This window comes from Amblyomma maculatum, chromosome 7 (genome assembly GCF_055883805.1).
Source record: "Amblyomma maculatum isolate TAMU_Amacu chromosome 7, ASM5588380v1, whole genome shotgun sequence".
NCBI classification, from domain to species: domain Eukaryota; kingdom Metazoa; phylum Arthropoda; class Arachnida; order Ixodida; family Ixodidae; genus Amblyomma; species Amblyomma maculatum.
In genome coordinates, this window is record NC_139350.1 from 64189080 (window position 1) to 64261168 (window position 72089).

Genomic DNA, 72089 nt, shown 5'->3' on the forward strand with positions numbered 1-72089 from the left:
TCCGCCTCTGCGCGTTTCACTACGCGTGCCCAGATTCCCTTGACGCCGATTCAATATGTGGCGCCATCTATCGGCGTCAAGGGAATCTGGGCACGCGTAGTGAAACGCGCAGAGGCGGATCACGGTGGCGGGTCGTGGATCACACTAAGCTAAAACTCGTTTGCGGCGGTGACGACGGAGCTTGCTTTCACAGGCTATTTTTTAGTCTTCAAGGACTTCTTGTTTGGTTTGTAGAGCTTAAGGTCCTACTCAGGCTATGGGAGACGCCATAGAGGAAGGGGGGAGGGGGAGCCCCCAAGGTGTCGACCACTTGGGGTTCTTTATCATGCACTGGTATCGCACATTACACGGGCGCCTGGTTTTTCGCCTCCATCGAAAAGCGGCCGCCACTTCCGGAATTGGACCCCTGCGTCCCTGAGCACAACAGTTGAACGCCTTAACCATAGCACAACTGCGGCAGGGCGGCACTCAAACCTGCCTTCGCCTGCATGCTACCTGCACGCAATGAAACGGTAGCTTACTGCGGATGCATGTGCGTGATACGTCCATTCGCCGCTTTATCTTCGGAAGAAGGTGTGGTAGGACGAAGCTTTTCCTCTAAAATTAGCATGTTTAGAGCATTTTGCATAGAACGAGCAAAATGTCTGCTAATTCTAGAATTGCGTCTTCAGGCATGTGTTGATATTTATGAGCAATGCGTAAAGTTCCGGAGCATAACGATCATAACGAGCATAACACCATTTGAATGGGCGTGACATGCGTAGTGTTGATGACGAAGTTCGCAGGGTTCACTGAAGATCCGCTGTACATTTAAAATTGTAGACGCGTGAACGGTATCTCTGTCTGCCTTCGTCAAGCGGACCATCAGCAACAAATGCGCTTTAACAGTCCTGGAAGGAGATAACATAAAGGTTTCCTGTGAGGGGAGTTTTGCAGTTTTTTATTCGTTTTGTTGCTCTCAGCGTTCCTCAAGCTGGTTACCGATGGGAGCGCTGGGATGGCACTCACTACGGGTGCAGAAGAACGCTATCAAAAAAACAGCACAATAGAAAATGAACAGCATGGGGTCATACATTTTTCTCATCAGGGTGAAGTGTAGCGCCTATCCCGCGCGCGAAAGATGACGATGATCGAGTCCGAAAGTATGTGCATATGTAACATGTCATGGAAGTAACGGCTCAAATACAATGGACGTAGCAGTTGCTGTGCATTACTGCGATTATGGTGTGGTTCAAAAACTATAGCAACGGCGGCGAAAAAAAGAAAAAAAAATCAGAGATAAAAGATTGAGTTGTGTAACAATTAGTGACCCCTCATTGAGGAAAAGGCACACAAAAAAGAGGTGGGGACAGTCCAGGGAGGCGGATAAACACGTGTACAGCATACTATGAACAGAAAGTCTACAGCCGTTCCCTATAGCTCTGTGTGCTAAGGCACTCTATGGACCATTGAAGGGCTCTGTGCGGTATGCAACGATATCAGCGTACAGGCCCTTTTACATTGAATACAACGCGCTTTAATTGTTTCACTTTGCTGGTGCCCCCAGACTTCCCCGCTAGAGGGCGTGTTTCCAGTGAATGCAATGCAGGCGGTCGAAATAGCACCGACTGTGCGTCATGTGAAATATTGTCGTAAGGGCATGGCGTGCCCTTGCAGCCCAGGTATATATACGCAGCAAGCGTGAGGACCATTTGGCCGCAAATGACGACAAGGTGACTATGCTCACGGTTGATGCCCTTGATTCGCTTCTGTTCGGGCGAAGACTGTCCTGGAATAACTAGCTGGCCGTCTTCGAGGATGGACGTCTTCTTGCGGCGCCCACCCGGGCGCGGGAGAGTTAACAACGACGACTTGCCGGGCGCCGTCGGTTGCTTGGGTGGAGAGTGGCGGGGCGGAGATTCCTCAGCTGTGTCCGTTGAAACGCCAGCGCTGGCGCGTGACACCTGCATGCAGGTACACAGAATAAAGGAGGAAAAGGGCAAGTTACTATGCGGCGCCAGAACATGTAATTCGAGACGGTATCAAAAAGCAACCGCAAATTGGCCGCGCTAAAGAGGAAATGGTAATGCAGTGCTGTGCTGCAACGGTCATGCGTTGACAGAAACACTGCGCAACCCTTGGCTTGATCAGAACGAAATGTCGGTGCCGTCGTCTTTATCATCATCACGCCTCAATCACAGCAGTACCACAAGCCCAGCTTCGTCCACGGCGGGGCATTGGTGTACATTTAATCATGTCTTGTGCTAGTTACGACAGCCATACTTTTCAAGCAAAACTTCATATTCTCAACTTCTCACTATGCTCACTACCGTTGACCCCCTCCTACAAGCGTCGGCCTTTTCTTCCAGTCCACTCCGTCACATCGAGGCACCATCGGTCAGCTGTTTTCGACACATGTCTTGTAATCACGCCCAATTCCTCTCCTCTGCTTTAGCTCGGACAAAATTAGAGAGTTTTGGAATAGGGGCACCCTATTGGTTAGGGGAATCGGGTAATTCAATGCGCAAGCGCAGTGTGCTGCGGTGAAAGGGCGGGGATTGCGGCAATTTCTCTAAGCATGCGGACTCGCGACCCGCTATTTCCTTATTTGCCTGACTGACAGGGTACCTCTATTTTAAAACTCTCTATTTCCCCTCGGTATTGCCTTCGACTCCGCACCTTTCCGCCATCATTTCCACACCCACTTGTCCGAAATTCCATTTCAAATCTTTTTCGCTAATCTCCAAAATCTGCTGCAGAGGTTAGTGCAAGATTAAGCTATGACTCGGTTTATTCTACTGAATATGGTAAGCGGCCATTAAGGACATGAAAGTGACTGCGAAATGCATTCTGCGCCAGTCTGCATTAGTTATAAATTTCAATCTGCCTGTTTAACTCTCATGGCGCAGATTACTTTTTTTTCTCCTCAATATAAGTATTCCACTTCGCTTTTTGTCGTAAATTCCTGTTCCCTTTCTACCTTCGAATATCGCCTTAAGATTCTCTATCTTATATTCCTTTATGTTGACATTTAGTTCCATTGGTTTCTTTTGCGAATTCAGGCTCACATTTGGTGATCAAATAGTAGGTATTCCCTGTTAACTTTTTTTTCCCCAGCTATTCCTGTCTGGCCCTCTCTTTTGCCCTCTCTTTTTAATGTGTACTGATTACTATCAGACAGCCTGACATCCTTTGTCATTGGTATTTTATCGCTTTTCATGTAGATGGTTGCGGTCGCTGTGAAGTCCCTATGGATACTTTCTTGCATGTTCATTGCCTCTTGCATACTCTTTTTCAGCAGTGCATATGTACGACCACTAATGTCCGGAGTGGTTCAGTTGGAGCGATACTTTGTGAGAACAGACAGGTAATGGCTGACAACCGCCCTTCCCGTTAATTGGCCTCGTGCGCACCATATCACTCTTGCGATGCTGTTGACTGCTCACGAACGGAACATGAAGCTCTAGCTGATTACTTGAACATTACTGCGAGACTGACAGGTGCGATGAGCCCACGGACAAGAACGATTGAGGAAGCATAGAGGGGCGGAGAGATCTGGTGGTGGCGTTAGCTTATGTTCGCACTCTCTAGGGATTGAGAGGGGATTGCGTGACCCCCACAATCGTGCGCCCCGATTGCCCAGCTCTCAACGGTGGCTTTAGAGAACAAAGTCAGCTTCGGCCGTGCCGCGCAGCGCAAGGCCGATATGTCCGCGTTGGTTTCCTCGCCTTCGTGAGCCAGTGGGCGTATGTGACGGTGCAAGTTGTAGCGAGCTGTCTGAGCGGGCTTCGGCCATTGCCAACTAACGCTGGAACTGGGCTATCGAGACACGGTCGACCTTGACACGGCCGCAGGTGGTTTTGGTTCACTCAATCCGCGTTTGAGAGTAGCAATTTGTGTATGTATGTATGTATGTATGTATGTATGTATGTATGTATGTATGTATGTATGTATGTATGTATGTGTGTGTATGTATGTATGTATGTATGTATGTATGTATGTATGTATGTATGTATGTATGTATGTATGTATGTACGTATGTATGTATGTATGTATGTATGTATGTATGTATGTATGTATGTATGTATGTATGTATGTATGTATGTATGTATGTATGTATGTATGTATGTGCGTGTGTGTGTGTTTCGCGGGCTTTCTTTGGAACTCGGGAAAAAAGATACACGGGCGACTTTTTATATCACAAATGAATGGAATGGTGGTTTCTGAAGGCGTTCTCCAACTTTGCAAATCACATTTATTTTCTAAATGCAATAGTACGTAAATTGAAAATTATCTTGATTAATCATTAGTTATTTGGAAAATAAAAAACTGTAGTGAGCCAGACGGTTGGCAGCTGTGTGCCAGTAGTTTCACTGGTCTAGCTCAAAAGTTTTATTTTTTAACTCTTGGCTAAATAAAGGTAGCTTGGAAAACCTGTATATGAATCTTTAATAGTGACTGCGCCATAAAAATAGCGATTTTTGACAACACCAAATAATAAGAGGCTTTTGTGGATTTTATTGCTATAGGTTTCGCTATTCGAGAACCGATCCACAAAAATACTTTTCGATCTGTGTATGAGAACACGGGATGTTCGAGCTGCTAGAAGGGTCTTCTTTGAAAGCAACAAGGCCACCAGCTTTGAGCCAAGATTATAGTCTGCAGGAACAGCAAGCAAATCTGTGTTTTACCTCGTGATTCATCAGCTGGTCGTCAGCTACGTTGGTGTCGGTGAGGAAGTCTAACACCCACGAGTCGGCGTACTTGGGGTTGGCAAGCTTGGGCATCGTCTCGGTTTCTGAGCCACGTCGTTCCCTAGGTTGAACGGATGACAATTTTCGGATGAGACGCATGGTGGTCTCGTCGCTGCCTGCGAGCGCCCATGTAACAGCCATTATCCAAAAACGTTAGTACACTCGATCGAAGAAACAGGCAAGACCAGTGATATTTCGCGCCTTTGCGAATACGTTGTCTTGCGTTGAGTTCGTGCGACTGGCTACCAATAGAGCTACGGCTGATAAGAGATTATTCGAGAAATTGTGGGCAGTTAGGATTCGTCGCCATCATGTGCGACCGCTGACGCGGCCGCAGCGGAATGCAGTGAATGTAAGAGTATCAGTCACCCGCCGGCATGTTCCGTCGTGTCCAAGCTACACGTGTCGTAATGTGTGTGTATGTGTGTGTGTGTGTGCGTGCGTGCATGCGCGCACGAGCGCAAACGCTGGCCAAGCCCAGCGCTCGAGGGAGAGAGTGTCGCCCCAGCCGGCAACAGGAGGTTCTTCCGCACCACCGTGTCTGAGCCAGCAAAGCTTGCTATAACATAACCCTCCTCCGTGAAAGAATTCCTCTCCCTTTCCCTCCGAACTGCCAAGTGTATAAAAAGCAGCGGCATGCTTCCGCTGAGAGAGACTATAAACGCCGAGACATCTGCTTTTTGAGCGTGTCGGTTTTCTCTTCGGGCCTGCTTCTCTGGCCGTTCCTACGTGATGTTGTATTATACGTTGTTTATGTCAGTCGACGTCTCGTCTTTGCCAGGACTGCTGATGCCTTCCGCTGGATTCCGAGCCGCAACACCAGCGCTACTCTTGGGGCTTTCGAGCTACATCTAACAGCTGGTAGGCAGCGCTGTTTACTCCCACGCTTGACCCGTGCAACGAGCAGCTGAACGGCAAGCCAGGAGCAGTGCAACGAGCCCTGTGTGATGACTGGTTTCCTGCAGCAGAACGACTGCACTGGATTCTTGGTTGCGAGGTTTGGTGAGTGCGATACTTTCTTCTGACTTTTGCCAGGCTTTTGCTAGCACAGAAAACAGAGCTGGTAATTTTTGTTCTCGTTGCTGCTGGGTTAATTTGCAGCAAGGCAATAGAGGGTTTACAAAAGTACGTCTGGCAACCGTGAGCGGCACGCTGATCCCGCGCTGGCCGCCATATTTTGTTCGCTCCATCCGTTCGCTTCGTGTCCGTCCGTCAGCGCTCGCCGTTCTGTTCGCGCTTTTCACGTTCTAACCTAGTGTGCTGTGCTTGGACCTCTCTTCGGTCCCTGGCGGTTTCTGTTAGCGACGCCTAGAAGCATATTTTGACAGCCGAGACGTGGCGGAGCCCACCGGCCGCGCTGCCGAGCGCAGTTACAAATTGCTCTACGAGTCGGGCATGGGCCCCTCGGCAATCCGCAGCGTCATCCCTATCCAGGTACAGTATCCAGAGTTCTGTAATGTGGATTTTTTTTTGTCTGTGCGCCTTTGCTGTTTGCTTAAACGCCTATGAGAGATCATCGCGAGTTAGTTTGCTTGGTTTGCGCAATCACCGTCGCTCATCCCACTGGAAGATACTTGGTTGGTGAAATGAGCGAGGATGCATTTTATTTTGTGATAAAAGGATCGTGCGTAATTTGACGTAAGTTGGACTGGCGCTTAGCACTTTCCTTCCCATGCCGTCGACGCTAGTTGGCATTAGTCTCAGAAATAATCGGTGGCTGCGTAAAAAAAAAGTGCCATGGTAATTTGTGCTTCCAGTGATTGAATATTGATTGGTGTGCGATATTTGATGACGAGTTAATAAAATCTTTGTAATTAATTGATCAATTGATGAAATAAAGAAATGAAAAAAAGGAAAAATTGGAAAGTAAGGATTTAAAGGTGTCAGAATGAAAAACCAGTGCTTGGTGGTGCTAAGGAAGAAAATTTAGAATGTGTAATTGATTAATTGAAATAATTGAAGAACGTGTTCAAAAGCCGATTGTTGCTGACGCATGCGTATTGGTGTATAAAAATATAAAACGTCAAAAAAATAAAAATAAATAAAGAATTGATAGAAATATAACATAACATACGTAAGAAATATAACATACATAACAACATATAACATACTACACTTGTGTGTAGTATGTTACTTTCGATGAATTTATATTTCACTGAATTGTATTATTTTCGCCCCTCCTGCTAGGGCCCAGTTAAGGCTTGCAGTAATTGGTTAAATAAAATAAATAAAAGAGCTAAAATATAACACGTGAAGAAAGTAAACATCGTGCGTGTGTGTGTACGAGAGAGACACTATCGCGTTATACCTTTAACGGCGGAGCTTAAGTGACCCCCTAATTTTTCTATAACGATATGATATAATATAAATCTGATTTTATGAACACAGCCAGTTGAACAAAGCACAAACACTTCGCAGTAATGTGAGTTGACTTTTCAATTTTTTTTTCGTTTCAGCCGAGTTCCTCCTCCTCCGAGTTCTTTGAAGCTTCCAATGTCAGCGCTTTCATATGACATTACGCTTCAAATGTTTACTTTCTGACAAAGGGAATAAACAAGAAATCGACATATTTAAAAATTCCAGTAAATTTCAGGTAGCTCTGAATTAGCGAATCATCGGGTGACTCGAAAAAACACACAAAAGTGAAACGCACGCTTCGTTATTTTATCAGACGCGCTGGCAGGTATAAAACCTGAGCTGCGCGCTCTGGACGTGGACCGGTCGAAACGGGCTGCATGTGAGCATGTTACAACGCACTAGTGGGATGTCATCTTTTCCTGCATTTCTAGACGCCGCGGGTTTGGCAGCCGCTTGCTTTTGCAGCGTGAAACACGCACCTCGGGCGCACTAGACAACCGTATTGCTCTCTGCACCAAGCACTACCATTTCGTACGACTGTGAAAAGTAGTTTCGGTAATCATGTCCGTGTCTTAAATCCAATACACAATAGTAAATGCAACCTACGTACAAAATGTTTCAAAGAACGTATTGGCACAATAGCGTTCGTTATACATGCATTGCTCCTTCTCCCGTGTCCTCCATCGCGGCATAAGCTTATCGTTCAAGTTCACAAGGCTCCATAGCGCGCAAAACAACCTTGCTGTTTTAGGTGATAGCACATTCTGGGAGCTAGCAACCCAGTCAGAGGGACGTGCTGTAATGCTTTACATGATGCAAGTGACCCTTGTAAAGCCGATTAGGATTGCAAACGAACGGTCGCATACACGCGTATACCTTGATTCCGTGCGCGTCTACGACGGTGCACTTGCTGCAGAAGGGTACGCAGCAACGTGCTGGCATCATTCCGAATAGAGCGTGGAGCTAACAGCGACTGCTGTGATGTTAAAAGATGAAACAATCGTTTGTGAGCATTCCAATGCATCTTTCGGTGCATGCACGGGTTCTACGAAGGCGCACGTTGACAGCGTACTTGATGGGAGGCGCGGGCGGACTGAGCAAAACATGGCCGCCGCGCACAGTTTCTGTTTCTTTCACTAGATGGCGCTAACTTTTGTAAAGCCTCTATAGTGGGCACTAGAGACGGCAGCACTCGGAACAGCTGGAGCTTGCGAAGGAGTTGGGTGGAAACATCTCAAACTCAGAAAACCAGAAGTTCTAAAGGCTATTCTTGCGTTGGAAGCTGAAGATGACGAGCTTTCGGGATGTCTTGAGGTCATTGAGGAACGGGAACGTTAAGAGAAAGAGGACCAGGAACGTAAAGGGAGAGAAGAACGGGAACGTAAAGAGAAAAGGAGGAATTTGAACGTAAGGAACAACGAGAGAAAGATGAACTTGAACGTAACGTACGAGGAGAGAGAGAGAGAGGAGAGAGAGCATCAACGCGCTTTGGAAATGAAACGTCTCGAGGTAGAGATGGAACGCGCTCGTAATGCAAGTCGGGCTTACGGTGCAGGAGAACGGGGACCGTTCAGAATCAGTGACCTGATGCGGCCGTTTGATCTTGGAGAGGACATTGGTTTGTTCCTGGTTAACTTCGAGCGATCGTGCGAGAAGCAAGGGTTTGCTCGGCAAACGGGGCCACAGCGCTTGCTCACTTTGTTACCCCATTAGGCGGCAGACGTAATCGCTCGCTTGAAAAAAGAGGAAGCGGAGGATTACGACAAAGGAAAATCGAGTCTTCTAAAGAAGTACAGGCTGCCAGAAGAAGTGTTCCGTTGGATGTTTCGGGAATGTGAGAAAGACAAAAGTGAGTCGTATACAGAGTTTGCCTACAAGCTTAAGTCAAATATGTATGAGTGGCTCAAAGAAGAAAAAGTGTATGGTGACCACGATAAAGGTCTGCAGTGTTATCGGCTGGAAGTTTTATAGTCGGTTACCCGAGAACGTGCGCTACTGGGTCTCGGATAGGCCAGACGTTAGTATGGTAGATAGAGCCGCCGAGCTAGCTGAAGAGTTTGTGACGCGTCGGGCTCACGGAGTTAAGGACGGTCAAAAGAGGGAATTCGGCTCCGCGCCTGAGAGGCCGAGGTTCACGTCCGTTAGTGCTAAGAATGACAAACATGGTGCGGACGCCACAGAAAGCAGCCCGATCGGTGGTAGCTGAAGGCGAACGCAAAAAGAGGTTCGTTCGAGGAAAGGTGATGGCGCGTCTGTGCCAGAAGCCGGGTCGCTTTTCGGCGCAGTGTCCAGAAACAAAAGCAAAGGTCGTGTTTTTGTCGCTATGCAGCACTGACGAGAACATGAAGCTTCTCGAACCATATACTCGAGAACTCCTCCTGAACGGGAAAGAGTGTCGAGTACTTCGGGTTCTGCGGCTACCATGGATGTGGTTCACCGGGCCCTCCTACATAGAACCAGAGGTGTTCATGGGTGAGTACGCGTATATCAAGCAAGCCGTGAAAGCTTACAACATGTGTTTGCCTATAGCAAAAGTGCTTATTGAAGGACCTTTCGGTGCACTTGAGACAGAAGCTGCGGTGTCATCTATGCTTCTCCCTCAGTACCCGTACTTCTTTTCAAACAAGTCCGATCACATCCTGCGCGAAAAGGGGCTTGTGCATGTTTGGAGAGGCTAGCGTGCTAGCCTTAAACACATCTAGAGCTCGGGAGCTTGCTGTAATGTCGGTGGTTCCGGATATGACATTGTCAAGCAATGGGACAGGATCGGAGGCACAGCAAGCTGAGATTGAAACCACGTGCGCTGTTGATACAAGTGAGCCTTTAAAGTTAAAGGCAGGACGTCAGGACGATAGGAGTGCCTGCCAACCTTTGTACAATGAGTGTATAATATTAGGAAGTCATCGTGATCAGTTGAATAGGGAGGTGGTGGAAGCCTAAACTATAGCGAGGCTCTCGGAAAATTGTTTAAGTGCACCATTTGTGGCATTATAAAAGAAAGAAACAGCTTATCTCGAATGCAAATGTTGATGCGACCCTGTAGTAGTGTTACTTTTGTGTGTACTCATGATCTGTGTGCCTTTATTTCTTCTCTGCTTTCCAGTGGGGTATATATACCGGCTGGACAAGAATTAAAATATCAGTTGTCAGCGCTGTGTTTTTCGTTATAGGTTTTCTCTCTTGTCCCGCTTATCGCACTGTAGATATGGAACATCTGTTTTGATAGCCGAGCAAAAAACAAATCACTGCCTTGAAAACATACGCTGTAATCTGAAAGAAGGTGTCGCCAAGAAAAATGTCCGATTTGAAGAAAGAATTGAGGTCCTGTACCGGAGGTATCCAAACCGAAGTGGTATGGAGTTCGATCAGCTTTTTGTGCCTCAGTGCTATCACCAGGATCTGTTACGCTTGTCGCATGGAGATTCGTGGTCGGGTCATCTAGGAGTTAAAAAGACTAAGGACCACCTACTGCAAGAGTACTATTGGCCAGGCTGTTTTCAGGACGCAAAAGAGTTTGTAAGGGGAAGCGACACCTGTCAGCATGTGGGCAAACCTGGGGACAAATCAACAGCGCCGTTAAAGTTGGTGCCTGTCATTGCTGAACCGTTTACATGGCTCGTTAATGACGCAGTGGGGCCACTGGCGATAATAACCTCAGAGTACAGACATATTCTGACAGTGATTTGTCCCGCGACCAAGTTCCTCGAGACAGTCCGGCTTAAAAAACTCAGTTCAGTGGAGGTAGCTAATGCAGTGCTGTCCATATCTGCGCGAGTTGGGTTTGCTGCGGAAATTCAATCAGATCAGGGCAAAGTGTTTACTTGCGTTTTGACTACAGCCTTTCTGCACAGATGTGGGATAAAGCTTGCATAGCTCCGTGTTCCACCCACAGTCGAATTCAGTTGAGAAGCTCCCCTCCGTCATAAAGTGGGTGTTGAGAGCAATGTGTTTGGAGCGGAAAACTGACTGGGAGGTATGCCTGCCTGCAGCAATGTTTGCATTAAGAACCGCACTGCATGAGACTGCAGGGTTTCCGCCAGCGGAACTTGTGTACGGTAGGACACTGCGGTCTTCTCTTCGCATGCTGCGAGAATCGTGGGAAGGCCGGGACGTTGACCCAGTTGTGGTGGAGTACGTGCTTAGGTTACTTGTCCCAGTTCGCCAGTACAAACGTACGATCCCAGCCTGGTACCGGTGTGGTGAACTGGGCCATCGAGCCGACATCTGTCCGGCTTCAGTAAACGAACGCTGCGGCCTATGCGGCCAAAATGTCGGCGCCACTGAAGAGGGCATGGCGCCACATGACTGCAAGCCAACATACTTGGTCTGCGGGGGTAGTCATCTCACCAGCTCCCGTGAATGTAAAGAAAAACTCCGAACACTTCAATCACCCGGCGGGCTGGCTAAGAGGACTAAAGGGCCCTCACCAACAAGACGCCCGGACCCACTGCTGAAAATGCCATCCGGAGATGTCAATACTGACGCGCTACAGAAGGATCGCGCCAAACGCTCCAATCAAGAGAACGACAAGGGACACCAGCAGTTGGCGCCATCACAACGCAAGAAGGCAGCGCCATACAGCGGCGGCACCTGAGACCCAGCGTCCGGACCACGTCAGCAAAAAGTTGTCGTTGATCGCGTACCCCACCGGGAACCAAGTCAATCACAGGTGGGTAGTTGGGCACATAGAGTCGCCTCCCAGTCCTCTCCTTCCTCTCTCCCCTCGCCCACCTCCACCAACTCCCCTTCTCCCCTCGAAGATGAACTTAGACGTGAGCTTGCTCTTCTCCGGGCACAGAATGAAAAGCTCGAAGCCAGACTGAACGCACTGGTCACTCAAAACGCCTCCTCTAGGCCCTCCCTTACGGAGGACGACGATAACATAACTGAACGGGACCCCTCTCCACAAATAAGCCCACTCTCATGCCATGGAGGCCCGAGTGGCTGCTATCGAAAACATTGCTTGCCAACTTCCTCAAATCATAAACGCTGCCATTACCGCTCAGATGGAAAGCATAACTGCCCGCATCACGCGTTCGATAACAAGTTTAACCCAGAAATGAATGCTTGAGCAACCACGTCTCTCTAAACGCGCAGGACCCCGTAAGCTTCCCGCGCGTCCCGCAAAATTCTCTCATTGCATTGACAATTCTGATAACGAGGAACGCGCCATCCGCGAGGTGTCTGGCGCCCGTGGATCGAACCTTTTTAACACAGTGGCATCCTTCACCCCCTCAAGCTCTGATCATGGCTCCCAATCCTAGATCGCGATCATCCATACAAACACATCCCTTCACACTAACCCAGTGGAAATGGAGAGGTTTCAAGGACCGGTCGAAGCGAGCGCACCTTCGCATTTACCTTGAAACATTTCAGTTCCTCGTGGCTCTGGTCGCCCTTCAGGAGACAGGAGCCAACGCCCAACTCACTAACTACCAGACTTTCCAGAGGCACATACACAAACCTGCATCCTAGTCCACAAAGACTACACAGCACAAGAGGTCACCCTTCCATCGATTTCCGAATACTCCAATGCCATAGTCATAGTCTTACCTTTACCGAGCAAATACACCCCGATTCATGCGCTAAATATATACTGTCCCCCCAAACTTAAAGATGTAACTTTTTCCAAGCTCTTTACAGAAGCAATGCGCGTGGCTGGACGTGACCCCCTACTCATTGTAGGAGATTTCAATGCTCCCTGTCGGCAATGGGGCTACCTTAGAGAGGAACCCCGAGAAAGAAAATTGGCGGACCAAATTTCGACCCTCGGTCTTACCATCCACACCGATCCGGTCAATCCCACTCGCATGGGCAACTCAGCAACCAGAGATACATGCCCTGATTTGACTCTTACCCGCAATATTCAGCACATCGACTGGCTTGATACGTCATCATCATCATAATCATCATCATCATCAGCCTGATTATACCCACCGCAGGGCGAAGGCCTCTCCCATATTTCACCACTTAATCCGGTTCTGTGCTAGCTGCATCTACTTGACCCCTGCGAACTTCTTAATCTCATCCGCCCACCTAACTTTCTGCCGCCCCCTGCTACGCTTTCCTTCCCTTGGAATCCAGCTTGTTACCCTCAGCGACCATCGGTTATCCTCTCTTCGCACTACATGTCCTGCCCACGTCCATTTCTTCTTAATTTCCACTAGAATGTCGGTAACTTGAGTTATTTCTCTGACTCACTGCACGCTTTCTATCTCTTAATGTTACCCCTACCATTTTTCGTTCCATAGCCCTCTGGGTTGTCCTCAACTTAAGTAGAAATCTCTTGGTTAGCCTCCACGTTTCAGCCCCATAGGTTAGTACAGGCAAGATGCAACTGTTGTATGCTTTCCTCTTGAGCGATAATGGTAAGCTGCTAGTCATAATCTGCGATTGCTTGCCAAATGCGCTCCATCCCAATCTTATTCTTCTTGTTATTTCCTTTTCATGGTCCGGATCTGCGGTTACTACCTGTCCTAAGTTAACATATTCGCCTACTACTTCCAGTATTTCGCTACTTAATGTAAACTGCTGTTCCTTCCCGAGGCTGTTGAACATTACCTTAGTCTTCTGCATATTGATTTTCAAGCCTACCTTTCTACTTTTCCTGTCTAGGTCATCAATCATTATTTGCAGTTCATCCCCCGAGTTGCTTAGCAAGGCAATGTCATCAGCAAATCGCAGATTATTGAGGTATTCTCCATCTACCCTTATCCGTAATTGCTCCCATTCCAAATCTCTGAATACTTCCTCTAAACAAGCTGTGAATAGTACTGGGAAGATTGTGTCTCCTTGCCTAACACCTTTCTTTATGGGAATTTTGTTACTTTATGTAGAACTATGGTTGCTGTGCAGCCACTATATATATCTTCCAGCACTTTCACGTACGGCTCGTCTACCCCCTGATTTCGCAATGCCTGCATCACCGCCGAGGTTTCAACTGAGTCAAATGCTTTTTCGTAATCAATGAATGCTATGTATAAGGGCTGGTTATATTCCGAGCATTTTTCTATCACCTGATTGATGGTATAGATATGATCGATAGTAGAGTACCGTTTCCGAAACCCTGCTTGATCCTTTGCTTGATTGCAGTCTAAGGTTGTCCTGATTCTATTAGCTATTACCTTAGTAAATACGTTATACGTAACAGACAGTAAGCTGATTGGTCTGTAATTTTTAAGGTCCTTAGAGTCCCCTTTCTTGTGAATTAGGATAATGTTTGCATTCTTCCATGGTTCCGGTACCGTCGATGACACGAGGCACTGCGTATACAGGGTGGCCAGTTTTTCTAGCACGATATCCCCCCCGTCCTTCAGCAAATCTGTAGTTATCTGATCCTCTCCAGCTGATTTCCCCCTTTTCATAGTTTCTAGTGCTTTCTTGACCTCGTCCTTCGTCACTGGTGGAACGTCTGACTGTTTTTCCCGACCGCCAATCTCATTACGGTCCTGACTACTTTTTGGCTACTGTAGAGATCTGCATAGAACTCCTCGGCTACTTTGATTATCTTGTCCATATTAGTGATGACGTTGCCCGCCTTGTCCCTTATCGCATACATCTGGTTTTTGACTTAATACGTAAGACTCTGGACAGTTACCACTGTATTATTATTACCACAATATACAGACGGCCCCTTAAACGCCCCAAACAACAAGCACATTTTCCCGATTGGACGAAGTTCCGCGCGACACTTTCCTCTGTCGACATTGTCCGCTCTAGATATCACGAGTGGGTGACCTCTCTAATGACAACTCTCCGCACTAACGACCAACGCATTCAACTCACCGACTCCACCCCAGAAGTAGACAACCATCTTCTCCATCTTTGGGAGGCCCGCCGCAGTCTTACCAAACGATGGAAAAAACAGAAACACAACAAGAAACTCAGACACCGCATCGTTGAACTCACCCAAAAGGCTGCCGACTATGCCGCTTAGCCGACACTAACTGGGTGGATCGATGTAACGCTGCTGCGCGCCAGATGTCTTGTCGTAATACGTGGCGTTCATTTCGTGCACTCTCCACCGTGTCATTCATAACTTTCCCGGTACTACAACATAGTTGGCCCGAACACTGCGACAGACATCTTTGTACCACAGTAGATCCTTGTCTTTCCCAATGCTCATACGCAGGCCAAGCAACTCTGGAGCTGGATGCCCTGTTCCAGCTCCATGATTTGAAGGAGGCCGTAGCCAAAATGAAGCGCGGTACTGCACAGGGCCGGGACAAGGTCACCGTCAAATTTCTCGCGAACCTTCCGGATGCAGTGTATCATACCCTCCTTGAATTTACCAACCAAATCTGGCTGGGAGAGATTCCTCTTCCCCAGGATTGGAGGACAGCCCTAGTGACATTTATGCCTAAATCAGGCAAGCCAATTGATGTGGAAAACTTGCGCCATATCTCCCTCACATCTTGTGTCGGCAAATTGATGGAGAATATGGTGTGAGACAGGTTGTCCACTTACCTCGAAACACACCACACTTTTGCTGACATAATGTTTGATTTCCGACCACAGAAATCCCCACAAAATATCCTTCTACAAATTCATCATGACATATTAGAGCCTAAAAAACTCCCTCACAATGACGAGGTAGTCCTGGCCTTAGATTTGAAAGGAGCCTTTGATAACGTCAAACATGAAGTGATACTAAATCATGTCCAAGATACCAACTGTGGTCAGAATACGTATCGATACATATGGTAATTTCCCACGGGTCGACAAGCCTACATTCGAGTTCAAGACACGGAACATGGACCCTATACCATCGGATCCCGGGGTACACCACAAGGCGCAGTGTTGTCTCCTCTCGTCTTCAACCTTGCAATGAAATCCTTCGTGCAAAATTAAGCTCTATGTCTGGCTTTCGATATGCCATATATGCGGATGATATCTATCTGGGCAACCGAAGTTAATCTTTGACACATGGAAACATGCCTACAACAAGTAGCGGAGGTGGTGGACACTTATACTGCGTTATGTGGTCTAACATGTGCCCCCATCAAATCAGAATTTGTCCACATCTGTCCCTCCCCTCGGGACGACACATCAATTCACTTTACACTTATTTCGGGTCCAATTAGAGGGGCCAAGGAAATCCGCATTCTTGGTCTCTTTATTTCCAACAACGCAGACCGGACACAACACTAACAAAAATGGCATGTATGGCGACCAGGTGGGCCGTATGGTTCACCGGGTCTCCAATAAGCATGGAGGGTTACGAAGTAATGATGCCTTGCGGTTGGCACATGCATTCGTTACGAGTAGAATTCTCTACTCAACCCCCTACCTTCACCTGAACAAACATGACGAGGCCAACTCGAGGTGATACATCGCCAAGCTATCAAACGGGCTCTTGACCTCCACATTGCCACATCCAGCCAGCGTTTGTTGGAGATTGGGATGGTCAATACCTATCGGGAACTCCGAGAGGCTCATCTTTTCAGCCAATACATACGCCTATCACAAACGCCGTCTGGTCGCCGCATTCTTGACCGACTACACATCCAATGCACCACCACCTTTGAGGAACGGGTACGAGCGCCAGAACCCTGGAGACAAGCCCTCAGGGTCAGACCCATTTCCCCGCAACATGTCACACTTTGATAATAATGGCTGTCGCCAGGCGCGTGCGGAAGCACTGGAGCGGCATTATGATAGACAACATGGATACTACGTGGGCATTGCCGGTCCCTACCGTGAGAGGTGGTTCACCGCGGCGGGGGTCCACAACACCAACACAGTGGCAGGACTCACGTTCCAGGCTCACAACACAACATACGCGGAGGAAATCGCCATTGCGCTCGCCCTCTTCCTCCCACAAGTAAAACACATCATTACCTACTCCAAGGAGGCCTGTCGGAATTATGGGCTGGGTTGGACACCTCCTATAGCCAAGCGCATCCTACAAAATTGCTGTCGGTCCAGCGACCCTCAGCACTGTAATCTCATCTGGGCTCCCGGCCATCAGGGACTCCTGGGCAATGTGTTAGCCAATCAGGCGGCCCGCGCGCTCTCTCCCCGGGCACTCAAACTTGCTCGGGAAGTCTACTCAATGTCCTATTACATTCAAAGAAATTACCACATATTATAAGGATAGCCACCGCCGCTTTCCGGAACCTTGTAAAGGTCTCCGGAGAGCGGACGAAAGGCTCCTTCTCAAAAATTTTACAAAGACAATGCTGTGCCCGGCAGTCTTCAAGCACTTCAATACAGACTTTGATGAGGGCTGCAGCCTGTGTGGAGCGACCTTCTGGGACGTTTTCCACGTGGTCTGGGCCTGTCCATCCAATTCCCACCGTTCCCAATCCTTCTTTACCCACCCTTCTAGGGAGGCCTGGGAGGCGGCACTGCTCAGCTGCCATGACCTACAGTCCCAGCGGACCTTGGTCGCCAGGGCGCGAGAAGCGTTAGACGCCATCGGGGCCCCGGAATAGGAGCTTCACCTAGATTTGTGAGGGCCTGGGCTAATAGGGCCTCGATCCAAACACCTCTTTGTACAAATAAATGTTTGTCACCACCACCACCACTACCACAGGAGTTGTCAGAGGAAGCAATGACCAAAGCCCAGCAGAGGGCCAAAGTCTATTATGGTCGAACAGCCAGGACCCGTCGCTTTGAGGTGGGTGATGAGTAATGATTTTACGCCGATCGCCGAAAAACAAACTGCACGTGCAGTGGGAGGGTCCGGCAAGGGTTGTTTAAAAACTGTCGAACGTTAACTACACAGTGAGTTTGCCAGGGAAAACAGACACTGCAGCAAGTTTACCATTGTAACCTGCATAAACCTTATATGCAAAAGGAAGCAGTGGTATGTATGATGGTGAACGTGCCCCAAAACTTCCGGTCGAGCATCCGGGTCTGGGTACAGTAACGAACAGGGAAGTCACCGAACAACTAATTAGGGACTTAGTCTAAAGCACTGCCGTCGCCTGTGCAGACAACCGAATTGCACGAGCTCTTGCGAATTTTCGAGGTTAGTTCTCTGATAGGCCTGGTAAGACATCCGTCTTTACTCATGGTATTGAGTTTACGTTATGGAGATGAACCACAGACACTCGTTGTCGGGTCTCCACAAATATATTTGGCAATACCCGCCGAGCCAGGTGGGAACGGGACAGCAAACCGCCGGCATTTAATACTGCTGCCATGAAGAACGAACTGCGCGTGCTTTGCAGACGTGCTAAGGCCATCGTCTTCTTTTGCGCCGAGACCGTAATGGCATGCCACAGCCCCCCCCCCCCCTCAAACGATGAAGCCATGAGCGAAGGGGAATGGCGAAAAGCGGACACTGGAGTGTGAATCGTACGTGGCGAGGACTGGCTCGATCGAGAGGGGTTCCAATGGCACAGTTTGCGATGACGTCTGAGTCAAGGTGCACGGGTTTAAGGCGATCAACGGATATCGTGTCCTCCCGGCCATTGATGCGCAGTAGAAAGTACTTAGGAGCACGTTGGAGCACCTGGTACGGACCATCGAATGGTAGCCTTAAGGGTGGACATACAGCGTCCGAGCAATGACGTGTGTGCGCTGCATGTCGGGGGGCGGGGGGACGTGGATACGACGGGAATACTGGCACTGACGTGGTGGAATGACATGGCTTATAGCGCTACGTTGTCGGCAGGTGTAATTTGTGACGTCAGCAGGCGTGGGTGGCGAGGGCCCGAAGTGCTCGTCATGGACAGTGATAGTGGCGCCAAACGTTAACTCTGTTGCCCAGGTAGAAGAGTCACGGCGAAGTGCGGTGCGGAGATTAAGCAGGACGAAGGGTAGGCGCTCAATCCATGGTGCACGAAAAGAGAACGCCATAAGTGAAGCTTTCAACTGCCGGTGAAGACGATTAATGATGCCATTCGAAATAGGGTGGTAAGAGGTCGTCTAAATTTGGTTGATGCTGAGGAGCCGAGATAGGTTAGTAAATAATGCTGAGCCAATTTAACGACCACGATCAGTCGTATTAATGGTGGAAGGGACACCGTAGCGGCTTATCCAGAGTGTGATGAGCACTCTTGCGATCGACTCCGCCGTTATGTCCAGAAGGGGCATCGCTTCAGGCCACCTCGTGAACCTGTCAGTGCAGGTTAACAGGTAGCGGTTGTTCCCGCAGAGAGGAAGAGGACCGACAATGTTGACGTGCAGATGGCTGGAGCGGGTGTCCGGGGACGGGAAGGATCCAAGTGGGGTCGCAGTGTGTCGGTGCACCTTACTTTTCTGGCAGCTGAGGCACGTGAGCGACCAGCAGCGAACGTCGACATTGAGGTTAGGCCAGATATAACGAGCCGTGACGAGGCACTGAGTTGCGCGGATGCCAGCATGGGTCAAAGAATGGAGGGCATCAAAGACGGTTCGGCGGCATGATGTAGGCACATAGGGGTGAGGGTAACCGGTTGACGTATTACAGAGGAGAGGAACGGCGCAGTCTGGGAGCAAAACGTCCTCCAATACCAGAGAGGTGCCGCATGTGCGATGCCGTTGCAGCTCGGCATCCGTTCGTTGAGCAGCAGCTATAGACGTGAAATCGATGATTGGCCGTCCATTGCCCGTCGCATTGAGTTTAGTGGGAGAGAAGCATCAGCAACTTTGGGCACGCCGAAAACGGGCCGAGTCACAGGCTGGTCGCCATCCTGAAGACGTGCAAAGAAAAAATGAGGTAAACAGAGTGACCGCACAGGCACGCCGATATGAAAAACAGCTGGCTTATAGAAGATGGGATGAGTGGTGCAGTCGTTTGGGCTCACGAACAACTAACAAAGCCCTCTGGAAGACTTTCCATGGCATGGAAAAGAGGCGGCAGGTTAAAGATCATGCAGAAAGTATTAGACTCACATTACAGCTTACGCCAAAGGAGTTTGCAGATCAGGCTGCTGCCCTTTTCTTCCCGAACCACGCACATTATCCGGTGCCTTCACCGACAGTGGATATGGTTGACAAAACAGGATTAACATCACCATTTACCAAATTGGAGTTATTGACTGCTATAGAAGAAGCGAATGGTAAAGCTGCACCTGGACATGACGATATTCCTTATGAAGTCGTCAAGAATTTAGAAGGAGCCGCAGTTGACAGCTTGTTGGATGTGGTAAATGAGGTATGACAAGGAGGAGACATTCCACTCGGCTGGAAACACTCGGTGGTGGTAACGATACCAAAGGCTGGGAAACCTCCCACAAGCCTGGAATCTTTGCGGCCTAACTCGCTAACACCCACAATTTGCAAGATCTATGAAAAAATGATAGCCACCCACCTATCATGGTGGTTGGAAAGTAACAAAAAATACCATGCTCGACAAATTGGGTTCCGAACAAACCTTGGCACAGAAAATGGGCTCGCTATGCTCGCTGAAGAGGTCATACATGAGTCGCCCTATAGCCACCTAGTGCGCACTGTAGTGGCTACCGACATGGCGAAGGCATACGACAATGTGTTACATGCCAAGATTCTTAGCAACATGGATGTATGGGCATTCCCCTGCAGGTCATAAAAGCAGTACATAATCTGCTTAAGGTCAGGAAGTTTTCTATCCGGATAAACGGAAAACAAATTGGCAGTTACACCTCGAACAGAGGCGTGCCACAAGGGCCAGTGTTAGCACCTTTACTATTTAATATCGCACTGATCCCATTGGCGTAGAAATTAGCTGAAATACCAGAAATGCGGTTCATGATATACGCAGATGAGGTCATGATTTGGTCTGTTCATAAAAAACTTGAGAGACAGAATCGATATCTGCAAGAGGCTTTAAATACCATAGATGAGTACGTCTGAGCAGGTCTGGAATTGTCACCTCAAAAGTCCAGTTAAATTCATGTTCCCAACAAGAATGGAAGAAAACAATTGGCAACGCAGAGTCACCCTAAAGATTGGGAATCAGGCATTGGAAGAGATGGACGAGTTGAGTTCTTGGCCTAGAAATTCACAAATCCGGCAAAGGAACACAATGGCTTCATAAGGTGGAAAAAGTAGCTGCGACTTCCTTAAACTTGATAAAACGTATTTCGTCTTGGGGACGAGGAGCTCGAGCGGACATGGCAAGACGTCTTGTACAATTGGTGTTACAGCCGAGGATACTATGCTAGGCCCAATTCCAAAGACTCACAAGGCGGCAGTGGGCGAAATTGGAAACAATAAATAGAAACGCAATGCGCACTATCACGGCCTTACCATAACGTACCCCTATCTCTATTCTCCAAGAGTTTGCACAGATAAATACGTTGACAGAATGAATTAAACAACGAGAGGCAACAAAGGATATGAAGCGAAAGTACGTTACGCCCATAGCATCCTTATACAACGAAGTGGCAGTTCAAACACCACCAATGGCTGACCCCCCTCCGTGGGAATTCACGACTATTACGACAAACAAGACCACTCGGCTTCGTCGCAAAGAAAAGCTGGCATCTCGCCCTCTGGTTGATGCACTTCCAGGTACCTGCATTGCATATACGCACGCATCAATTATAGAAAATGGCGGTAGAACAGCAGCTACTAGACCAACACACAGCGAACTAAAGGTACATAAAAAATATGTTTCAGAATACCCGGACCCGCTTGTGATGGAACTCTATGCAATCTGCGATCCTATGGAGGCCATAAATAAAATAATTCCATAACAGAAGCCCACATCTATACAGACTCTTTAGCCTCCATAAAGCAACTGAAGAAAGTGACAAAGACGCTATGCGTTACCCAGGAAGATACGCATCCAGATACATTGGACATAAGAAGATGCTGAGAACGCTGAGCAGAGAAAAGTTGACCACCTCACACACGAAATTCCAAATACTAATGCGCCCCCCACTAGGCTCCCTTTTGATGCCCGCTCTGCTGTTCCCATCTTAGCATCCTATTTAAGGAAAAGTACACGTGCCCTCATTTCCACGTGTACATTCCCCCTCCCTCATAACTTAACGAGATTGGACGAGAGTTAAGTTTGCGGGCTTCGCCCAAAAGCGAGATTCCGAAGGGGCGACCAAGGTCAAGGGGCAGCTTGACGCGGGCTGATTTATGACGGTCGCCCAGGCGACCGCTTCTCGGAAGTGAGCCCAGAGCACATGGCAGCGGGCGACGCTGCCGGCTCTGTCCGTCCTGTGCCGCGAGGGAGGCAGAGCAGTGCACTTAGAAGGCACAGCCTAAGCGGAGTGGTTGTGGGTTCGGCGCTAACTGCTGTGTCTCCCGGTTCGAGTGGAGAGGGCGCGGAGGCCATAAATCCCGAAACGCGGCGTAACACGGGCCTGGGGAGAACGCGCTGCAGAGGGAGCCGCTGTTGACATATCTTCACGGGAAGACGCCTGTGCGTCCCTTTTATCGAGATGCGAATTGCTTGGTTGGCGCCAGCGCTGAACTTGTGTTCCTGACCAAAGCGGCAGAATGTCAGGCAGGCTGTGTCGAGAGCGCGACAGTCGAAACAGTGATCGCTACACCAGTAGTAGCATCCGAGGAGCCAGCAGCAACACAGCTGGATAGACGAGGCGATCCTAACCCAGAAAACACGGGTTCGTGTGAGGATATAGATGAGCGCAGTCTGAGGCATGGTCTGAACGATGACGATGGAAATTGCGTCCCACGCTTTGAAAACAGCAAAATAACATTGCCACAGGCAGCGATGGACCATGACCAGCGTTGTGACCTCGGTGCGCATCTGCGTAAAGAAAGGACTGCTAAGGCGGAGCCTCCGGAGAATGAGCTTTTTGAGACAGGCACGATAGTCTCAGAAGCACCTTTTGGGTGCATTCTTGTTCGGGCTTCTGAGGAAGCGTGTGTGTCGTGCAAGCAGGCAGCTAGCGTTTTGTGCGATGCAGGAAGGGGGCACAGCCAAAAAGCACGGCGCGTGCGATTATCTTGCATGCTGCGGTTCGTCTGTGTCGTGCGAGCCGTCCAGCCATTTAATCCCGGCGGTACGCGCTGAACAGTGTTCACAGTCACCACCCACTATGCCACTGCCAGTTGTGAGAGGCGTAAAGATCGCCTGTGGCTCGACCACGCGCTGAGGCAGTGAATAGGAGGGGGGGAACGTTGACTGACCCAAGAGACTTTGAGCACGGAGTGGACAGTCATTCCTGTGCTGGACTATGTGTCTAGTGTGAACTTCTGTTTTGTGCTTGATCATGCAGTGTTTATTGCTTGATTCGGTGTTATGTATGCCAAGCTGTGTCGCCTTGTATGGCGTATGGTTTAGTTATCGTTTGCGAACGTGCGCATGGAGTATTGTCGTTCAGGGCGCGCACGCCTGTGTACGGAGTGTTGCATCATTGTTTTGCATGCTGCGTTTGTTTGTTTTGTTTGGTGTACGCCAAACCACAATGTCCCCCCCTTTCCCCCGTTAGAGGAGTTTTACGTTGAGCATAAAGCAAGTGTACGCGCAACATTCTCGATGGGGAGGAGTTAAGCTTGCGGGCTTCGTCCAAAAGCGAGATTCCGAAGGGGTGACCAAGGTCAAGGGGCGGCTTGACGCGAGCTGATTTATGACGATCGCGCAGGCGACCGCTTCTCGGAAGTGAGCCCAGAACACATGGCAGCGGGCGACGCTGCCGACTCTGTCCGTCGTGTGCCGCGAGGGAGGCAGAGCAGTGCACTTAGAAGGCACAGCCTAAGCGCAGTGGTTGTGGGTTCGGCGCTAACTGCTGTGTTTCCCGGTTCGAGTGGAGAGGGCGCGGAGGCCATAAATCCCGAAACGCGGCGTAATACGGGCCTGGGAAGAACGCGCTGCAGAAGGAGCCGTTGTTAACATGTCTTCACGGGAAGACGCCTGTACGTTCCTTTGAATCCGCCGCCCGCGCGCAACCGACCAAGGGCAGGGATCGGAATGTTTGGGCCTGAGGTTTGCGTGTGTGTGCGTTTTCGGAAGTGTTTTCGGACGCCGTTCGTCTTTGCGACTGCTTAGCGCCTCTTACGTGGGAGGATTTTGGAAAGGGAGTAAATCACAGATGTATGTGTTTGCGTGCGCAAACGCTCGCCGCTTAGTGCGTGCTTTGTGTTTGTATGACTTAACATGCATAGGAGAGGGGTATGTGTGACACAGTGATTGGCCAGCCCATTTTTAAGCACTGCACGGGATTGGCCACAGAGTGACAAGTCGTTGAGTGGTCAACGAACTAGACTCGAATTTCGAGCTCTAAGGAAGGAGCGTTGACACAGTTGGGGCAGAGGACAGTTGGGCTCGGAGCAGGGTGGGGCTCAGACGAGAGTCGAGGGCAGACGGGTTGTTCGAGGAGGGAGGCTAGGCTGACGGAGGTCTCAAGGGACTAAGGCCTAAAATGTAGCAGGAGGCCAAGACCTGATTCTGCTAGCCTCTGACCTCTGATCGTTCAACCAGTTGCAGTTAGCCCTTTATGTTTTGATATCGCATCCGACGACGTTATTGTAAATACGTTGATGTAAAAAGTGTAAATAAATGTGTACAGTAGAGAAGGGAAGTCCTCATCTCCACACTGCAATGTGTCGTTGAGCCACGGACGCAGCAGTGGTCACCAACACCACTCTGTACGAGCGATGGCAGAAGGAGAAACAGCAAGAAACACCTGCTGTATAGGGAAGCCCATCGATTCCCCATGCCTTCGCCCGAATTGTTTAACTAGGAGGTTTCCCTTAGAAGGATAAGAGCTGGGGCGGCCCTTACCCCGTCGGTAACATGCCAATCGGAATCTCAAGCAGACATCGGACAAACCAAATGCCCGAAGTGTCCCACACCAGCTGCAGAAGTGGATGTTCGCCACCTGCTATGGACTTGTGCAGGGAAAAGGGCATCAAGAACACAGATTCTGCGCGAAGTTGGACTAACCACAAGGGAAGAGGGCTTTTCTAAATGGCTCACTGACAACGCTAAGAGCGGGAGCCTGCTCCGGTTCCTCACAGAAAGCCATTTACATGAGTTTCATTAATATGCCTTATGGCAAGATTGCGTACAAAAAAAAAACTATGTTCAACATGTCGCTGACGTGAAGAATGTCGCAGGTAAACGCGGAATTATAGACGAGCTGCCTGATTTCCAGAGTAACGTAGGAGGAACTGCTGGATGCCAGAGCAGACGTCAGAGGTTTGTGGTCAGTCAAGGTATCAAAAGTGCGTCCTTCGAGAAAGTGACGGAAGTGCTTCACGGCTGAATATATTGCCAGCAGCTCTCGGTCGAAGGTGCTGTAGCGGCGTTCAGGGGGCGCGAGCTTCTTGGAAAAGAAGGCGATTGGCTGCCAAACACCAGCCATGAACTGTTGCAAGACCGCGCCGAGAGAAGCTTCCAATGCGTCCACGGCGGATGTGAGTGCATCACATTTGGGCTGAACGAGGAGCGTGGCGCCGGCGATAGCAGCTTTGATGCCGCTGAAAGCGCGGTCAGCAGTATCGCTCCATGCGACAACCTCCACAGAACTAGTATAGACCAACACCGTGTTTACAAACAAAGGAGGTGCTCGTGGCGCCGCAGCCGATGGGGGGTGAAAAGTAGGGTTAGCGCCGATAGGAACAGATCGTGAAAGTTTGAAATCTCAATACCGAGGCGAAGTATTTTTCAAACATCGCGAAATGTACGGGGATGCGAGTTGGAGGGCGACCCATAAAAACACACGTAAACACAACTTACCGCACCGTTTTTCTTGTTTTGCAGGGCACCAGAATTGCTGTGGCCGGTCGTTAAACATTGACCCGCGCTTTGAAGAAGTACGCTGCGTCATTGCGAAGGCGGTCTACTTTTAAAACTCCTCAAAAAATCTATGTTGTGAATCCGGACGCCCCCAAAATGCGCATGTAGCGAATCGCGCAATTTTGTTTACAGTCTGATATGCTGCGCATGAGGTAAATTAGTTTGATAATACTGTCGCTCAAGTGATAAATCCCTAGACAGAATTACATTTAAAAAGCGGTTGTCAAACGCCATATGACAAAACGGACCGAACGAGATTCGCGCACTGCAGCAGACGACAGCGCAGCTGGCGATATCCATCGCGGCCGCCTCCAGCTCCGGAGCGTCTGCTAGCGACAGCGGGTAGTGCATGATCGTCTGCAGCTGTGCGCGGTCAGTTTATCGTGCTGTGGACGGTCTCGAAAGTCGTCAGACTTGCAGTACTTGCTAGGGAATTCAGTATGCCATGCAACATGATGTCAGAGCGTGGTATAAGGCAGTCACCAAAAAATTACGAATGACTTTAGCGACTAAAGTAGTGAAAGGCGAAAGCCTGAGAAGTCTCATCTTGTCTAGCGTTCCTGCCATCTGCAATTCCACACTTGAACGCGCGTCAAGGAAAGCCACGCGGCAGCCGCCGCAAAACCGGGACACACTTTGTCCACGACAGTATGAGCCATTAAAGGATTTCGCTTTAGAAATGAGAAGGGTTCAGCGCTGATGAACAGAGAAAAACGTTGCGGTAAGTTGTGTTTACATGTGTTTTATGGGTAGCACTCCCAACTCGCACTCATACGTTTCGCGGTGTTTTAAAATTACTTCGCCTTGGTAATGAGATTTCATTTTTTCACAATCTGTTCAAGGATGTTCATGGTTGCTTTGTGCTAAACAACGACATCATATAAGCCCCGTGAAATGAGAAAACTGCTTTGAAATCTTTCCGTTCCATGTATTACTATGGGCGCTAACCCTACTTTTCACCACCAGTCGACCCAGCCTGGCGACAGCGGTACGCATCCCGCTAGCGCGACATTATAGAGGCTGGGGTAAAGAATATGCTTGAGCAGAATTTTATTGAGGCCTGTGAAACTGATTACACTTCCCCTTTAATTTTAGTTGAGGTCCCAGGCACGGACCCTCATCTTTGTGTCGCCTACCGAAAGCTAAAGTCCATCACTAAGGATCAAATCTATCCGATCCCGAATATTGAGGACCGCATTGAAAAAGTTAGTAGCGCTGCGTTTACTTCCACACTAGACCTTTTCAGGGGTTACTGGCAGGCTCCCCTCCATGAGCAAGCTAGTAGGCACGTGACATTCATTTCACTAATGGGGACTTTGTCTCTTTTTTTGAGTTTTAGTTTAAAGAACGCGCCATACTGCTTTTCAAGCCTCACGGACAAAGTGTTGCGGGGACTCGAGGAATTAGCTTTGCCTTATTTAGACGATGTAGCCATATAATCCATATCCTGTTCTGAGCATATGACGCAATTGCAAGCAGTGCTTACCCGCTTATGCGAGCAGGATTGACAGTAAAATCTCCCAAGATCCGATTGGCACGTGCCGAAGTTTTTTTACCTCGGTCACATGATTGGACAGGGTCGTCGCCGCCCTTCTGAAATAATGGTGGCCGCGATACAAAACTTCGCCCAGCCGCGCACGAAAACCAATATCCAGTCGTCCTTAGGTGTCGCCGGCTACTATCAGATGTACATCCCCAGGTATTCTGATATCACGAATCCCCTGATGGATGCTCTAAAAAATGCCCAAGATTGCGTCACTTCCTAATGCGAAATTTGAGCGCAGCTTATCAGCTGTTTCACTGTTTCGATAGATTGAGGCAAAGATTTCGAGCAAGACACGTATGTATAATTACAGACAACTTTGTTTTAATGTTTCACACGTATTCCATCAAGAAACACTCCACTAACAGTTCTTGGCTGTCATGAAAGAAGCTTTGTGGTCGGAGAAAAGAAGAGAGCAATTGAGTTATCGGAAGGTTGCGGGAAGCAGCGCGTGGCCCCATAGGAACGCTGCACGACGAACAGATGCCGCTGACGCCGCTAGCGAGTGAAGCGAGTGAGAACGGGATGCACGCACCGTGATCCGCTGACAGCGAGCCGGCTTTTCAACAACCGCAAAGCACCCTCGCCGCCACGCAGGAAGAGGAGCGACGCCCTCCTCCTCTTTCTGCATGGCGGCGACGGTGTTCTACGCAGTCACGTTGTGTTGACTCGCTAGCGGCGGCATCAGTCAGTCGCTGCTAGCGCTGTGCTCCGGCGACTCCCCCCCCCCCTTCCTTCCTTTCCTCGTGTTCTCCGGTTGCTGCGCACGCTCCTGCCCCCATCGTTCACCGCTGAGTGCACCCCCTTCCCTCTTACTGCGAGGCTCCGGTTGCCGAAGCGCTGGCTCGAACTGGGGGGATAAAAGGGGGGCCGACGCGGTCGACGCCTCCGACGACGCGAAACCCAGGAACGGGCGTCAAAGAGCTGCGCTCTAAAAAACGGAGCCCCAAACAGTCGTCCGGGACGAGAAAAAGGAAAGTGCCTTTAGGGCCCACAAGAGCGCTCTAACGTGCCAGCCTGTGCTACGATCTCCAGACTACACTAAAGAGTTCGTGGTTCAGTGCGATGCTAGTAAGCGAGGCATGGGTGTTATACTATGCCAAAAAGAAACTGGAGGAGAGAAACACGCCATCGCAGAGGAACACCCCATCGCAGTCGCAAGCTGACCAATCGTGAGCAGGTGTATAGCGCCACCGAAAAAGAGTGTGCATGTTGTAGAAGAAGAGCGGACACCAGGCCGTCTTCAGCGTTCTTTAATACCCGATGTCCCCAGCCGTCAATGTGGCAGCATGGCGCTCAGTCTCTACCACGCGCGCTCCGTCGAAAACCTCTTTTCCCCCTTCACATTCTCTTTTCCTGCGTGAATCTGCAACACATCTTGTGCGGTCCGTTCAGAAACTCTCATGGTACCTTGCCGGCTCGAGGTTTATCATTGAAACGGACCACTGCTCTCTCCACTGGCTGCAGACAACCTCTTCTAAATATGACCGCGTCTTGCGCCTCAGCATCGCTTTGCAGCATATTCTTTTGATGCGCGCTACAAAAAGGGGAGTCTCAACGGTAACGCCGATGGCCAAAGTCGGAGCCCCTAACGTGAGAATACAGGCCTCAAAGTTGTCGCTTGGTGGTTTTCTTCATGACGGAGGATTTTGAACATATTGTATTGTCTTTGCCTAGCATTTGAAAGTGGTGTAATTTTGTAGTGCAATTTTCTAATTTGAGGACGCGTTACATTTGTGGCTGAGCTACACTTTACGATAGATGGCAGTATAAAAGGGAAAGAGCCTGTTGAGTTTTCAGCATAGACGCTTGTGGGTACGACGAAAACCTCTCTGAAAGCCATTTTGCAGTTTTTTAGGAACCAGTACGTGCGAAGAAGACCTTCTGGCTGACAGGGCGCAAGAAAAGCGGAGTCGGGCGATCTCTGGTAGCAGCATTATCTTAACAACCCCTCTAGACAGCGGATGCAGTCCCCTGCCCTTCGGGATTTTCCTTTCCCGGCGGGGCAGTCTGTTACAATGCGCCCCCGTCATGTGCGACCGCCGATGCGGCCGCAGCAAAATGCAATGAGCGCAAAAGCATCAATCAAAGCAACGGGCATTTAGGCCATTTCAGCGCCGTTCATTCGGACGCCCAACGCTTCCTCCCGCCGGCGTGTTCCGTGGTGTCCAAGCTACACGTATCGTCATATGTGTGCGTGCGCGCGCCCGCGCGTGTGTGTGTGTGTGTGTGTGTGTTGGGTGTGTGTGTGTGTGTGCAAACGCCGGCCAACCCCAGCGTTCGAGAGAGAGCATCAACCCGGCCGGAAGCAGGAGGTTCCTCCGGGCCGCCGTGTCTGAGTCAAAAACACCTTGCTATAGAGTCCTCCCTTCCCTCTGAACTGCCGAGTGTATAAAAAGCAGCGGCTGCTTCCGCTGAGAGAAACTACGCCGAGACACCTGCTTTTTGAGCGTGTCAGTTTTCTCTTCGGACCTGCTTCTCTGGCCGTTCCTAGGTGATTGTGAATTAAACTCTTTTAGAGCGCAGCTCTCTGGCGTCTGTTCGTGCGTTTAGCGCCGGTGTCGCTGTTGTCCCTCGTAACTAGCTCCGCAACCGGGCAGCGCGTGCTCCTGCTGCCACTGTTCTGCTCTGCGTGTACCCCCCCCCCCCCCCCCCCCTCCTCTTCCTGCGTAGCAGCGGCGACGGTGTTCTCCGGGTGCCGAAGCGCCGGCTCGGCGTCAGCGGATCACGGTGTGTGCATCCCAAGCCGAAGCACAGAACCACGTTGACTTGACTCGCTAGTAGTGTCAGCGGCATCAGTCAGTCGCTGCTATCTCTTCGCCGTGCAACGTTCCTACGCTGCCTCCCGTGACCTTCCGATAAGTTGATTTCTCGCTTGTCGGCTGCGTTTCGATCGAGGCGAAACAAAGAGGCGTCCGTGTGCTGTGCGATGTCAGTGCACATTAAAGATCCTCAGGTAGTCGAAATTCCTCCGTATCCCTCCACTACGGCTTCTCTTTCTCTCTATCCACTTTCACTACCAGCTTACTCCTTTACCTTACGGCACCGGTTCAGGTGTCCACCGAAATAAGTGTGGCAGATACTGTGCCTTTTCCTTCCTGTGAACCGAATATTATTATTATTATATTCTCGGACCACAAAGCTTCCTTCATGAAAGTGAAGAACTGTTAGAGGAATGTTCCTTGAACGAATATGTGTAAAAGATAAAAAAGTTGTCTATAATTTTACATACATGTCTTGCTCGAAATCTTTGCCTCAATATATCAAAAGGTGAAACAGCTGATGAGCTGCGCTCAAATTTCGCATTAGGAAGTAGCGTAATTGTCGGAAGATTTTTATTAGTCGATGCCCCGTCTTTGCCGGGACTGTTGATGTCTTCCGCTTAACCCCAGTCGCAAGTCCAATGCTACCCTTGGGGCTTTCGAGCCACATCTATCCTATCGGACTGCACTATGCAAGGTACATCACTACCTTACACGCTGCAGTGACGAAACAAGACGATTTTGTAGCGATTTTGCGGGTCAGAGCCGAGCTTCGCGCCTCCCGTTATGCGCATGCGCGAGAGCCGCCAAATTCGAAGCGACGAACCAGATGTCATTTGCCCAACCACCATTGAATCGATGCTTAGAGAATAAATGAACAAAGTACGTCTTCCACCAGGGAATAGAACCTCCATCCCTTGGATTCCCAGCCCTGCACCTTACCACTGCGCCACGTCCCAGATCGTGAAACGCTATTGACAATTCCCCTTGTCTTCAGAGAGAATGATAGCGGGATTCCACGAGTGACAGGTACTGCGCCTTTCCTTTCCTGTATACGAATTATAGGACGCCGGTGAACTTTAATGCGTTGGATGAAATGCTGGTTGTGTTCGACAAGGGGCGCGCGATGTACCGTCATCACGACAAGACTTGCCACACACGTACGTTCAAGTGAAACAGGCTTCCAAATACCATGTCTAAAAACGCTGGCAGTGGCTTAGCTCTGCTATGCCTGGATATACGTAGCGTAAAGCGTAAAGCTTCCGCGGCGGTGCGCTTTAGGTAGATTTAGTCTTGAGCCCGGAAGACTAAATCTACCCAAAGCGCACCGCCGCGGAAGCTTTACGCTTTACGCTACGTATATCCAGGCATAGAAGAGCCAAACCACTGCCAGCGTTTTTAGATGTGGTATTTCGATGCCTGTTTCACTTGAACGCACGTGTGTGGCAAGTCATGTACTCGTTTTTGTTGTCTAAGTGTGCAGTTTATATATCAGATGGCGTTTCGCGATTTCTTGAAGTTTCCGACTGTGAACGGTTTCGGGTTTCTTCGAGTTCACATCGGTAAAAAGAAAAACTTTCACGCACTCGTCGACAGCGTAGGGCTCGGCTCGTTCCCTGTAGGTGTCGTGGCCGGTTCACGGTCTCCGAATCGTCTCGGCCACAGGATGTCCTGCAGAAGGCGTTGCCGCAACGATGATAGGCCCATCGTGGCCTTTTCGAACAGTGCGCGTTGCTGCAGCACCTGCATCAGCGTTTGCGAGATGGGAAGGGGGGCTTAGTTAGAGGGCGTCATTTGGTTTTCGAGGGAGCTTCGCAGATATCAGCATGTGTTAGTGGCAACTGCCACTCGTTATCTAGTAATACGAGCGACTGCTTTCTACTTGGGCCTTTATTTTGAGTATTAAAGCTAGCGCGATGATCGCTTCGGGATTCGCAATGACGGCTTTGAAATGTGACCATCGCCGCTTACTTGTGATTTTGCTTGCCTGCGTCGATAGTTTGATTTGGTTTGTGGGGTTTAATGCCCCAAAGCGACTCAGACTGAGAGACGCAGTAGTGGAAGACTATAAAAACAGGCGCCTTGCTTTTCGCCTCCACCTACAAGCGGCCACAGCTGCAGGGATTCGATACCGCGCGTCTGGGCACAACAGTTGAACGTTCTGACCGTTGCACCACCGTGGCGGGTGCTTGCGTCGATAGGTAGTGATAATTACCATGGTAATTAGAGCATTGTGGGAGCCTCGTGTTGAGGCCCAGTCCCGACCCGAGCCCGAAAGTGCAGGCTTGGAGGAACATATAACGAACGAGAACGAACGTATTGTGATCTCTACTCGCAGCAAGTTTGCTTATGTATCAACCACGGTTTCAGTTTCTATGGCATTATACTGTTGAGGTCTCAGTAGAATGTCATCCCAGGAAGACTTCGCCCATACCATTCTGATGAGCAAAACAACAGATTTCGTAGCTTGTAGAATACCACAGGTGGAGTAACCCAGAAGTCTCCGCGACTGTGACACATTCTTTCATCTTACCTTTATTTCTTCCCTCAATGTGCTTTTCAGACGTCCATGAAGAGTGCGGCAATTGCTGCGCATTTCGCTGCTAATATGTCATTTGTATTTTCTACCGATGATACGGAATGGTACCTCTTTCTATAACAGCTAGGTCGTATTAACCGCCTTATACCGCAGCAATTCTCTATCTTATCCTAATTTAAAGCATGTGTCTCTGTGTTCATGATTCTATAGCTGAAATGGGAGTTACACATGAGGTTTGTGCCAGACTCTCCTTGGCCCCATAAAAATAAGAGTCATTAAACACACGAATGCTGCTACTAAAGAAAATGTAAATGATGACGCTGGCAGAAGAGGGCCAGCTCTTCTCACGTTTACTTCTCAGTGTTGAGCATCATGTGGGCTTATTTCATAAACTTCCATTTCCCATTCCATATGGCGGACGTAAGCATGTTGGTAGCATCTGACGAAACCAGCGAGCTACAGTCACAAAGCTAACAAGATAGCAGATCCCGCCTTCGGCGATCGCCACTCGCCGCACACGCTGGTAACCACTGGCTGCTTCATGCAGCCAATAGTGAGATGCGTTAGCCGGTCCGGTCGCTTCCCTCGAGCTCTTGAAAGCAGCGACTTCGTCACCCAGCAGTGGTCCATGCCAGTATACCAAATGGATCCAAAATGTGAAATGGAAGTTTCAGGAACACGATTCTGTTGGCTCATATTTTAACCGGTAGCGCAAGGGCGCCATGCCACCGACATTTAATCGTGGTTCGAGGCACCTTGGTTGAGATCCACCCCATCTTCGGGATCGCAATAAATGAGTTGGAACGATATTGTCTCCGTACTGAGTTGTTGGTGAGTTTGACCGCATCCTGCCATCCACCGCTGTCGCTCAGTTTAGAGTAGCTGTTAGTTTGTAGAATGATTTTCCAATACGGGTATGAATCCGGGACTGAGGTGGATTTATTGTCCGCCGCAAAAAGGGAGAGAGCTGTGTAGCTATCATTTGTCCTCTTATGGCTGTCACTCGGGTGGACGTTGCTCAGTAATGAATCTGTTTTATCTTAGGGATTCCTATAAACCATCGCAAGTTCAGGAGGTTGACAGGTAGAAGAAATTGATTTATTTGATGACATATGAGGATCTATTCTAGGCTCTCACGCAACGAGTGAGTAGGGGCTCACGTAGCGTAGAAAAAGCTCCAGTTATATTCGCTGCTCTGTAGATTTAATTCTCTCAAATTGTTACCCTAAGATGCTCCGGAAATTGGAATGGTTGCGACTGGACAAAAAGCTATTGACGTTTTTGTGTTTCTCACGTGATCTCTTGCTTGCGATGTCGGAACCCGAGTTAGGCAACCCGAAACTGAATCACGTGCGGCAGAATAAAATGAAATATAATCATTTAGTGAGAGTAAGGAAATTTAAACTGAATCACGTGCGGCAGAATAAAATGAAATATAATCATTTAGTGAGAGTAAGGAAATTTCACGCTGTGATACATATTTGATAATATATCGTGCATAATTCGAAAGCAGAAATAAGCTCAGAAAAACTTTGTGTGTCGACCTTTTTAACGTTATCACGGTGGAAACGTAAATCAAGCAAAGCAAATCTATAACTGAGCATGGTATTGATGGTGGTGTAAAACTCGTTCTGCTGGTCCCAATTAATCATGTGCTGCGATTTGATTGAGCCAATAAGCCGTTTACTAAGGTGGCGCACAGGAAATCAAGCACAAAGTATCAATGAAGCTTTACGGCATTGAAACAGTACCTTTGCAGTTCACGTTAACGACGTTAACAACGAAAAATTTTCTTTCTCTGCTTCAGAGTGGCTTATCACAGCACTGAGGGGCGTTATGTCGGCCCGAATCCAAAAAGGTTGAAACTGAGCCCTACCTAGAACCACGACGCCTGCCTTCTATATAAGAACAACAGCCATGTGTAACCGGCTTCTCGCGGAAGAGCAGGTTGCAATTCTATAAGGAAATATCTACTATTTGGACATTTCATGCAACTGCTAGAGAGGTCGAGTGAACAATTTTCGTTATTTTTTAAGTATTGTTGTCTTCTAGCGTCGGCTCAGAAAAAAAAGTAATTTTCCTTTAAAGCAATAGATAGCTGGGCGAGTTTATTTGGTTCTGTCCGAAAAGAAGATATAAATCATAAAAGCGTCGTTTCGCCTTCGTTTCTCTGTCGCGCTGCTTCGTTTTCTGCTCATTTCCGACCGGACAATACAGCTGGCGAAACCGCAAGTGTGCATGAGTTCCTTCCTGAGGGGAGAAGCACAGGCAGAGCGCGCACGTATGCAGATGCGGTACCTGCACGAGGTCGTTCTGCAGCAGCTGGACCATGTTTTCGGCGATGGCAGCCATGATGAGCACAGCGGCCGTGGCGTTCATCAGGAGCGTGAAGATTATGCCGCCAGCCAGGCACAAGAAGAGAAGCGTGCGCACCCGCGTGCCGAACAGCGACACCGCATAGAGCGCCGTGCGGCACAGTAGTGATGTCGCGTCCACGCTGGCTACCAACAACACCATAGCGAGCTCGTGCAGAAGCTGCGTCTGTCAAAATGGAGAACGCAGCCGTGTCACGCGAACAGAGTGGGAGCCATCCCGAGGGCATAAACAGCGCCCGAAGAAACAGCAGTGTCTGAGCCGGCCACTCACAGGTATCTTGAAGTAGAGCGGATGATCATCGATTCTGTAGTCTAGGAACAGTACAAAGGGCAGCATGGCGGCTACTTGCGGAGACAGCGCGTCCGTGAGCAGCAGCGCCACCAGCAGGAACACGCAGTAGGCGCAGCGAGCCTCCTGCGCACGACGGAGTTATAGTGCGCTACGGAGTGTTGTAGAAAGGCATGACGTGGCAGCGTCGACGCGTCGCTCGCGAGAGGGCGCTCCCTACTAAACTCCTCTTGGCAGCTTACGCGTTGTGTTGATAAAACTTCAGTGCCTGGAAGCATTCGCCATGACTGGCACCATGCTCAAAATAAAATGGCACTGAAAGAGGACAAGGGAAGCCGATTGTACAGAGAGATATTAAGTCGCTAGTCATCCTCCCGCAAAAAAAAAAGCGATTTATCTTATGTATACTAGAGATATTGGCGATTAAAAAACAGCATCCAAGTCTTATTTCTGAAGGGATGCACCGGGCCGAATGCGAAAAAAAAAAAGAACCGACCGATACCGCACTTTATCCACCAGTGCCTCACAAAGCCAATCCGGTTCGGTTATGTACTATTTCTTTGCTGCTAACTCCCTCGGCATGGTAGACACCCGCCTTCGATGCTGTAGTTTCTGGCGATTCAATGACAGCCCCTACTCAGTGACATGTGGGTCTTATGATGTTCACGGGTATACATCGTGCGCGAAAGGCCGACGCCGGTGGTCGCCCCGAAGCGCGGCAATGGTTATTTCAAAATACAATTTGCAAATGGTATACGCTCACTTCTGAGGACTTGTATGCAGCATGCCCACTAAGTGGCATTTGCCCTGCACAATGCAAGCATTTGGTACACTTTTTGTACCCCCTGTCAGAGGCTCTTCGAAGCCGGTTGCCCCTCCTATGAGTTTTGCTCATGTCATTTCCCTCACTTGTGCTTGAATATAGGTTAAGCACCGGTCTTTGTGACGCGTAGCATTCATTCGTGTGCAACGACACGAAGAACGAGTCACATTGGTCCTCGCGCTAAGCAGTATGTTGCCGCTGCAAAAGAATTTATCGTACCGGAGAGGTACCGGCATAGACGTATACGGTTTACCGAACACCTTCTACGTACGCGCATTGGACAAAACTTACCCAACCCCTGCCACTACTTGCGCACAGCATGCGTCCGGTGAACCGGTACAGGTGTCTACGCTAGTACGTCTCCGGTATGCTAAATGTATTCATTCTCGTCTCAAAACTTTTCGGAAGGTAGCGTACTCTTTGTTCAGAGGGAGTTCTTTCTGTGCTATAGACGATAATCCGGTGCTAATGTCCCATGCAGGAAGCACATGAATAACACAATGTGCAATCAGAAAAATATGGGGGTGATTATATTGCGTGACAGATGTTCATGGTCTATTGATGCACTTTTTGTGGCACAGGCTCAACTGCCGAAATGCTGCATCTGCGATGCTCATGTCAGTCTACTAAGCTAGGTGGCAATAAAAGCCGAAGTAAAGCCAGTGTTTCTTTTCATTCTAAGCGGCCAAAAGCACCATGTCCGGTATTAAAAACAAGCATGACATACTCGCGGGAACTAGAACCATATGATATGTCTGGTTTATGCATCAGGTCATGTTAATCAGCAAAGAGCGCTTTGAGTGCAGTCACAGATTTGAAGTCTTTTTAAGAGGAGAGCCGCTGATTACATTTCTTGGTTCAACCTTCAACGTGCCTTGCAAATCGCCTATTATTAAAAGATAGCGTGAATTAGTTGCCAGTTTAGTCGGCAGTGGACAAGCCTTATCGTGTACATACCGACACAACTTCTCGCCTCCCTGCCCATCATTTGTTGCTGCTGGTTGTGATGACAGTGCGTCGAAAGGAGTAAAAGATTTAACCATCGGCCCTAAGCATGGTCGCGGTCGCCAGCTTTGCGTTTACGAAGGGTAGTCATAAGTTTGTATTATCAGTACCGTACATTTACAAAAGACACACGAAAAAGTCATCAAAATAAACTTCCACTTTTCTGCCTTTATTGAAATACCTAAAATGTACTCTATATACGAATATCGAACAATATCGCCTAGAGCATCAAGCCAACAAAGAGAGATTCTATTAAAATCCTTCAAGCACTCCCAGTGATGCACTCTCTGTATTTAAATGGTCGCCATTCAAGGAATAATTATTCAAATAGTGATGAATTGAATTGGTGTATAGTGATGATGCCTCCATCTATACCAATGTCGTCGAACGGCGCCGACGATTTTAACTAGATCAAACAAGCACTGGCGGCCCAAAACGGAAAGGTCGACAGTCGATGGTGAACTACTAATTGCTGCAATTCCTCTAGTACTCGCTGACCGACGGATAACTATCGACTAAATAGTGGAAGAGGGTAACATGAGTGCAGGCTGAGTGTACACATTCTTCACAATAACCTGCGCATGACAAAGGCTGGCAGCGTGCGTACGCAAATCTGCGTGCTTCATCAGACTGAACCGGCTTACTCGGCACACGGTAAAAAAGGCGGCCTTTATAGGCGGCAAAATATTGCCCTATCCTTTATACTGACCCCAATTCCGCAAATGGAATTCTTTCTCTTTTCTTTCACGTGGAAAACATTGCACGAGAAATATTTCCAGCACGGCGAGGAAATGATTGCTCAGGTAGATGCCCTTTACGAATTCTCATAATGAGGGTGAAGAGCGATGACCTGCGCCAGCTCTTCCATGAGTGGGAGAAATTCATGATGGCAGAGGATATGCAGGCAGAGATGAAACTTCCACTCAAGTCTCACGTGTGTATCTGTGCTCCTCCATGCTAATAATAGGAACTTTGGTTTGGTTTGGTTTGTGGGGTTTAACGTCCCAAAGCGACTAAGGCTATGAGAGACGCCTAATAATAGGAACTTTGAGCGCCCCTCGTATATGTCTTGAACTTGCAGCTAGCGAACCTGCATAGGTCACGTATATTATATACTTAGCGCAGCTTATTCAATGTGCGGATAGCAATTAAATGTATGTCAGAAAACAAATGCATAGCTGGCCTCTAATGAAGGAATGTGGTGCAAACATAGAGTGCCTGCTTTGTTGGTTTCTTTTGTTTTACGAGGTTTAACGTCCCAAAGCGACTCAGACTATATGAGAGACGCCGTAGTGGAGGGCTCCGGAAATTTCGACCACCTGGGGTTCCTTAACGTGCACTGACATTGCACAGCATATGGGCGCTTAGCTTTTTGCATCCAGCGAAAAGCTGCCGCCTCGGCCGGGATTCGATCCCGCATCCAGGCGCAGCACACGAGCGCCCTAACCGCTGCACCACCGTGGCGGGTTCTCTGGATAGGAGAGGTAAGATGTTTGAGTGAACTTTCAGAGACTCGCTGAACACGTGCTCACCTCATGTGCAGGCAGGCGTTCGTGATGCCCGCGATCTTTTCGCGTCGCGCTTCCGAGCAATACCTAGGAAAGCGCTAGTGCGGCTCGGAAGAATTCGTAAAGTCCGGTAGCTTGACAGTACGCGTACTTACGTTCGTGCCGATGAGGACGATAGGAAAAAGTATGACGGGGGACCACATGCCGAAGAAAGTGACGCTGTCAGCATTTTCTCTGTCCGTGACTGACATCTCTGGTGGTGGCAGACGGGGCACTCTGGGCGGTCGTGCGTTCGTGTTGCGGCGAGGAATAGACCCTTGGCTCATTGTTGGGTTCGTTGCAGCGGCGCGGCTGCTGCTGGCAAAGTCTCTTCGGCGGGTGACGTGAGAGGGGCAACTGTAACGCGTGCCCAGAACGTCTACAAGTGGGCTGTGTGTTCTGGTTGGGCTCTCGGATTTGCGGCGACAGCTCCCAGGAGATCAGCTCACTGGCACGCGCTACCGTCAGTGGAAACCACGTCTTCTTCGCCCTCTACAGCTACCGAATCGCACCTGACTATGATGGGACGTAACCTATAAAAAGATGAATGACACGAGAAACTATTATATCGCAAAAAGGAAAAGTCTGAGACACATAAAGGGTACGGTGCCCGTCTTGTACTCTTTTAATGCCTGGTTTCTTGGATTTTCGCATATTACTGTCGCTTAAGGCTCTTGTATGCTTATAAGTATGCGTGCGCTAAGAAAAGCACAATTTAGGGATTTGTGATTAGGCGGGTAGCAGAGTGCATGTACATATGAGGACGTAAGTAAACGGAGCACGCTTTTTGTTGAAATTAAAATCACGCATTCTTCACTGGAGATAAGAAAACATCATTTGCCCAAGTGAAAAGGCACTGGGATCTACTGCCGATTTGCACATACTATGACTGCCGGTTTATAAATCATGCAACGCGTGAAAATTTTAGAAGGAAATTGCGTGCTCCGTTTACTTTTGTCCGCACTGGTACGTACACGAGGAGCCACATTGGAAAATGCAGACGGGAGCCTTTAACGCTGCCACCTTCAAATTTTTTCTATAGTTGTTTTGCAGCGCAGCTCTTGAAGGGCCACTGTCCAGGGTGTGACCTTTTAATCAAAGGAACCCAATGATTCGACCAGGTACCGGATATAGTCTGTGCAAAATGCTACAGCGATACGCGCGCCGCAAAGTAGTAAGAGTCAAAATCAAAGCTCTCTCATCCTCTCCTTCGGAGACAAGCTTTCCCGTTCTGTACGCTGACCTGTCCAGCCGCGATGCTGACGTCAAGGTCACAACGACATCTATTGGTCCGTCTCGCTGACTGACGGGTGAAGGATGGGCGTATGTCCGCTGCTCGCTGCGCGCTTCTCCCTCGCCCGTCCTGACTCTGTAGCTTTCAATCTGATTGTGTAGAACAGCGCGAAAAAAACGACAGGGATGAAGGAAGACGACAACCAACATGCCCAAGCTTCTGTTTTAACGTCTTTCAATCTGACGCGACCTTTCGTTAGTACTAGGTAGCATTGCCTCTCGTATACTCTTCCATTTAGGAGAGAAGTACCCATTTCCCCCACGACGTTTCTCCCACTTTATGCAAGTTTTCTCACAGTTCCCCGAAAGTAAACCGCTAGCCTTAAAAAATCATTCCCTTGCGGGTGAGAGCTAGCACTCGGCATCTGAATTACGGGCGTTGTTCTGGATTGAGGTGGTGGATTGGGGATTGGGATAGGAAAGCGGTCACATCGGAGGCCTGGTGAGGAGGAGTGCAGCGGAGAGCGTAAAAACGGCCAGATTGGCGCCAGATGCAACTGGATAACTAGCAGCCATGTTGTCGGAATAGAAAGACAAAGGCTATACATAGAAGAGAAAGGCTAGACACAAACACGAGAATTATATCAGCTTGTGGCCGAAGTACCACCCTCAAGCTTTAACGGACGCTCGACAGCGTGGCATGTATTTGTAGAAATGAAGCTGATTCTCCGAATAGTGCAATCGAAAAAAATGTATTTTAAAAAAAGAAGTATTGTAGAGCGTTTATAAGGCCCACAAATATCTCCATGGTAGCTGGCTTCAAACAGTAATACAGCGCCTGTTATGTACTTATACATACAGCTCTCCACCTAGAAATTTCATTATCAGCTGGCATCGTCTGAGAGGCAGGCGGCTGCGCGACAGTTCGTTGTCAGTCTTACTTCGACCGAGGCCTCGGTGATAGTCGTCGCGTCATACCCAATGCGCGCAGTCAATTCGCTAGCAATTCGGCTTCAAAGCGCGCTTTTGCCAAGCGATCAACGCTCTGGGCGCGCCTGCTGGCGCCTTCTTCGGTAAACTTGGTGCGAGTTTGCCCGCCATGGCTTGTGACAATTAGTACGCCTTTCGAATTTAGGCTCAAAGCTCTCTTGAAACAAATGAAGAAGAGAAAAACAGAAGCAAACTTTGGTTCATGGTGTTCGTAAGGCTGGTTTAAAAGAAATATATGCTGGTTACAGTGGTGCGGGTTCTTCTTAATATCTTCGAAAAGTGCGCCAGTTGTCGCATGCCATGTCGGGTAGCCAAGATGAACGAAGTGCGGAGTGCGAAGCTTTCGGTAAGGGGTGATGGAGGCGGCAGAGACCGCCTGCGTGCGCTTGAACCTTGCCGCTATGATGGCCGCCATGGCCGGTCACGAGGCCTCGTGGCTATGTTTCAATTTCTGCCCGCATTCCCATCGTGAAAAATTGCACCTTTGATTAGTCTGAGAAATTTGCGGCAAAGAGTTCATATCATAATGTCGTCACAGATCATTTTTTGGGGAGCTTGTAATCTGGATGGGGTTCAAAACATCTGTTGGCATTTTCTTTTTTTGCAGCAGAGGGGGGAAAACGCTGTCAGTGTTCCCTGAAAATACTCTATCTGCATTTCTTATTTTGTCATTTCGCTTCACGGTATTTCCGTGTGAAGCAATGAGTAGGTGACACTGTGTGGCTAGCATGTGCTCGTTCCTTCTATCATTGTTCCGGAATCCTACAGGGGAAATTATGGCCATATATTTCTCGCGAGAAGCAGTACAAAATTAATAAAACACGTTTCTGTTAGATACAGTACAAAATGTAGTCAGTGCCCCACAAGCCAAATAACAAATCTTAAAAGCGGGAAACACGTAGCGAAATTGTACGCGCCAGAAAAGACACGTAGTCAGTAGCGAGAATATGTTCATGAGACCATTAAAACATCAATCATTGCTTGAATGGCGACATATATGCATGTCGAAAACTTTAGCAAAGCTCACGCAACATTCAGTGGAGGGCGCGCCACCACCATGCCGTCACGGAACGGGCAGAAAATACTTGTTTTAAGAAGGCTTTTGGCTCATTCGATGATGACGAAGGTTGCACGAAAGAGGCTTGGGGCGGTCGCATTGGTACTAGCAATGTGATCACGGGAGGCTAACGGCTGACTTAAAGACAAAGAAGATTGCTCGAAGCACGTACAAGGCCGGTCATGCGATGAGAGAGGGATAGGGAGAAAAACTCAGTTGCGAATGATTGTAGATCGTGGGTGGACGGCTCAACCTCAGTGTGACATTCGGGGAGTACCAGGTTTCATTTTCGGTGCCGCCAGGTACTCACCAGTTTCCAATATGTACAAGATTTCCCCCAGCCTGGTGCTCGGCTCTTCTGGTCTGAAATGCTTGAGAAAAAAGGCCATGGGCCAAAAATGTTGGTTGAAAAATTTAAAAGGGCCACAGAATGGGCCTCTTTAATACAAGGCGGAATTATGGTTGTCCGATGGCGGAACGAATCACTTGACCTGTCGGCACAAATGTTCAATACAGGGGTGACCTCCAAGGTCCAATTAACAAGAGCTTCTTGTGTTGTGTTCTCCTGCAGACGTTAGTTTTCAGCTGTCCTCGGAGGGAGGTGGCAGGAGCATGCGAGGTGGAAGATTGCCCACACATATTCATAATATATGGTCTTGGGTTGTCCATTCCTGGTAATTCACTCATGCTGGGTTATGCTGCCCGTTAGTAATAAATGATAACCGGCGGGCGCTTGGAATGTATCTAGTCTGTATCCTTCTTAGCATTGTGGACTGTTTTGCTATGGTATAGCTGCATGCGGAGACAGGTAAACAAGTACGCTATCCTAGTAGTAGTTATCTCATGGTATATTATTGTCACCCGTTAATAATTAGGGGGTATTATTAACGATGCGCCCTTAACGGTGCGCACACTCCCAGACACCCTTAGAGTGAGTGGGGGTAGCTGTTCCGGTCGCAAAGGAGATGCCCTCGACCTGCGTGGCAAGCTCAGCCGGAATTCGACTACCTTGTAGTGACAGAAGGGGGTGGTCGTTTGGTGCCCAGCTGTCGCCGGTTCAAGCCAGAGTAAGGTTCGGAGTCAGAAGTAACAAACAAAACACAATTTATGCACAGCAAGAGACGATACAAAGGAATACACAAGATCACTTGAAATGCACATACGAGAGGTTCACAGAATAACATAAGCATGCAATTACAGAGGTATTCAATAACATAGAGGCTTTACAACAGATCAAACACGAGAGAGACACATAAACAAACACCAAATTGTTCACCGGCCACTGCTGCAGTCCGACGCCTCAAGAGTCACGATGTGGCCGCCATACAAGACGAGCGCCGCTCCCTTGCAGGTCCGTGGGCTTGCCAGCAGCGGGTGATCCCCGGGAGTCCAGCCGAAGCACAAGCGAACACGTCGCGAACACTGACTGACTGACTGACTTAACAAGCGGCGCGGTCTCTTTAAATAGGGCGCGCCGCGTCTGTTTGTTAGCACGCGTCAAAGCTAGCGCGCACACACACTTAGCTTCGCTGGTTATAGCGCTCTCTCCTCCTCCCGTCGAGCCGCGCGTCGTCATTGGCTAGGTCCCATAGAAGATTCTCAATTTTTCTGGCGTATTCCAGACTGATGAGTCCGCGTCATCGCCGGGTGATGAGAAAGAGGGCGACGATGACGCGTACAAGGCTACGCGCTTTCTCGCGCGGGGAAGGAGGTTTTTCTCAAGCTTTCCACGCTATGCCGCGAGGGCCTCGCGCCGTGCCGGCTTGATGAAAATGTGCGCCGATTTCGTGACAGTTATCAATAATTCATCCCAGATGTCTGAGTCTGAGGGGCGGATTTCTCGGTTCGTCAAACCTGGGTTACACAATCTGCCTTCTCGTTTCCCGGATTCCCTTCATTTACCTTTTAGTTCAGTCCCTCAAACACACATGGAGTGATAAAGAAGACACACACAGAGCTCACTTCCAGTAAATATTTATTGTAGAAAATAAAAGGATGGTTTTTTAGCATCGTATCGAAAATACATCATCAGATAACACGGTAATACGGTAGTAACCGTATCATTCAGATACCTGAACTCCTTTGGAAACAGAGCGACACTATGGCAACCTATATACAATATTTCACAAGTGAAATCTTCTCTGCTTTAATTATTTCATGTGTTAATCGGTTTTGTGCACTTCTAAAACAAAACGTTTCTTCAGAAGGGGTATGCATTTGCAAAAAAAAAAAAGCCTTGGTTTTGTCAATTGGCTGCTGATCTTAAAATCAGGGGCTCGATCCCACCCGTTCTCGATTGAGGCTGAATACGATAAAACACCCATAGAATGCGCGATGTAAGACAACCTAAAGAACTACAGGAGTTTAAATTAATCCGCTGACCACCAGCGTGGCCTCGCACGTAGTGATAGTTCGTTTCAGGACATTAATGCTTAGCACCAGTTAGGTCGTACAAATATGTTGGTAATTTTTAAACCGTGAACGTCACTTTGCAATTCTTATACACACCCATAAATTCTAGACAAGGAAAATTTTTAATGGTGGTGACAATGACGTCGGCAACAAATGAGGAAACTTGATCACAGGAATTAACTCTTTATTTGGCTGACTTGCGCCCGCGAAAGAACTGAACAACTCGGCGGCGGTGATAGCAACAGTCGTGCTCAGCGGTCGTCGATGTAATAACGCCGTCATACCGACAAATGCTCAATTTACAGGCGGCGAGGAAGCACTATATATAAAGTCGTAAACGGTGACTAGCACAACCTAGAACATTGCAGAAATATACGCGTGTGGCCGGAATCTTCGAGACACATCTCGGCGCATATTACGCGACAAATAAACTGATAAAGTTGCGTCTCGCGAAAACGAGCATGATCAAACAAAGAACACAGAATTGATTGATACGCGTGCCAGAATCAGAGTTATAGCCCTAGTAGCACACTTTGTTGCCTCAGTGTGGCCGCAATGTTTGCTTTCAACATTGCCTTAACGTGGCTAGTATCCTCTTTTTACCACGTTAATACAACATACATAAGACAACACTGAAGCAACATTGCATTAATGTTACAACAACCTTTAGTCAATGTTAAAGCCACTTCTGAAGACGATATTAATGCAACATGGCTGCAATATTTTCCTAATATTGGTACAACTTTTTATTTGCACACATGCAACATGCCCATGACAACGTTAGTGCAATATTGCTGCAAAGCTATCGTAATGTTTCAGAAACTTTCAGACAGCATTCTAAGTTACTGAAATATTCCCGCCGCAGTGATGGCCACTAGCTATCGATGCTTGCTGTTCGATAAAATTATCTCGTGAAAGGCTAAACCATGTGCAATGGTATCACAATGGTTATGGTAGCTTAAGGTCGCGAGAATGAGCAACTGAACGTTACTCGTTGCCACACGGCAGTGCAGTGCTGTGGAATACAAATACCTTGAAGGCTGCACTGGACAACACAGTTTTTCCTTACTTTTCAAGCCGCTCACTCTGAATAAGACCTTAAATGTAGTATTGATCAGCTCTGTATCAGCGCTCTCATCATCTAGATGCTATAAGCTGTTGTGAACAGAAAAGCTGCCGGCATGCGCCCTTAAGGCCGCATGCCGGCGGCTGTCGAAAAAAGAACAAATAAAGATTTGAGTGGTTTGCGGCATTACTGCCCCCATAAAAAGTCATCGACCCGATGCTTAAAAAATAAACACAGAAAGGTAAGCAATACATTAGATATTAAAATAACTTCAGCGCGCCTAATAAGGTTTCAAGTGCACAACATGGACGACTTCTGGACGCACCTGGCACCTTTGGAATTTGGTCGGACCATCGGGGATGACCTCGTAGTCGAGCTGTTCGATGCTTCGAAGGATTTTGCATGGTCCGAAGTACCGCTGCAAGAGCTTTTCACTCAGTCTGGGGCGGCGTATCGGCGTCCAGACCAACTCTTGGTCTCCCGACCTGTACTCTGCGTCGCGTCGCCGCCAGTTGTATCGTCGGGCGTCTGTGTGTTGCTGGTCTTTTATGCGCAGCTGGGCAAGCCGTCGGTCTTCCCTTGCACGGTGAAGGTAGGCGCGACGTCCAGGTTCTCTTCGTCGGTTACGTGCAGCAGCATTCCACCGAGCGTCGTGGACTCCCTGCCGTACACAAGCTTGAACGTAGTCGCTCTGGTTGTCTCCTGGACTGCCGTGTTATACGCGAAGATCACATACGGCAGGATGGCGTTCCAATTCTTGTGTTCGGTGTCGACGTACATTGCGATCATGTCTGCGATCATTTTATTGAGGCGCTCCGTAAGTCCGTTGGCCTGAGGATGGTAAGCAGTTGTCCTCCGGTGGCTCGTTCTCCTGTAGTTCGAGATGGCCTGCGTGAGCTCCGCCGTATATGTAGCTCGTTTGTCTGTGATGACGACTTCAGGAGCGCATGTCGCCGGAGAATTCGCTCGACGAAAAATTTAGCAATTTCTTCTGCCGTACCGTTAGGCAAGGCTTTCGCTTCGGCGTGACGGGTCATGTAATCGGTTGCCTCGATGATCCATTTGTCACCCGCTGATGAAGTTGGAAAGGGGCCAAGAAGTTCCATCCGATTTTGTTGAAAGAGATTAATCGGGGGTGGTATTGGGTTCAGCAGACCAGCTGGTCTGAACGAGGGTGTCTTGCGTCGCTGACACTTTCCCATATTGAGCAATGTCGGCAGGTAGCAGTGGTCAGTAATATTTCTTTTCTATACATTGTGCAACGTGTGCGCAAACCGCAGATGCCCCGCTGTCGGCTCATCGTGCAGCGCCTGCAGAATCTCCTTTCTGGGGTTTTGGGGAACAACAAAGAGCTGCACGGTTCTACTGGCTGTGAAGTTATCCACAACGATGTCATTGCTTAAGACGAATGAAGAAAACTGACGCCAGAGCACAGCAGGAGGAGAAGTGATATTTTCTTTGAGGTACTCATCTAGAACTTTCAACTCAGTATCCGAGCGCTATACTGCTATGCAAAACTGCTGGCGCTTACCGGTCCAAAGAAGGAGTCTTCATCTTCTTTCGGCGGTGCGTCAACGGGGGCTCGTGACAAGCAGTCTGGATCGGAATGCCTGGGGCCAGACTTGTAGACGACTGTGATGTCGAATTCTTGAAGGCGCCGGCTCCATTGCGCAAGGCGGCCGGATGGATCTTTTAAGCTGGCGAGCCAGCACAGAGCATGGTGATCACTCACAACCCTGAATGGTCGTCCGTACAAATAGGGGCAAAATTTTGATATGCCCCAAATGATGGCAAGGCATTCTTTATCTGTCGTCGAATAGCTGGCTTTAGCTTTCGACGGCAACGGCTAGCGTATGCGATAACTTTTTCCTGTCCGCCAATTTTCTGAACAAGAACGGCTCGTAGGCCAACACTGCTTGCGTCGGTATGAATTTCTGTCTGCATTTTTGTCGAAGTGTCCGAATACAGGAAGGTACTGTAAGCGGAGCTTAAATTCTTTGAAATCATCCCATTGCGGCGCTTCCCATTTAAAAAGTACGTCAGCCTTTGTAAGCTGCGTCAGTGGTTTGGTGATGCGCGAAACATTCCTGGCAAATCGCCGATAGTATAAGCGCAGAGCCCAAGGAAGCTGCGTACAGCTTTCTTGTCGGCTGGCTATAGAAACTGCGATCGCAGCTGTTTTCTCTGGGTCAGGGCGAACACCATCTTTGCTAATTATGTGACCTAGGAATCGTAGTTCCTCGTAGGCGAAATGACATTTCTCTGGTTTCAAAATTAGGCCTGATGTCTTGATTGCTTTCAGCACTGTCCGAAGCCTTTTCAGGTGGTCTTCAAAGCTTGAGGAGAAAACAGCGACGTCATCTAAGTATACCAGACAAATCTGCCCCTTCAAACCCGCTAGCACTGTGTACATTACCGGTTTAAACGTTGCTGGTGCGGAGCAGGGGCCGCATGGTATCACCTTTAACTCAAATAGGACGTCCGGTGTGATGAATGCCGTTTCCTCGCGATCTATTTCTTCGGCCTCAATCTGCCAATAGCCGCTCTTCAGGTCCATCGATGTGAAGTATTTAGCGTCGCGTAACCGGTCTAGTGTGTCGTCGCTGCGGAGGAGGGGGTAGACGTCTTTTTTCGTTATGCTATTCAAGCGTCGGTAATAGACGCAGAAGTGAAGGGTGCCGTCTTCTTTACCAAAACGACTGGTACCGCTCAGGAGCTCTTTGATGACTGGATAATATTGTCTCGAAGTATTTCTTCGACTTAATCGCGGATGGCCTTGCGTTCTCGCGAGGATACATGGTAGGGGCTTTTGCGCAGGTCTGGCGTGTTCATACTCGACGATGCGGTGCTTGGCCAAAGGAGTTTGTCGCACATTCGAAGCTGACGAAAAGCATTCGCTGTAATTTTGAAGAATGGCCCGTATCTGGTCTTGCCTGATTCGGAATAGTGCTCGATTAATACTGAACCTGGGATGGTGGCCTTGGCCAGTTTGGTGATTTGCGGGCTCATCGGGGAGGGCGAAGATATCGCTGATGTCTGCTCTTTCGTCGCGAAAGGCGACCGTTGTTCCCTTGTTGAGATGCCATTATTTATCTGTGAAGTTGGTTACCAGCTCTTGAACTTGTCCGATGCCTCTTGCGATGCCAAGTCCTCTATCCAGTAACAGTTGGGTGTTTCCTTCGACAACCCCTTTAGCGATTTCGACTTCTTTTGTACCCACAGGGACGATGACGCTTGATCAGGGCGGTACGGTCGATTCTCCCTCGACAACATTAAGAGCGACGTGATGCGCCGAAGTTCTAGTTGCAGGTATGACTTTGTCCATCGAGAGCTTGATGAGTTTTGAGCGAAGGTCGATGACCAGCAGATGCTTATTCTGAAAATTCATATCCAGAATCACGTCGCGCGAGCATTGCTCTAGGACGACAAAGCTGGTAAAGGGTAAGTACGTTCATTTACTTTAACCCTTGCCGTGCATCGCCCTGACGGCGTAATAAGGTTACGACCAGCGGTACAGATTAACGGGCCATCCCAACTGGTCGTCAATTTCTTGAACTGGGCGGTGAACGCTCCACTGATGGCAGCATAGTCGGCTACGGTGTCCAGTAAGGCGGTAATCGTGCGGCCGTCGACAGTAACTTCGAGGTCAGTTGTTCGTGTCCTCTTAATGCAAGTTGGTTTCGGTGTTCGATCTCGGCTTCGTCGTTCGCTGAGGTCGCGGCTGGAGCACACCGTTGTCCCTTCGTTGGGCGGCGGCGTCAACTTGGAGTCCGATCGTGTTCTAGTCAACGGTTTCGTTGTGTGGAGCGGCGATTTAATGGTTGCGTGGTAGTGACTCGTCGTCGGCAGCGGATTATCGTCGTGTTTTCGCCATGAAGCAATCTCGCCTCCAAAGGTTTCTCTCTTTAGTTTCCAAAGCGAGAGAAAGGAGACCTTAGTTCCTTGCACGCAGCTTTGTCCCGGCGATGCAGAGCTGGACCTGAACGGCGAGGGGGAGCGTGACACACGACTTGGCGACGCGTGCACTCCCCTTCGCAAGAAGTTGTTGATTTCCTATGGTCGCTCGCCAGGACGGGGTCGTGAGGCGTCGATGGCGAAACCACGCAGGCCGATAGGTCTGTACGGACAGGGACGAAAGATGTGCCCAGCCTCACCACAATGGAAGCAAAGCGGTCGGTTGTTAGAAGTCCTCCAGGCATCACATTTCCTGGGGCTTGAGGTTCATTCGTAGACTTGGCGGGTGGGGTCCAAGGGGCGGCTTTTGGGAACAGGACGGTAGCGGCGAGGGCCTGGAAGGTCACGTCGGGGCGCTGGACGACGTGATGCAGCAGCATAATTCATGTCTGTTGCTTCTTGCGTTTGAGCTGTCGGAGCCGTCGCCTGAGGAACGCCGAATGCTTGCTGGACTTCCTCACGGATGGCGTCCGTGAGTGACGCAACCTGCGGCTACGCTTGCGATGGCAGGAGTTGGTGTACTTCACGAACGACTTGACGGATCATCTCGCGGAGTTCATCTCCGCTCGTCGGTGTGGTGTCGTAGTAGCTTGTAGACAGCGTTTCAAGAGGCCAGTTGTAGAGTCGCATCCTTGCTTCTAAGGTCTTTTCGATATTCACTGCTTCCTGACAGAATTCCACCACAGTCTTCGGCGCCTAGCGAGGACCTGCAAAAAGCTGATCTTTCACACCGCGCGTCAACAGGTTCACCTTGGTATCCTCTGTCATGCTGGGATCGGCGTGGCGGAAGAGGCTTCATCTTTCCAACATAAGCCAGGACAGGCTCCATTGGGAGCTAAATTCTTGATTGGAGAAAGGCCCGGAGCTCTTTCTTTTCGGACGGAACTTGCAAAGTCTGTCAGAAACTCCGCTTTGGGTGTCTCCCCATCTTTCAAAGAAGTCTCGCGATTTTCTAACCAAACTCGGGCAGGTTCTTGAAGAGCAAAAAGACTTGCCTGAGTTTCGCAGCATCGTTCCAGCCATTGAATTCTGTCACACGGTCGAAAAGGTACATCCAGTCTTCCGCATATTCAGTAGGCTTTGGAAGATGGGGGGACTCTTAGGCTGCACGAAGACAACCTGTGCTGTTGACTGGGTCATTGACAAAGTTGATTCCTTCCAGGGTGGAACGGGGTCCGACAGAAGACCGTGTTCGGGCTGGAGCCCTTGAAGTTGACAGCTGATTCGATGGCCTCTTGGCTAGTCCCCCAGGTGACAGGAACAGGGCTGTGGTCTTGGCTTGAAGGGGTAAACCGGCGCGCAAAGGGAGAGGCTTCCACCAGGTGCCACACGTGGTGACAATGCCGTCACCAGCAAGTGAGAAAACTTTATCACAGGAATCAACTATTTATTGGGCTGACTAGCGCCCGCAAAACAACTGAACTCGGCGGCGGCGATAGCAAAAATCGTGCTCAGTAGTCGTTGATCTACTAACTCCATCATACCCACAAACGCTCAATACACAGGCGGCGAAGGAACACCTAGATAAGACGCGCAAACGGCGACTAGCACAACCTAGAACATTGCACAAACATACTCGAGTGGCCGGAATCTTCCAGACACATCTCGGCTCATCTTGCACGGCAAATAAACTGATAAAGCAGCGTCTCGTGACAACGAGCATAAGCAAACAAAGAACACAGAATGGATACGAGTGCCGGAATCAGAGTGATAATGCCGCATGCCGGAGGCTGTTTAAAAAAGAACAAATAAAGATGTGAATGGTGTGCGGCAATAGACAACCTTCAATGAAGTTGCTGTGTCGATCGCCGCGCCGTAACACAAATCCTAGCGAGAAAAGCAGATACTTCTGAGGCGGCTTTTTAGGGCGTTTTCACGCCACCTGCGTGAGCTTACAGGAATCATATTGCACGCTCTGTCGAAGCTTTGCGTGGCGTGTGTCAGATAACTGGGCTATATCCAGAGCGCCTGGGCAAGGCCGTTATCAGTCACACGCGTATCTATAATGCTGCTGAACATGCTCGGTCTTTTATCGCGAACCAAGCGGCTAACAGCAGCATTTTTGAGTCCTCGCTGCGGGACAGTTGCAGCGCTACCTATGCAGTGCAGGTTCCCTGTATTAAAGTTCCACTCTAGCAGTCTAGCAGGCTATGTATCCCTGCTGAAACAAGGCTTTTTCTGCTTTTTTCTGCCTAATTTCAACCTGATATTCGTGTTCGTGGCATGAAAAGCTGTGGATTTCTGCTGAAAGCCCGATTTCTGAAAATAGTGCCGCATTGTCCCTTTAACTGCTCTGTGCGAGCGAAGGACAAAATTTAAAGGAATATATAGCTGTACCTCGGGAGATCAGACCACCCTCTACAATATTTGCACTAAATTATACGCTGGGATATATGCTTACGAGAGAAATGTTTTACGACCTCTTCTGCCAAACTTTCAGGTGCGTACTAAGCTAGAATTTACTTCAGAAATATGAGATCCATAAAGATTATCTTATAGGAACTAGTGCAAAACATTGCTGCTAGTTTTATGCTAACTATATTCATTCGCTAGCGTAACGCTCATAAAGCGTATACATTATCGACAAAGCCCCCTGATGCGCGCAGGACAATGACACGACTGTGCCTTTTCTTAAAATCTATTGCATGAACGGAGGTCTAAACGAGGTATTGTTCAATAAATTGTATATTATATATTTGCTTTCCTTACTTTGTAAGATTTTAAATATCTGACCCGAATTCTTTCTTGTGTGACTCTCTGGGCGGTCTCACTTTCGTATTTTCTTGTGATTGGTGTTTTACTCTTCCACTCTGCAAAACCACCTCTGATATGGTTAGCATTTTTATAAATAATTAAAATAAATGTTTACAATCTACGTAAAGACTTCGCGAGCGATTAAAGTTTGTAATGCACGAAAGGCAAGGTTTTTTTCTGTTTAATGGTGATCTGCGACATAATGAATGCATCACCTGCACTGCTGAGATCTGAGTACTTCGGTGCCCGAAAAGTAGAAAACAGAGCAGTCCAGCGTCTGAGCTCCGCAGAGGGAGAAAGTTAAATGAGCATTTTTCATTTAGCAGAGAGAACATTCTAGTCCAGCGCGGAGCTCTGGCCGTGTCTGGTGAGCTTAGGTGCAGGCCGAGAGTCCTTAGCTCTCGGCGGCAAACATGGACAGTCGGACTGCTTGTAGTTAGTTCTCCTTGTCTTCGCTTCGCAGAAGGGCTGCCCAGATGGTTTTGGTGACCCTTTCTTTTTTTCCTGGGCTATTTTCGCATTCCCATATTATATATTCTCACAATGCTTTACGTCCGCGACCTTTGCGTTTGTTTGATGTAACTTTGGCCAGATGTGACTGGCGAGAATCGGGTTTAGATACGTGCTTACTTGGAGTTTCCTCTGCTCTATCTTGTCCTCTTTATTGGCTCTGTTAGGTAGGGAAAATGCCCTCCTGCCTAGCCTGTAGCATCTTATGACTTAGCTGTAATTAGCCAATATTTCTTGCTCTGCTATCTATCGGTACCCACTGACTGCCCTGGCATGAGAGATTTCGGGCCAGTTTGGTAACCGCTTTCATCATCATCAGCCTGATTATACCCACTGCAGGGCGAAGGCCTCTCCCATATTTCTCCACTTAACCCGGTTCTGTGCTAGCTGCATCCACTTGACCCCTGCGAACTTCTTAATCTCATCCTCCCACCTAACTTTCTGCCGCCCCCTGCTACGCTTTTCTTCCCTTGGAATCCAGTTTGTTACCCTCAGCGACCATCGGTTATCCTCTCTTCGCACTACATGTCCTGCCCATGTCCATTTCTTCTTCTTAATTTCTACTAGAATGTCGGTAGCTTGAGTTATTTCTCTGACCCACTCTGCACGCTTTCTATCTCTTAATGTTACCCCTACCATTTTTCGTTCCATAGCCCTCTGGGTTGTCCTCAACTTAAGTAGAACTCTTTTGGTTAGCCTCCACGTTTCATCCCCATAGGTGAGTACAGGCAAGATGCAACTATTGTATACTTTCCTCTTGAGCGATACCGGTAAGCTGCTAATCATAATCTGCGAGTGCTTGCCAAATGCGCTCCATCCCAATCTTATTCTTCTTGTTATTTCCTTTTCATGGTCCGGATCTGCGGTTACTACCTGTCCTAAGTAGACATATTCGCCTACTACTTCCAGTATGTCGCTACCTAATGTAAACTGCTGTTCCTTCCCGAGGCTGTTGAACATTACCTGAGTCTTCTGCATATTGATTTTCAAGCCTACCTTTCTACTTTTCCTGTCTAGGTCATCAATCATTATTTGCAGTTCATCCCCCGAGTTGCTTAGCAAGGCAATCTCATCAGCAAATCGCAGATTATTGAGGTATTCTCCATCTACCCTTATCCCTAACTGCTCCCATTCCAAGTCTCTGAATACTTCCTCTAAACAAGCTGTGAATAGTACTGGGAAGATTGTGTCTCCTTGCCTAACACCTTTCTTTATGGGAATTTTGTTACTTTCTTTATGTAGAACTATGGTTGCTGTGCAGCCACTATACATATCTTCCAGCACTTTCACGTACGGCTCGTCTACCCCCTGATTTCGCAATGCCTGCATCACCGCCGAGGTTTCAACTGAGTCAAATGCTTTTTCGTAATCAATGAATGCTATGTATAAGGGCTGGTTATATTCCGAGCATTTTTCTATCACCTGATTGATGGTATAGATATGATCGATAGTAGAGTACCGTTTCCGAAACCCTGCTTGATCCTTTGCTTGATTGCAGTCTAAGGTTGTCCTGATTCTATCAGCGATTACCTTAGTAAATACGTTATACGTAACAGACAGTAAGCTGACTGGTCTGTAATTTTTAAGGTCCTTAGAGTCCCCTTTCTTGTGAATGAGGATAATGTTTGCATTCTTCCATGGTTCCGGTGCCGCCGATGACAGCAGGCACTGTGTATACAGGGTGGCCAGTTTTTCTAGCACGATATCCCCCCCGTCCTTCAGCAAATCTGTAGCATGCTGTGAGCATGCTGTAAAGAACGGGGAAGCCTTAAAGCGGTAAAGAAGAAATTGGGCATAGGCAAAAACCAGATGTATGCGATAAGGGACAAGGCGGGCAACGTCATCACTAATATTGAAATGTAGTCAAAGTAGCCGAGGAGTTCTATACAGATCTCTACAGTAGCCAAAGTAGTCAGGACCGTAATGAGATTGGCGGTAGGGAAAAACAGTCAGACGTTCCACCAGTGACGAAGGACGAGGTCAAGAAAGCACTGGAAACTATGAAAAGGGGGAAATCAGCTGGAGAGGATCAGATAACTACAGATTTGCTGAAGTAACCGCTTTATTGCCATTTAAACCGAAGTGGGATGGCGTCCATATGATTGTCACTTCTCTGTATAGGACTTTTGATGATTCTAGCCGCGGGTTCTGAAATGACCCCCGCGCTGTATCCTCGGATGGTGGAAGACAAGGACGACAGAAGAAGGAAGCAGCTTTTGGTGCTCCAGAATATTTGGTTTTATCGAGTCCCCAGGGTCCCCTTTGCAAGTGCGTTTGCTCGGTGGGCCCCTGTCCTCTTCCAGGGACCCTCCGGGGGACGTTTACTGGCGTCCTTCCACGCTGCAGTGAAACTTTGCAACCTTCAGAGGTCAGCTGGCAGCCTGGGTAGGCCTGACAGTTGCTTGAACGACCACGGCTGACACAGTTGCTGTTGCTGGCAACGCTCACCTCCCTTCTGATTCCACCGCGCACCCTCCAGCCACAGCGGACTCTTCACACAATAAGGCTGACCTTCCGGACGTTACTCCTTTCTTGGGGAATTCTGCCCCAGAAGTGAATGCTGATTCCGATCCGCATTCGCCTTTGGAGGCGAATTTGACTCATCGGACTACCTTACCAGGCCTCTCCCCGCATCCTGCGGCCATTGAGCCGTCCACAGATCTTGATGAACTTCCGCCGGGTTCCGACGCTGCCATTTTGAGAATACACGAGCAGCTGATATGTAAAATCAACGCCAGCAAAAGCAAGATTGGCCCTGGAGTTCGCGCTGTCCTTGTATCCCTGGCTTCGTCTCTGAATGCACAGGCAATGCACTTTTTAGGTTGGGCTCTTCGGGACAGGGAGCGTATTCGTTATTTACACGACCAAATCTCTTCTCGCGACCGTGAAATAGAAGCCCTTAAGGCCCACAATACGGAGCTTTCTTCTAGGACATCTGCTTGCGAAGTTAATCCGCTGAGGACTGGACGTAATGTTTCTCGGAACTTCGCAGCAACATTGCGGGCCGCTCCAGATTCCAGGACACCTCGCGAAGAAATTCCTAGATCCATTGATGGTATTCAGGACTTTACAAGGCCTCACGAGCATCATACCATTGAGCGTCACCGGATGGTCTTAACGTCTGCGGCCGCCACAAATCTTGTGGGACAGGAAGTTGCAACTCTGCTCAAGGCATCATTAGACCCAGAATCTGAGGGCATCGGCGCTCTCAACCTCCGGCCCACGCGTCGTGCCTCGGTAGTAACTTCCAAGGACCTCGGAGATCTTGAGCGTTTGAGGAGCAGTCATCACCTGCATTGAGGCCACCAACGCCTCAATTAAGGTCCGTGTTCCCTCGAGGAGGTACCCGCACGTTCGGCTATCAGATGTTGAACCGGACGTCCTTCCGGATGCTTTGGTGGCGGTCGTCAACCGTAGGAACCCCGGATTATCCCGAAACATGCAAGGTAAGACTTTCTTTTACTCAGCGATCTGGGCAGCGGGTGCACATCTATGAGGTCGACCCTCCCGCCTTCTCCCGACTTCGCGCCGCACGTAGGGTCACGATCGGTTGGACTTCAGTTGAAGTCCAGGAGGATCTACATGTGCCTTTATGTACCTTTTGTGCACAGTACGGTCATGCCCTTCGAGCTTGTACACAAAAAACTTCCCCGGATAAGGCGTGTTGCACTCGATGCGCCGGTTCGTACCCCCTTGCTTAGTGTCCTAGACCGATTAAGGACCCAAACGTAAATTGCGCTCCATGCGCAACGGCAGGCCACCCTTGTGCCCATCCTGCTGGTGATGTCTCGTGCACTATCTTGCAGGATCGAGTGGCTCGAATACGGGCAAGAACCAACTATGGATTTTAGGACCACAGCAACCCCTCGTCCCAACCTTAATGTTAAGTTCTTACAAGTAAATTTTTAAATTTGGATTATACACGGTGCGCGACTGCTTCGATGGTTAAATAAATGCATTCAAGATAATGACATCACAGTAACTGCTGTCTGCGATTCATACATTACCCCTAAAAAAGAATTTGCAGGAATTCCACCTTCATTTCATAAAATTTATTGTACTGAAAATCCCCGCTGCGTTGTGTTGCTCCATAATCCTAATTTTGATTTCTTTCCTACTTTCGATTCTCCTGAGCTTGCTGCCATTTGTGTTCGACATCGACTTATCAATTTCTTTTCATAGCAGTATATATACCACCTCGCGCAGATATCGAAAGCTTTTTTGCTTTGCTGGCAACTTGTGTACAGACTTCACCTACAGATAATATTATAATTTGTGGCGAATTTAACGCAAAAAACAACCTTTGGGGTGGAAGTGTTACGGACCTAAGAGGAACTCACGTTCAAGCATTTTCCGCATCCGAAAACGTGGTTGTTATTAATAATCCAAATTCCTTGCCAACATATGAAACTGCGTATGCTTCAAGTTGGATTGACATCAGATTGACGTCCCCAAACTTACTTAACGGGACTTATTTTTGGGAAGTTATGCCAGATTCATCCTTTCTGAGCAGATATTTATTTCTTTTTCTTTCATTTCTCAACCTTCATCACAGTTTAAGAGGCTTACTAGAGCCCGTTCATGTCGCTTAATTTCCCAGTCAGCGTCTCTGAATTGGTTTCAGCATTTTTACAATCATCAGATCTATTCAGCGCCTGCCCTTGATAGCGTCCTTTCAAAATTTAATCAGATCTTTATGAGACTACAACGAAAACTTGCGTTCTGTTAAATCTACATTTCCCGAGGGATCTGTTTCGTGGTCGCTTGATTTGCGCATGGAGCGCTCACGTGTTCGGGCTCTTCGACGTCGTTTTCAACATATTTCCGATCCTACACAAAGGATTTACCACCGCTCAATTTATTATAAAGCTCTTGCTGTCTATAGAGGCGCGCACATGACAATTATATAAAGGAAATTTGCTCAAATGCTACAAGGAAATTCCTTTTTGGCAAGCCATAAAAGTATGCTTGTGGAAAGCTCAGGACATCCTCAATAATTCCTATGCTGAGATGCCCTGATGGTACTGTTGTGACCGGGGTTCCGCCGAGGTATGCGCAGACTCCAGCACCTGGAAATGGAGGCGTACCAAGCGGACGCCGGCGAGCGACCACCAACAAAGGAGCGAGGCGGCGGCGATGGCAGCGGAGTGACGCTTTGTTTCCGGCTGCGGCGGCCAACCCTTCCTGCCTTTCGGGCATTAACCCCCTTGGCACCCACGGCGGAAACAGCGAGAAACCTGGGCGCCGGCGAGCGACCCCCGTCAAGGGCAGCGAAGTGGTGGTGACGGCGGTGGAGTGACCTTTGTTTCCGGTTGCGGCGACCAACCCTTCTCGCCTCCCCTCCTTCGGGATAGAGACGAGTTGCCTTTCGGGCCTTAATCCCCTTGGCGCCACGGCGGCGACAACAGGGAACCTATCCTTGTGCTGAATGGGCAAGAGGCACGTCGCCGAGCAGCATTGACCCCGCTCGCCGAATATTCGAGGCAAGCGGGTGACTCCTTGGAATTACGCGGGGGAAATGACCGCCGCGAGCGGGCGACTTCGCGGGATGTTTTGGCTTGGTGCAGAGTATCCACCCCCAGCACAAGATCATCATCGACGTCGGAGAAGTTTGCCCTCGCCACCGAAAGATGTGAGAGGAGGTTCGAGCACCACCCTCGACAGTGGGCGACACCTCCAATGATCTCTTGTGTCCCCGTGATTGCACTTCACGACTGAACCTTGTTCCCCCAGCTAGGGAAGTGGGGACAACCGACTGTTCCTTTTCTTTTCTCTCTAATATTTTCCTTGAATCTATTGTTTTTCTTCTCAGGTATCCTTTATTTCTCTTTTTTTTTCTGGCTGCCTTATTACTTGGCTGCATTTTTTACCTGTTTCCCGTTGTGGCGTGCACGCTGCTACTGCCAGCAGTCCATCCTTGGCTTTACAAACACCAGTGGATTTCCGTTAGATCCTTTACTTGAGTCTGGGGATGAGGGACTCCTCGGAGTATCCTGCCGACCCTCAACCACGCTCTGTACAGAGGAGGAAGATTGCTCTTCCTTTCAGCCTGTCTGATTCGAACACGCCCACTTGCTTACATGGAGGCGCCTATGGCTGTAGGGCGCAGGTCACTTATGCCTACTAGATCACGTTTCTACGTGTAAATTGGTATTTCGTCGTAGCGTGCCCTTCGATGCCGCCAACTCTCCATCTTTGTTTTTACAAGCACCAGCGGATGATGACCTACTGATCCTGTGCTTGAGCCTCACGGTGGTGGGGGCGAGGGTCTCGTTGGAGGGTCCTGAAGACCCCCTGCCACGCTCTGCACCGGGGAGGGCTCCGTGCTCCTGTGTTGAGCAGAGTGCTTAAGGCATGCCTTTCAGTTTTTCTGAGGGTGCCCGTGACTGCAGGCACTCTTGCCTACAGAGCCAGGTCCACATAGGCAGCATGCATACTGCTATGAAACGAGTGGAGTTATTATTTTTTTCTCTTATTCCTCTGTGATATGTTACCTTTTTGCCTTTTCTGCTGCGGTTCGAGTCCGGTATAGGGGTGCAGTAGATCAGTATTTTTTTATGTATTTTCCTTCACCGTTTCTCTTACCTGTGCATATTGCGGTTAATATAATCTGGTTTAGTGACGGACGTCTTTCGCATCAAACCAGACTTAATAGTTTCTTTTTTTCTCTTAATGTTTTGTCTAGGTTTTACAATTCTTTCTCTTCCCTTCCCTCTTGTCTGGGGTGTCAGCACTTTCTCAATTTTTTTGTTTGATTCTTCTGCTCCTAAAATTAGTATTTTTTTCTCTCTTTCTGAATTTGTGGACTAACGATTACAACGCTGTAGGAGACTGCAATTCTCTATTGTTCACCCGATTTTTATTTCTTTGTTGGGGACTGTCCTGTTTACTATTCTACCTCAGTCTCCCTTTTTTATGTTTTGGGTTTTGTACGTCTGCCTCTCTCCGTACGTTATTTGTCATTTTGTATGACTGTTTTTTGCCGCTGTTCCCTTCTTTTTTGGTTCTGGTTCCTGTTTCTGTTTCATTTGCAGGTCTGGATGCTACCTTCTGGTTTTTTCTTTTTATTCTTCTTAAGCTAGAGTGAACCACCTTGCGACATGGACCACGTTTTTTTTTATACCTTCTTTCGCTTTTGAAAAAAGAGAATTTTTTTTATCTCGAACTTCTGCTTCCTTTTATTTATTTTAATTGGTTTTCATTCTGGTAAAGCTTTTGCTGGTCCGGGCTCCCTCTCCTTTTCTATGTTTTTGTTTCAGTACGAGAGGACGAATAAAATGGCAAAATGGCCTCTTTACAATCACTGTCTATTTGGTTTGCTCGAGTTTTGCGATGTCCAGTGCTATGCCAACATCCTCTGCGGTTTTGCTGTTGTTCTTCTCTAAATTGATGGCACATGCCCACACAGGGGGATCGGCTAAGAACTCGGGTGCAGAGATATTTGCTTTTGAGGGGTATAATTACATCGCAAAAGAATGAAATGATTGCTGGGAAGAGAGAAGGAAAGTAAAATATAAAAAACCCAAATAAAAAGAAGAATTCCTAACGCACGCAGGAGGCGAACACTGATATTTGTATCTACAGATTAAAAATTAAAGTATGAATCCTTCGTTGCATTTTCAACCCTCATCGTCTAGAGTTACCAGGCGTCACCATCCTTATAAACTATCTCCTGTATTTGCCCGCACAAACCAATTCAAATATTTATTTTTCCCAAGGACTTTAACCGAGTGGAATGGATTGCCTTTGCATGTGTTTGAAGGTACAAATGTCATCTCCGCAATTCAACCATTTTTGAAGCAGAAACTTTTTTTTTATTATTTCTCAAAATGTGTTCTTGTTCTTTCCTTCTGTTCTCTTCTTTCTGCAGAAAAATGTACTGTACATAGGTGTGTATAATGATGCTCGATTGTGCCCCATTCCTGCCAGGGCCTTTTTTTGGCCTGCAGTATTGTAAAAATAAAAAAATGCAAAGAATATTAGCAAAGCAGACGTTTAGATGCTATTAAAAAGTTTTGAAGGCCGTTTAAAACAGACCTGTGGCTGTACCCAAGCATGGTGGCACCGAATAATAATAAGATCTGGCTGCTCAAATTAAGTCCCAGCTTTTGCAACGGCTTCTCCAAATACCGTCTTTTTGATCATGGTGAAACGGCGGCAAAAGAAGCAACAAATATTCTATTGTTTCCGGATCTCAGGAGAATGTGCAGATGGGAGTAATTGCCAAACCAGATCTGTGCATATAGAAATTTAGTGGCGGAATACGGCTTCGCAGCCTGGTTAGAGAGTTCAGTCTGCTGTGATTGACATGGTTTCCTACTCCAGGAATACTTGAGATGCAAGTAGTCATCCGATGGTAAAATAGAGCCTGTTATGTGCTGTTATGCTGTTATGTACGCTGTAGCCGGAAGGATAGGCAACACGGGGCCCATTGAGGGATTCTTTAGCTAGTCTATCAGCAACCTCATTGACTGTCATATTTCTGTGACCTGGTACCCACACCATATGTATGAGGCTAAAATGTGAAGGGAGCAATGAAATAAAGGTATTTAAAAGTGACAAATTCATATTCGAAGAATGCGACGTGCACAAAGAATAGGAGCCACTGCTGAGTACGGTGGGTCTAGTTTGAGCAGAGCAAGCACCACCGCCAGAAACTCCGCCTAGAAAATTGGGGTGAAATCCGGAAGACCAACAGTAAAAGCTCAGTCTAGAAGCGGACAGTATATTCCACGCCTACATTTTCATTACATTGAGATGCATCAGTTGCTATATGCTAATGGGAAGACTTTATAATTGATCTTCTATTAATCCATTTAAAATGCGAGGCGATAAGGGTTTTAGCATTATTGGGGAAAATGACATCATAGGCAATTTGAACCAAAGATCCACAGACTTTTGTTGGAAGGATATTAGAGAGGATTACGCTTAAAGGCTGTAACAAATTTTGCACCAGTATTACCTGCGGGGTATGAAACCGAGGCCAGTTGACTCCAAATAAGGAGGCCGGCTGACAACAAAAAAAAAAAGAGCGATAGAAATGTGATTCACATATCTTAAAATATGTCTGTAGAGTCAAAAATTGTAATCTAGCTAACAACGGTGGTATTCGGGCTTCAAGGTAGAGAGCATTGTTAGCCAAAACGTTTGGGAGCCCAAGGCATAACATAAGCGCTTCCCGCTCTGAACAAACGAGCGGATGAATTTTGGTAGCAGGATAACCAGAAAAAAACACAGATAAATATTCTAAAATTCGTCAAATGTACATAAAATAAATCATTAAAAACGCATCTCACCGCATTGCAGATCTGGGATTGCCTAACCTGTGCAACTTGCCCACAGCACGAGCCCCTTTCGCTATAACATGGTCAATGTGATCCCTCTATGTCAAGTTATCATCATAAATGACACCCAGATACTTCAAAGACTTAACTTGAGGAATCAATTCTTACTGAAATGTTAGAGAAGGACCCTCGCTATATTTGGGCACTTCGTCTTCGTCATCAGCGGTGACAGTGGCCAGTCGTAGCTGAAGAAGTTCATGTTCTGCCTCAAGGCATCTACCTGGTGGGGCTGCTTTCCAAGCCTAGCCAGTGCTGGCGGCTGCTGCAGCCTCGGCCGCAGCTCTGTCGCCGGGGCACAACCACCCTGCAAGGAAGCACACTGACTAACGCCTCCGCCATGGACACCGAGCTGCAGACGCTGGTGAACCTTCCAGTGGTGCTGATGCGCCGAAAGGACCTGCAGCTTGTCGTCGCTGTGCTTGGCTTGACCATCACTGTGTGTGCCTGCATGCTGACGTACTCGTTCACCAACAACGCGAAGCTAAAGCGAAATGCCGAGACGCTTCGAAAGTACATCGCTTCTATGCCGAAAGTTGCTGAGCAACAAATCGTTGGAAACGACACCAGTGCCGTCGATGGTGCTGCAGGATCTGGTGCAACCTATAGGACATCGGTGCCCGTCCACGCATCAGAGAGTTTGGTAACCAGAAATCGGACGGAGTCAGCAGTACGAGAGGCAGGGGCAAGAACCTCCATAGACATGCCGTCTAACGACGCATTGGCAGGGACTGCAACAAGCGATGCGACCGGCGGTGCAGCCTGGGCGACACTTCCAAGAAGACCAGCTTCGCTCTGGGCGAGAATAAGGGAAAACCAGCGAAAGTGGTCGCGACACCGATGAAGTATGCAAGAGCTTTCAATTTTGTAATGTTGCGGTAAAGCGGCGTCACCGGGACTCTTGCGCGTGGCTAAAACTTTGTTAAGGGCGTTCATTTATTTTTTCGCCGTGAAATCGCTCTTTGCTCTTAACCCCTAAAGTTATTGCCGCCGAGCTTTTTAAGACTTGCAAAAGCCATGACACGTATCCGACAGTGGCCAAGAAACTTGTCAGCCTACCTTGCGTTTCTATTGCGGTTCATTTTGGAAAGGTGAAACGCTGGGAAGAGCATTAAGGCCGATAATTCACAGGGTTCAGTGAAGTCGCTGGAGCTTTGCCTACCCACCTTGTTTAGCAGACTGACGTAGTGAAATACAAAAAAGACTGGTTGGCGTGATTATCCACAAATTAAACTCTATAACTGTTTCGTGTCGCGGATGTTTCTGCTTCACTCTTTTTATGCGGATAAGGTGGGTATATTTGTCTTGGTTAGTAGTTTGATGAAACCTCTTTTTTAGGCTTTTTTTGCAAATAACGGTCTCGCCCTACTGGTAGCAAAACACAAGCCCACAAGTAGCAGAAAAACAATGATCTAATTTTTTGAGCCAAACTAACGGTCACAGCAATGAAAACACTGGAGACCTATGCAACTCAGCACAAACAAATTAGTTTTCCATAGCGTAACGCGGTGCGCGCTACCAATCGAAGCGGAAATGTGGTGTCCGTTACTGAGCTCCACTTGTTGTTGGAATTCAGGCACACCTTTTGCAGACGAAAATTGTGGCGGCTTTCGCAACCCGACAGCACGTTACGACGCTCGAACAGCGTCACGCTAATATGTATAAGTGAATATGGAGCACATTTACGCTCCGCTTTCGGAGCATGAAGCGATAAGACAACTTTAGAAAACCGTGTTGCTGTCTGCGTTACTGCAATTGCAGCATAGAGAAATGAATTTGGTAAAGAGCACACACTACCATAATTCCCAGCGACCTAATTGACTCTAGCGCATCAAGCGGCAGGAGCTTGACGCACATCCGCTTTCGGTTAAAGGCGCGATGTTTCAATGCCGAAATGCGCTGCACCATGGCGTGCAGTTTGAATGCCAGCAAGCGCTGCCAAAATGCACGTTCGATTAAAATTTTTTGGGTCCCCGCGCTCACGCAGGTCATCGTGGGAATGAGGCGGCGCTCCAGTATGCCCGAGTATTCGTCGTAGACCGGGAGGTGCACTACCCCGAACTAAGATCGGCTCGCTAGAGAGACCTCACGTACAGAGGAATAACGAATTGGTACAAAAACAAGACTGAAATACCCAGAACCCCATCCAACACTCAGCAAATTACAACAAACACTACTCAGAAAACTTCACACAAATACGTGCTTTAATCCTTATAAATTAGAACAATGGTATCCAGGCGAATACAGCCCCTAGTGTTCCCTTTGCGATGATCAGAGGGCAGATATAGAGCACATCATGTTTAAATCTGAAAACATGCAACCACCGGAGGGCCTGCAGATTACCAATTCGAAACAGTGGGAGGCCGCATTGCTTAGTTCTGATTCAGGCCGGCAACACGCCATCACGGCCTGGGCCAAGAGGTCGTCGAGCGCCATCGAGCGGCGATCACCCCTGGGGCGGCTTGAGGAGAAGCGTTCTCCCACGAATAAAAAACACATGAATTTCTCCTCAATAAAGCTTCCTCATCCTCCTCCTACTCCTGCCACGGCCTGTTGGCACATTATTAATGCGAAAGCAATAATTCGCTGTGTTCTCAAACTTCTGTCCGCAGACCGCGTCAGAAACATCGTGTCCGCAGCAGTTGTGAGTAATTGTGAAGTGGTAAAGGTTAATGTGTGGTGTCAATCAATAGAGGGTGACAATTTTGTGTCCGAAAATAATTAGGCCGATAAGTTAATTAGGTAATTGATTACAGGCAAAAATGGAAAAGTAAAGACGAAAATAATCTTATTAGCCAATGGCTTGGCGCCACATTTGAATGTATCATATACTAAAATAGTTAATTAAATCAGTCAATTAGGGTGACTTCAAGAATGTGACGTCACGAAACCGGAAGTAGAGCCGAAAAAGGGCATAGGAAAGGATTGGTGCGATATTTGAAAGTACTGAAGACTAAAATCGGTAAACAAGAATTAATTGTGAATTAATCAACTAGAAGCAACCAGAAGCAACGAACAGCAGCATCCGTGCTTTCGCATTACTCCAATGCAGATTCTGCAGTGCTCTTGAATTGTTTTTTGTTCTGTACGATATGGTATTTTTTTCTATTTGTTGACAACAAAAAAATATAAAATTAGGTCTCAATCACTGTTGACTGGCCATCAACGCACAAAACCTTTGTAAACAGCAGTATTGCAGGAAAGATGCCAGGAGCTCTCTGAAATGAACATTTATTTTCCTGCATACAAAAACAAAACCGATACAATTTTGTCACAATTTGAAGCAAAAAAGCAACCCGGAAGACAGAGAAAACATAGGATATATCAGCCGACGTGTACAGTCGCGAGGAAAAGTGGTATACAACACTCAGCCGGTAACTGGACTTGAGAAAACTGCATAGAAATGCAATATAGTGATAGCGACAGGGACAGCGACATTGACACACGCATGTGGATAAAATGGGGCACCACCAATCTTGTCGCGATCCCATGTAGTTGTTGTTAGATGAAGTCGAAATGCAGTTTTCCCGAGCTCCGTCATCGGCTGAGTGTTGTATACCACTTTTGCTCACGACTGTACATTAGAAACAAAAGAAATATTGCGCAAGGCAAGGAACAATACATAGATAGACAAATGTATCATTACATGCAGATATGCAAAGTATGGAAAATGATACATAAGAAATCACAATACACGAGCGGCTCCCTAGACCCTGCATTTTATTTTAAACACAGATTTCAAGCAAAATACTTCAAGTCGTCCTGGGCATAATACAAAAGCAACAGCACTGCTTTCAGCCTAAATGCGCACCCTTTCCGCACACTATCATGTGCTTTTGGGTACGACCTTGGCAGCAAAATTCCAGTAGACGGTCACGTCCTTCATCCTCTGCATTGCCTTTTTCAAAAACTTTGAAGCGTTTCTAAGAAATATTCTGTCAGCCCGAATAAGCTGGTAAACATTCAGACTCATTACAAAGTGACTTTCATTCAGTTTACAATTAAAATGTAGCTAGAATTCGTTGAATGTATTAACAAAAGGCACAATAGTGTCAATATAAGACTGGTTCTTCTATTACGCGACTCGTTATAGACTGGGTCTTTTTTGGACGGTAAGCAATACAAACCTTTCAAGCTTAGCTTGCAATGTTATCACATGGTCAATTTGATGGAATGTAAAAATATGTACTGACATTAATATTTCAGTAAACATTAGGAACATTTATTTCATGCCTATTAATACATTTTTCATGTTGATTAACACTTATATCGTTGTAGAAATACCTGATGTGCACATTTTGATTCTATGGTACGCGTTTGGGGTGCGGCCACTCCTCAGATAGATGACGGGTCGCAGAAACACAAGATAAATAATCTTTATAAGTGCATTTTACAACTTGTAAAAACGCGGTGCTGCCGCAGTTGCGCAGAGCGGTTAGAAAACGAAACGTTTCTCGCGTAAGATGAAACTTGGAGAGGGAGGTTTGAGACAGAGAGAGAAAGCGCGAGGGCGAGAAAGAAGGCACGTGGGGAGAAGGAATAGGAAGGGCGTGAAGAGGAGTCCAGTGCTTCCAGATGAAGGTTGTGCGCGGCGGGAAAGCAGCACACTCGCCGTCTGGTTATATGCCACTATATGGTGTTTCAGTCCTCGCGCGGAATAAGCAGGACCGTTTCAGTCACAGGACGAAGAAATGTCTGTGTCACTCCCCGGATTGCCGTCTTGATTTCGACCTTTAACACGTTGCTGTCCACACCTTCGATAGCATTCACAATGAATCCTATTCCCTTGTTGCGATGAACCTGGCTGTCCCTTAGGAGCATGATGTCGCCTGCCTTGAGGTTACGAGTTCGGTACTGCCACTTGAGACGACACTGTAGCGTAGCAAGGTACTCGCGTCGCCAACGGCACCAAAACGAGTCTCCCAACCACTGAACTTGCCGCCACTGTAATTGGTATATATTCTTTTCATTGAAGACTGATTGCACTGTGTTGCCGCCGACCTTTTGGGTCAGAAGCATTGCAGGACTGAGCACTTCCCAGCACTCGGAATCTGTTGAAACAGGAACGAGTGGTCTCGCATGTATTATTCCTGATACTTCTGCCAAGAAGACCTCAGGAGTAAGGCGACCAGGGGCGTTCTCAAGTAGCATGAAATCCAAAATTCGACGTGCGAATCCGATCAACCTTTCCCACGCTCCTTCCATGTGCGAAGCGTGAGGGGGATTGAATACCGATGTGCACCCATGGTCCGACAAGAATGTTCCCAGCTTCTCGTGATCTGGACCACTGGTCTTCAGTTTTAGTTCGGAGCATGCTCCTACAAACTTTGTCCCGCAATCATACCTCAGTTGCTTTGCCGGGCCTCTTATGGCAAAGAATCTCCGGAGTGCATTAATAAAATTTGAAATATCCATGGTCTCGATTACTTCAATAAGAACAGCGCGAATGCTCATGCAAGTGAAGAGCACTGCTCAACGTTTGCTGTTGGCCTCGCCGCCTCTGGTTCGACGATACGTAATTTGCCACGGGCCAAATACGTCCAGGCCGACATAAGTGAATGGTGGCTCGGTGCTTAGTTTTTCTGGTGGTAGGTCTGCCATCTTCTGCTGTAGCTGTCTCCCTCTGAGTTTGCAACATGTAACACAATTGTGTATGTAGGAAGTAATGTTACGCTTAGCTCCAACGATCCAGAACCCAGCTGTTCTGACCGCTCCCTCAGTGAAGTGGCGTCCTTGATGGTCTGACCTGCTCGTGGCAATGCCGCACAATCAGGATGGTGAAGTGGTGTCGCCCCGGCACGATGATGGGCCGCTGCTGGTCGAAGTGGTTGGCTCTGTCGAGGCGGCCACCAATTCTCAAAAGGTTGTCGGAATCAATTCATGGATCCTGTCTGCACAGAGAGGTTGACTTCAAAAGTCGCCTTCTTTGTTGCAAGCTCTTCAACTCGCCTGAATAGACTTCTTTCTGCACAGACAGGATAATGACTGCTTTCGCTTGAGTCAGGTGTTCTCCGAAGGTCGCAGGTGGTCTTCTGAGTTGTTACGCGGACAGGCCGCCGACACATTGTGAGAAGTGCTGCGAAATATGCTCGCCAGACACACTGCGATTGCACGAGTCAACCTAGTCCAGCTTGAAAAGCGCTCGAACCGAAAACTGCCGAGTTCTTTCGCATTTACGCAGGTTGCGAGAACATTTGCCTGAGGCCGCACCTCCGTGTGAGAATCAGCATCAACCAGGTCAAACTTACTTTTCAGTACCCACGAACAGCGTTCTTGATGATACAAGAACTCCGGGTCCGTCAGCCAGGTTGATCCCGCCATTTGGGCTGCAAGTATAAACCTTGTTCCGGGATCCTAAGGGTTCATGTGAGAAGGAACGTAATCCCACTGTTCTGGACGAGTCGAGCTTCTGATACGTTCCACCCTGTTACTGACATACACAGCATTTGTTGTGTGCGGCATATTAGGCTGATGGCTTCTTTGTCTGTAGAGAGAGACTTCAAGCCATCGTCGACATATAAATCTCTCTCGACGAACTACCTGAGGTCGCTGCCAAATTCTTCCTCTCCTTCTAGTACTGTTTTTCGAAGTCCATAGATTGCAAATGCTGGTGAAGGGCTATTTCCAAACACATGAACCTTCATTAGTACTACACTATGTCGTCTTGAATGTCTTTGTTGCAGAACCACGGAAATCTGATAATTTCGATGGTCGTCTCGCACCAGGAAGCAGTAGAAAATGTGCTGAATGTCCACAGTTACGGTCACAGATTCTTTCCGAAATCGGATGAGCACTTCAAATAGGCTGTTCACCAGGTCTGGTCCAGTAAGCAGCACACTGTTCAGTGACACGCCCTTAAACTGTGCACTGGAATCGCACATGACTCGCGTTTCACTGGGCTTTCGTGGGTGGCAAACACCAAAGATGGGGAGGTACCAGCATTCTCCATCTCGAAGCGGTGGGATTTCCTCGGCATGGCCGTTCTTGAACATCTTGTCCATGAAGTTCGTGAATTGCTCCCTCAGTTCTGGTTTCTTCTTCAAGGTCCGTTGGAAAGAAGCGAGACGTGTCTGGGCCAGGTTCTTGCTATTCGGAAGCCTAGGTCTTGGGGAACGGAAGGGAAGAGGCCCTACCCAACTGTTTGATTTGTCCCGTGAGAACGCGCCATCCATTATCTTCAAGAACTTCCTGTCCTCCACGGAAAGGGAAGGTCTGTTATCATCCTTCGTAGTCTGGAATAGCGTTTCTGCGATTCCATTATCATAGCTGTCGTTCCTAGCAGCGTGCTGAGCAGGTTGGAAGCAGTGTATCAACTCAGGAGTACTTGCGATCTTCTCCTTGACCAGGAAGTGAGTCTGGCATGGCTCAAAAAGGGAGGGACGTCCATTTTCTAGGACGTTTGTCTTGAAGTTGACACAGTCTGGTGTGCGGCTTGGACTTATGTAGACACTCCCTACGACTACCCATCCCAGGTCCAGTCTCTGAGCAAATGGTGCATCAGCTGACCCATTGCGCTGTTGTCGAACAGTGTGTACTCTGAGGATGTCTCGCCCGATCGCCCGAGGAGAAGTAGAATTTTGGCCTCCGAGTTCAAACAAGGGATGAATATCTAGCTACAGATTTGAGATGAGGGTGATGCAATGCCGCATCAGGTAGGAATCTCATTCCTGTTAGGCATGTAGTTGCACTCAATGAGTTTTGGTAAGGGCAGCTTCAATTAGCTGTGAATGTCTTCAATGAGAAATCCGGATGCCCTTTTTCCATCTGCTTCCATAATTTCAACACACGTCTTTAGAGTGTAAGCAGAACTTTGTCCATTAAGACCGAAAATGTCGAAGAACTCCGTTCTTGCAAGGAACCTGTTGCTCTGGTCATCTAGGATGGCATACATTTTTGCAGTCTTATGAGGCTAGCTCGGATGACCAACTTTAACCATACAGATCTTTGAGCACGACTTGTCACTGTAGCCTTGTCTGAACACTTCTGTACAATTGGACGATACTTAAAGTGAGGAATCCTGGTCTCCTCGGGCGTCTTCAGTACTGTGCTCAAGGGCAGAAGGCCCATGGGTGACGTTGCTTGCGTAGAGTTGTGTGGCATGTCTATCGCTACCACAATCAGCGCACTTGAGAACTATTTTGCAGTTTCTTTCAAAGTGGTCTGTAGAAGCGCAGCACCTGAAGCAGATCCCATATTCTTTCAGCAGGGACTTGCGTTTATCCAGTGGCCTTTCTCTGAAGGCGCGACACTTCCGGAGAGGGTGAGGTTTCTTTTGCAGAGGACAATGCTTGGTTGCATCTTGCAGCTTCGGCGTGTTTGGGGGTGGATGCTCAGTGCCTGCCTCCACGTCAGTCAGTTGGACTGAGATGGGTGCTCTTCTCATGTCCTTATTCGTAGCACATCTGTATGCTTTTGGGAGACTTGAAGGGGTGTTACTTGCTGAGCTCAATTTGAAGCTTGGGATGTTTCTCATTTTCGTCTGGTCCCTGACAAAGCTGGAGAAGATCGAGAAGGGGGGAAAGGCGACCTGATGATCTTGCTTTTACTTACAGCCTTTTGTGATCCACCCAAGGCATCTGTATACAATACCGGCAGCCACGGAACAACCTCGGGGAAAAAAAAAACAGCCGCAAACGTGAAAGCCTTGGGTGGATGACCCTTTGGGCCTAGCCTGCTCTCCGCATCTGTGTGTGTATGTGTGTGTTGTGCGTGCCCAGCTGGTTCACCTGTATGTGCCCATATGCTGTTTTTATCACCTCTTGCCAACACTATAAGAAGACGAACAAGAATCATGTACCCACAGTCTTGAGAAAGGCAGGGCTCCTGCCGAAACGTCGACTCCAAATAAACTTGGAAGCAGTATGAAGCAATTTTTCACTTCTATATATATATACATACATATATAAATATATATATATATATATATATATATATATATATATATATATATATATATATATATATATATATATATATATATATATATATATATATATATATATATTTATATATATATATATATATATATATATATATATATATATATATATATATATATCTTGTGGGAGAAGGCCAAGTCGAGACGGCAAGGCAAGGGATGCCGTGTCTGGCGTTTATTCCGATGGACAACTTTATAATACATGAAGGAAAGAAGCCAACAGTCGGCGAGGCCAAGGAAAGCATTGGGGATTATACTTTATGTCTTTGTTTTATATTCACTTTGATAATCACATGAATTAGTAATGCAATCTGTTTAGGGCAAAGATAATTAAACTCAAAGTAGAAGAAAAAACAACGTGCCGATGGTGCGAACCGAACTCGGAGGTCGTGGGTTCAGTTCCCACCATCGACGCGTTGTTTTTTTTTCTACTTTGAGTTTAATTATCTTTCCCCTAAAGAGGTTGCATTCTAATTTATGTGATTATCGCAGTGACAATTAAAAAAAAAGACAGAGTATAATCCCCAATGCTTTCCTTGGCCTCGCCGACTGTTGGCTTCTTTCCTTCATATATATATTGTCGCGGTGAGGTCGCGGGTTCGACACAATCTGACGCTGGATCTCCGCAGTGGCCGTCACCTCGGAACCGTCACGATGACTACCGACGCCGCTCCATCGACCCCGCACCTCCACCAAGATGTTACGGGGATGTACGTAATGTAACGGCACTGCGATGGGCTGAACTCGATGCTAAGACTTCAGTAGCCGTGCAGTATCCACACTGTCAGCGTCGTCCTCTTTCTCAATGCTTCGTCGTGCCCGCGTTCCTCGGTCGTCGTCTCTGTCAGTGAGCACATCACTTTGGTCTCGCGTTTCCCAGTAGGTAACAATATATATATATATATATATATATATATATATATATATATATATATATATATATATATATATATATATATATATATATATATATATATATACGATTATAAAAGATCTGGCCCCTCCTGAGTGATCCACTCACCTCTAAGATGACAGTGAGCCAATAAGCCGTTCAAGTGAGCGGAGCCGCTCCGATCCGCTCACTAACGTGAGCCGTCTTGCTCACCTCTAGTTTTTTGTGAGAGTTAGGTCGGGTTTATAACTAAGTATTTACTCCAAGGAGCCTCATCGTTATAAATGTGAGCCAAAATGACGTGTTCATTGCACTCGATGACATGCAAAAATGTCAG

At 48.1% G+C, this 72089-nt stretch overlaps 1 protein-coding gene across 1 annotated transcript; it reads right to left on the bottom strand.

The window, feature by feature from the left end:
* Positions 1–343: 343 nt before the first annotated feature.
* Positions 344–35278, bottom strand: LOC146183560 (uncharacterized). The gene is made up of 6 exons (XM_084608374.1): positions 35213–35278; positions 34865–35107; positions 31614–31770; positions 4671–4849; positions 1727–1943; positions 344–414 (listed from the first exon to the last, which is right to left on the bottom strand). Exons 1-6 carry the CDS (start codon positions 35276–35278, stop codon positions 344–346), a joined length of 933 nt encoding a protein of 310 aa, XP_084464500.1.
* Between the last annotated feature and the right edge of the window lie 36811 nt (positions 35279–72089).

Excerpts from the sequence above, each read along its gene's own strand:
- LOC146183560 (XM_084608374.1), bottom strand. The coding sequence starts at position 35,278 with ATGCTGCCCTTTGTACTGTTCCTAGACTACAGAATCGATGATCATCCG. Across the intron at positions 35,108-35,212 it reads CGCTCTACTTCAAGATACCT|ACGCAGCTTCTGCACGAGCT; the intron begins GTGAGTGGCCGG and ends CCATTTTGACAG. Across the intron at positions 31,771-34,864 it reads TGCAGAACGACCTCGTGCAG|GTGCTGCAGCAACGCGCACT; the intron begins GTACCGCATCTG and ends ACGCTGATGCAG.